General features: G+C 46.6%; 2 protein-coding genes, 1 long non-coding RNA gene and 1 pseudogene across 4 annotated transcripts; all 4 read left to right on the top strand.

Annotated features, from left to right (window-relative positions):
* Nucleotides 1–22670: 22670 nt before the first annotated feature.
* Nucleotides 22671–24327, top strand: LOC309533302 (somatostatin-like). The gene is made up of 2 exons (XM_082224694.1): nucleotides 22671–22999; nucleotides 23847–24327. Exons 1-2 carry the CDS (start codon nucleotides 22859–22861, stop codon nucleotides 24057–24059), a joined length of 354 nt encoding a protein of 117 aa, XP_082080820.1. The 5' UTR covers nucleotides 22671–22858; the 3' UTR covers nucleotides 24060–24327.
* A 7114-nt stretch (nucleotides 24328–31441) lies between these two features.
* SST (somatostatin) lies at nucleotides 31442–37775 on the top strand. Its single transcript, XM_082224695.1, has 2 exons — nucleotides 31442–31770; nucleotides 37239–37775. The coding sequence occupies exons 1-2, from the start codon at nucleotides 31630–31632 to the stop codon at nucleotides 37449–37451; spliced, it is 354 nt and encodes a 117-aa protein (XP_082080821.1). The 5' UTR covers nucleotides 31442–31629; the 3' UTR covers nucleotides 37452–37775.
* An 8488-nt stretch (nucleotides 37776–46263) lies between these two features.
* Nucleotides 46264–50688, top strand: LOC309532763 (cytoskeleton-associated protein 5 pseudogene; annotated as a pseudogene). Its single transcript has one exon. The product of its transcript is annotated as a cytoskeleton-associated protein 5 pseudogene (transcript).
* A 12261-nt stretch (nucleotides 50689–62949) lies between these two features.
* LOC309532904 lies at nucleotides 62950–63936 on the top strand. The gene is made up of 2 exons (XR_014220060.1): nucleotides 62950–63079; nucleotides 63758–63936. It is a non-coding gene; the product is annotated as an uncharacterized lncRNA (long non-coding RNA).
* The last annotated feature ends 7211 nt before the right edge of the window (nucleotides 63937–71147 follow it).

The raw sequence follows: 71147 nt of genomic DNA, 5'->3' as shown, positions 1-71147 counted from the left end.
GAACAGCTTGTGCTGTCCCATATGATTGGCTAACGTAGCATGGCCTGATGCTCGAACGGTCTAGTGCGAAGGTCTTTATCTGCTGGCTAGAAACAAATTGCTTGGCTTGTATTTTGTATCTTTCTGATTTCACACAATAAAAGCTGTGCTGCAATAGCCCTAGGGAGCAGCCATATTTCGGAACCTATCATGGTGTGAGACTGATTTTTCTTTGGATGCCGAGCTGCAACTCGACATCCATGGACAGCTGTGAGTCCACAATGAGTCCCAGGCTGCGCACTTGGTCCTTCAGGGGCACAGTTACCCCATTCAGGACCAGGGAGTCCTCCTATATATCCTCTCCTGTTACCCATGTTACCGGAAAAATCCGAGGGCTCCCTTGGACAAAAACAAAGACACCAACCAGGATAAATTGGAGCAAAACAGCAGCCTGTAAGCTTGGCCTTTATTGAACTGTTGCAACAGGGTGTTCCCCTCACTTGCAAGAGAGAGGAAAAGACCCAGAAAGATGGTGTGCAAGACCTTATAAAAACTTTTGAAATTTCCATCCTCTAGGTCAAGCCCACCCCCAGAAACATCATGCATACATTACAGAAGGGGTTGACATCATGCATACATTACAGAAAGGAGGGGTTGAGGGAGGAGTTGTGGTGGTAACCTGAGTGTCATGTCACCTGGCTGGTTCCTCCTTTCCCCCTGCCCATGAGTCACTTCCAGGAGACAAAGGGGAGTTGGCAGTTTCCTGCCCCCAGAGGGAAGATCTGATCATTGTCCTTTGTTTCAGTCCATGCTGAATCCACTCCCATATGCAAGTTCTTTGTGATCTTGATGGTCTTCTGTCTGGGATCATCAGGGTTGACATAGCAACTGGGCAGGGCTCCTGTGGATGTGCTGGGATGGTGAAGGGATTATGGCTGACCAGAACCAAGCCCCCCCCCCTTTGATAGTCCTTGTCATATGGAGTAAAATAAAAATGGAACAGTGCAAATCCGATGTATGGTTGATTTTTCTATGAATTTATAACAGAAGTGTGGCATGTGTAGTGTGTGAGTGTGTGAAGTTTGTACAAACTGAATGATTGGGGTGGGGGGGGGGGGTTTCCTGCTACACCCACAACATTCCCACAAGGAGAAGGCTAGCAAAGACTACTAGTCACGACTGCTCTGCTCTGCCTCCACTGTTGGAGCAAGGCTTCTGAATACTGATTGCTGGAAACTGCAGGAGGGGCGTCTTGCTCTTGTCCTCGAATCCTGCTTGCAGGTTTCCCACAGTGACCTGGCTGGCAACTGTGAGAACAGGATGCTGGACTAGCTGGCCCATTGGCTCTTCTGATATTCTGATGACTGATTTGTTGTGAATTCCAACCACCACGGCACTTTCACCACAACCCTTCTGTCTTCCTCCTCCCAGCTGAGTTCTGCTAGGGGGACACACTGACCCTCAGGAGGGGGAAGCTGGCTGGAAGCTCGTTGTAACTTAGATCAACGGAGGACTGGTTATTCCTCCTGGCAAACTGCCTGGTGCGCGCTGGATCACCTGTCCTTCCTCACTCCCAGAATCCAAATAAAAAAATTCCTTCCAGTAGCACCTTAAAGACCAACTAAGTTAGTTCTTGGTATGAGCTTTCGTGTGCATGCACACTTCTTCAGATACACTGAAACAGAAGTTGCCAGATCCTTCTATATAGTGAGAAGGTGGGGAGGGGTATTACTCAGAAGGGCGGTGGGAATGGGAGATTGGCAGATAGCTGAGATGAGCCTGTTGACGACTCTTAACGACTGCAATAGGTCTTACAGGAAAAGGCAAGGGGTGAGAAGGTGAGAAATGGCTTAGTCATGTATAATGAGATAAGAATCCAATGTCTCTGTTCAGACCAGGTCTCTCCATGAATCCAGGTAACCAAATGTCCCTTCGAGCATCGCCCTCTGTTGTAAACAAAAATTGCCCATTTCCCTTATGGGGTATCCAAGAGCCCATATAGAGTCCTTACATAGGTTCCCTATTGGTAGGAGAGAATAACAGAGGCCAACCAGAGAATATTGAGAAGCAAAGCAGCTAGTAAGCTTGATCTTTATTGATCTGTTGCAACAGGGTGCTCGCCTCACATGCAGGAAAGGAGGAGGACCCAGAAAAATGGCATGCAAGGCCTTATAAAGACTTTTGAAATTGCCACTCTGTATATCAAGACCACCCCCAGAAACATCATATGTACATCACAGAAGGGGTATAACCTAAGACCACCTCTCAGATACATCATACCTACATCACAAAAAAGGCGGTCTAAAACAGAAACCCCTTGATTGGATTTCCTGGGTAGCCTGGCCAATCTTTGGTAATGATAAATACTTAATTCCTGGGCCAGGTCACAGGCTCACACCCTATTCATATCTTAAATGTGCCCTTAAGACAGGATTTGCGAAGGAAAAGACAATGGGAGGTTTCCCACTTTGACCTTGCAGAGAAAACATTTACTCAGTTTAGGAATCAAAATGGTTCCAGGTTGGCCTTCCTGTGCTGATCTATGTACGTGCTTGGTTGGTACATTTATGAACATTACCATATATCTAAGACCTCAAAATTCCTATCACAGAAGGCAGGCAGGTGGTAACAGATTGAAGTCAGGCAATTCCCCACTCAGCCTAAAAGACCAGCTTCCACCACAGACAACATCAGACTCTGCAATTTGCAAGCTTCATGAGGCCTGGTACTAGGAGAAAGTCTCCTCCCTTTTGCCACTTCAGTCAACCTGTTTATTTAGCATGCATTCTGATTTGCTTGCATGGAGTTTATATGACGCCATGTTTGCCCCACACTTTCCTGGTCATTTTCCCCATCACTTTTTTCCCCCTATAAAAACTCTGGGTTAGGTTTTTGTTTTTTTGAAAGTGGGTTCATTGCACAAGAGTGCCCGGCAAAAATATTTTCATTGTGGGCCCCAAATTTGCTGGTATGTAACTGAATCACATCTGCAAAATAGCAACAGTATGGAAGTAGCTTTGGCCAGGGTTATAGGTGAAGTGTAGGTGGGTTCCCATGAGGCAAGACTCAGCGACAACAGCAAGAACCTTTACTGAACTACATAACTGGGAAACAGGGGCAAAGCAACTGCTTATATGCTTATATACATTCCTGAAACCCTGGGCCACTCCCACTCCCAGCATGATTGGCTGTCTAAACTTCCAAGCTGCGAATCACGACTCAGAATTCAAGGGCCAATGGCAGAGGCCCAGATCCTGAAATGTTCTGTGATTGGACATCGACTAATCTGCAGTACCTTGTGCCACTTACTGTAACAACTTCATGGTGAGTACTGGCACCTATTTTTCTAAAAAAGCACTGCCTGCCCCTCAGTCTAGATTTAGGTACAGCTTCTCACAATGATGGTAAGCACAGTAAATGCATCACAAGTTCTATGTTCCACCTCAAAGTTTCTGCCTAGTGAGGTTGCATGGTCCCAAGTACAGTAATTTTGAATGCATTGGCATCAGTACAGTGGATGCTCAGGTTGTGAACGGGATCAGTGCGGGATGCACATTCGCAACCCGTGTCTGCACATGCTCAGGTTGCGATTCGGGGCTTCTGCGCATGCACAAAGCACAATTTAGCACTTCTGCCCATGTGTGACCACCGAAACCCAGAAGTAAGCCATTCCGGTACTTCTGGGTTTCAGCAGTCCTTAACCCGAAAAAACGCAACCTGAAGCGTCTGTAACCCGAGGTATGACTGTAACATGTTTCTTAATGGCTCTTTATTATAGGCAAATAAGTGTTCTTATTTCTAGAATGACTGCAGGCAGGAGGTGCTGTTTGCAAAACAACATGAAAGAGACCGCCCTTCTTTCCCTTCAGGCTTACAACGAAATGCCAAATTACACCTTGTTGGATCTTTGTATGTGGGGCTGCTAACAACTTACATATGGTGTGTGTGTGTGTGTGAAGTCAAGAAGTTTCCTCTTGGTGGCCAATAACAGCTGGGGGCAGGATCGGTGCCATGGCACAGTTACTCACCCTTCCAAATAACGCCCCCTCCCTGCAGCCGCTTTTGCAAAAAGCAAAGTTGTGACATCTGAACACAGGACTCCAATGTAATGTGGGGTTTTTTTTTGGCACTAAGAGGTCTTCCAGCCTGTCTCTGTTTTGGGTGGGTTTCAATTCATTCATTCATTCATTCATTCTCTCTCTCTCCCCCACTCTCTCACACACACTCTTTAAACCCTCTTCATTTTATTGCCACCTCCTCCTCTCTCTCTAACCCTCCCTTTCTCCCCCTTCCTTGTCCTTCCCTTCTCAGTTTCTAAGGTCCCTTTCTAACATCCACCTTCTGTCTTCTTCCCATTTCCCTTTGCTCCATGCCCAGGGGTCTGCTGGGGTGTGTGGGTGATACATCTCTCTTGTCAGTGGTCTTTTTTTATTTTTAAAAATGAAGGTGCTTTTAAAATCTGAAGACGACAGCTTATTTAAAGAAGCCACTTCCTCTTTTGTTTTATTATTATTATTTGAATTCACTATTACTTTCCTGCCCCACCTTTCCTCCTAGGAGCTCGAGGGGCTGTCCTCAACAAGGACAGGGAGCTGGGCATGTTTAGCCTGGAGAAGAGGAGGTTAAGGGGTGATATGATAGCCATGTTCAAATATATAAAAGGATGTCACATAGAGGAGGGAGAAAGGTTGTTTTCTGCTGCTCCAGAGAAGCGGAGACGGAGCAATGGATCCAAACTACAAGAAAGAAGATTCCACCTAAACATTAGGAAGAACTTCCTGACAGTAAGAGCTGTTCGACAGTGGAATTTGCTGCCAAGGAGTGTGGTGGAGTCTCCTACTTTGGAGGTCTTTAAGCAGAGGCTTGACAACCATATGTCAGGAGTGCTCTGATGGTGTTTCCTGCTTGGCAGGGGGTTGGACTCGACGGCCCTTGTGGTCTATTCCAACTCTAGGATTCTATGATTCTATGAACCCTGTGAGGTTGGTTAGGCTGAGAAAAAGTGTCCCCCAAGATCACCCAATGAGCTTCATCACCCAGTGGGGATTTCAGCTCTGGCTTCCCTGGACATCCAAATTCAATCAATCCATTTATTAACTAAAATTTATTTCATTGACAGCCATCACATTTGCATATGAACACATTCAGTGGAAATAAACCTATCGATGAATAAACTTGTTTTTGACTCAGGGGAAGAGATTCATTTGGTTCTCTGTTTTTGTTAGACAAGGGTGCTCTCTTCAGGCCAAGAAGAGATGTGCAGAGCTTTATTTATCTACCCGAGGAAAATTGGATATCTGTTTATCCTTGAGTCTGCCATCACTTTATTATTAATATTCTTCTTAACTAAGCAAGTTCTATAACTTAACAGAGTTTTAACATTCCCCTTTTAATCGCACAGTGGGTAGCTGGCTACAGGCTTGTTTAAGCCTCTCAATATTAGATTCCTGGTAAGTTCCTTACATCCCTCTTAAAAGAATAAACATGCCACAATCTTGTGTAAAGTATATAGAAGAAGTTTACTCACATCATCAGTTCACAGATGGATCCCTGAAGGCAGACTTAGTTACTGAAATATATACACATGAATCTACCCAGTAATTGCAGACTGGCAGTCACTGCAGTTCACGCGATGAAAGGAAGATTGAGAAGAAGGCAGGAGGACTGCAGTCCTCATGTCACGGTCCGGTTCACGGGCAAAGTCCTGGGAGGGGATGTCAGGACCGGGGGCAAGGTGGTGGGGTGGGAGCAGGAACGGGGGTCCAGAAGCCAGGAGTCAGGAAGCCAAGAGTCCGAGGGTCAGAGAGTCGGGAGTTAAGAAGTCAAGGGTCCGAGGATCAAGAAGCAAGGAGTAAAGAAGTCAAGGGTCCGAAGATCAAGAAGCAGGGAGTCAAGAAGCCGAGGTTCAAGGATCAGGAAGCAAGAAGCCAAACGCAACAAGGCAAGGAACGTGTTGCTGTGGCAAAGAGCTGAAGGGAAATGCTGACCTTATATCCCTTCCCAGCTCTTGCCACCAGGTGCTGTGAGTTACCAATCAGCCTCACCTGTGAGGCCGCACCTTGCCTCTTCAGAACAAACTTAGGAAGGCCCCAATCCTGCAATGTCCTATTGGTCACAGGGCCCGGCTCCTGCATGCACACATGACACCTTGTGCTTTTGTTACCTGCGCAGGTAAGGTCATGCCCACCTCTAGTCACATGCAAGAGGAAGTATGTCCCAGGCCAGGAGGAAACAGGAAGTTTTCGACCGGCTGGTCCAAACATCCCCTTGCATGTCCACTCTAGGAAAACAAGGAATGTTGTACTTGACTGCTACTTTTGTATCACATCCCACAGCCAGCACCCGCCCTGAAGATTCATGGCAGATAAAAAGAAAGCGCTTTGTCATGAGGCACGTACTTAAAGTACGGAACTCCCCGCTGCAGGAGGCAGTGATGGCCACGAACTTGGATGGCTTTAATAGAGCATTAGACAAATTGATGGAGGAGGATAGGGCTATTGATGGCTACTAGTCATGTTGGCTCTGCCCTGCCTTCACAGTCGGAGGCAGCAATGTTGCTGAAGACCAATTGCCAGAAACCACAAGAGGAGAGAGTTGCTCTTGGGTTCGAATCCTGCTTGCTGGTTTCCCACAGGCGTCTGGTTGGCTACTGCGAGAACAGGAGGCGGGACTAGGTGGGCCCTTGGCCTGATCCTGCAACAGGCTCTTCTTATGTCCTTAGAGATGTCTCTCACAATTGCACAGACATTCACACTTAAACACCCACCTTCCTTCCTGAAAGAGAAGCTGCTGAATTGCAACTCATTACCAAACTTAAAACCATAGAGAGACCTGGTCTGAACAAAGACATTGGATTCTTATCTCATTATACATGACTAAGCCATCTTTCACCTTCTCACCCCATGCCTTTTCCTGTAAGACCTATTGCAGTCGTCAACAGGCTCATCTCAGCTATCTGCCAATCTCCCATTCCCACCACCCTTCTGAGTAATACCCCTCCCCACCTTCTCACTATATAGAAGGATCTGGCAACTTCTGTTTCAGTGTATCTGAAGAAGTGTGCATGCACACGAAAGCTCATACCAAGAACTAACTTAGTTGGTCTTTAAGGTGCTACTGGAAGGATTTATTTATTTATTTTGACCCACCTTCCTTGTCCTTGTGCTGCAGAGATGTAGGAAAATGAACTTTATTATAGCCATAGTCAGTGCATTTGCATGCTAAATTTTCCACAAATACTTCTGCGCTCAAAGCATTTCACATAAAAAGCAGTCTCCTTTTTTTGCCAATTGTTTTTATTGATTTTCCATAAGTTTTAACGAATCGTCACCAAATTAATACAAATTCAATCCAAATTCAAAAGCTGACGCCCCTATTTTCCTCCCTCCTTTGTCGTCCCCTGTAAAATAACTTTTCCAACTATCATTTCAAAACACATTCATCCTTTCTCCCTACACATCACCTGTTCAATTACCAATTTCTGGCTTTTGTACACATTTTGCCAAGCGCAGTCTGCCTTTCTACCAAATGGCGCTCAGTGTGGCTAAGAAAGCCAAAGACCACAGCCCTGCCCTGGTTTTGCAATTATCCTTCTTGGGTGGCTTGCCTCCTTCACTCATAATCCTCCCTCCTCTCTCTCTCTTCTTAATTTAAAATATTTGCAGATCCAGAGAACAGCAGAGGAATGGTTGCCATAAAAACTTGCAGAGGAATCATAGAATCATAGAATCATAGAGTTGGAAGAGACCACAAGGGCCATCGAGTCCAACCCCCTGCCAAGCAGGAAACACCATCAGAGCACTCCTGACATATGGTTGTCAAGCCTCTGTTTAAAGACCTCCAAAGTAGGAGACTCCACCACACTCCTTGGCAGCAAATTCCACTGTCGAACAGCTCTTACTGTCAGGAAGTTCTTCCTAATGTTTAGGTGGAATCTTCTTTCTTGTAGTTTGGATCCATTGCTCCGTGTCCTCTATATGACATCCTTTTATATATTTGAACATGGCTATCATATCACCCCTTAACCTCCTCTTCTCCAGGCTAAACATGCCCAGCTCCCTTAGCCGTTCCTCATAAGGCATCGTTTCCAGGCCTTGGACCATTTTGGTTGCCCTCCTCTGGACACGTTCCAGTTTGTCAGTGTCCTTCTTGAACTGTGGTGCCCAGAACTGGACACAGTACTCCAGGTGAGCTCTGACCAGAGCAGAATACAGTGGCACTATTACTTCCCTTGATCTAGATGCTATACTCCTATTGATGCAGCCCAGAATTGCATTGGCTTTTTTAGCTGCCGCGTCACACTGTTGGCTCATGTCAAGTTTGTGGTCAACCAAGACTCCTAGATCCTTTTCACATGTACTGCTCTCAAGCCACGTGTCCCCCATCTTGTATTTGTGCCTCTCATTTTTTTTTGCCCAAGTGCAATACTTTACATTTCTCCCTGATATTGGGGAGATGCAGTGAAAGTGTTTCAGCTCACCTTGGCTTTAGGCATCATGAATCTGGCCCCTATTTGTTGTGCTGCACCCTACTGGAGTGCAATGGCTTCCTAAATCCGCCAGATGGAACTGTATCCATTTTTGTAAATTTGCTGCAGTTCCAAAATTACAGAGAGAGGCTGAATAGCGTGCAGAGATGCCCCTCCTCTTTAAACCAGAGGCAGCCAGCACAATCCATTCCCCGGGTTGGAAATTTGTGGAAGACAAAGCAGGCACTGAAGAGAGAAGCAGTATGGTGTAGCGGTTAGAGTGTCAGACTAGGACATGAGAGATCAGGGTTCAAATCCCCACTTTGCATCAAAGCTCACTGCGTGACCTTGGGGCCAGACACCATCTTTCTGTCCAATCTACCTCATAGGGTTGTTGTGAGGACAAATAAAATATGTCATTAACATCGCCTGTGGTTTGTTCTTTCAACCTGAGTGCTATTGCACCCATCTTTCGTTGGATCTAAACAACCTTGCCTGCCTCCACTCAGCAGAGGCAGGGTTGAAACTAATAGATTATTTAATAATAATAATAATAATAATAATTTATTTATACCCCACCCATCTGAGTGGGTTGCCCACATTAATTATACATTTATTTATAAGCAGCCTTTCTTCCTAACAAGGAACGTGGGTGGTGCTGTGGGTTAAACCACAGAGCCTAGGACTTGCCAATCAGAAGGTCGGCGGTTTGAATCCCCGTGACGGGGTGAGCTCCCGTTGCTCGGTCCCTGCTCCTGCCAACCTAGCAGTTCAAAAGCACAAAGTGCAAGTAGATAAATAGGTACCGCTCCAGCGGGAAGGTAAACGGTGTTTCCGTGCACTGCTCTGGTTTGCCGGAAGCGGCTTAGTCATGCTGGCCACATGACCCAGAAGCTGTACGCCGGCTCCCTCGGCCAATAAAGCGAGATGAGCGCCACAACCTCAGAGTAATCCGTGACTGGACCTAATGGTCAGGGGTCCCTTTACCTTTATCTTTAGTGACGTGTGAATGTGACAGGATGCCAGGTGGATGGACAGGGTCACTCCAGGTAGTCCCAGTTCACAGTCTTTCAACTCTGCTATAAACCGATACAAACCTTGAAGGCTGATATCCTCACGGACAGAGTTCAGGGATTTTCAGATGTCCTGGTTATTTGCAAGGACTTGGACCCCCACAAACACGCATTGAAAAGGGGTGCTTGTGTGTGCGCGTTTGTGTAGCCTTAAAAATATTTTGGCTGAGTCTGTGAGAAGCTGGAGATCAAGGCATTCAGGGATAGCGAGTCCAAGTTCTAAGTGCTCTCCATTTTCAGGTTGAATTCACAGCCCAGTGAACCCAATATTCTTCCACATCACCCCAATCTCTGAGAGGTGCAAGGTTCCATGGGTCGATGTTTCCGGGTTCGTGTTTCCTTAGGAAATGAGACACAGCAGGGACTGTATTGTCTTTATGATATATGGTTTATTTACACATATATACAAGCTGAGTCTATGATGGAGGGGCTCACAGCATCAACACTCCAAAAGGGTCTTGCTTCTCCCATGGCTACAGTTTTGGGTGCCAGCAGAAATCAGCCATGCCCTTCTGCTCCTCTGCCCATCTTGCTGTCTTTAACAGATTGCCACTTTTCTCGCCAGCTTGCTGATGCTGATAGCTTGTGACTATTTTTCCTCCAGCCCACATCATTCCCAACCTAAGGTTCTGCTCACTATCTCTCTGTTGAAGGAGGGGCCCACATTCACCAGCCATCTGACACAGAGTATTTGCTGGGTCCAAGGCAGGGAGTTGGGTGAGGTCAGGAACTCTGGCAGAAGAGCAGGACAGGGTGCTGGCAGGAACAGGCTACCAACAATGTTGCTCCCGCAACCTGGGACTGGGGCTGGCTGGCTTTTATCTGCCCCGAGGCATAGGGCGGCCCCGGTCCACAGGTGACTCACCTCTCCTGGCCTGGAGGCGAGCCCTCCTCCTGCGGGAACTTAGTTCCCTCCGCCTCTCTGCCCTGAGCCTCTGCAGCTCAGGAGAGGCTGGAGGGTGACCGGACCCAGAGGCAACCTCACCTTCGCCTGACGGGGCTGAGAGTGGAGCACCTGCAGGCAACGGGTCCTCCATCACCTCAGGGGCCAGAGCAGACTCAGCTGGTGCCTGCACCTGAGGACCCAGCACAGGTGAGGACCCTTCAGGCTCAAGCCCCAGCCCCGGCTCAGCTGGTTCTGGAGGTGGGGACTCCTGTGCAGGCTGGGATTCCTCAGGTTCAGCCTCCGAGTCCGAATCCCAGGCCATCACAGGTGATTTCCTGAACTAGTTTGGCCTGTATTTTATCATTTTGCTAAATCAAGCATCTGGCCGCCCATTTTAACACTCTGGGCACTGATTAAACACCAACACCCTGGAATTTAGGGGAGACAAGGCACCCAGAAACTCATAACAACAGAATAAAGATGACACTGGCCTTTTCTGGCATAGTACTTCATTGCCGGCTCATGTCCAGTTTGCCATTCAGTTTGAGTACTTCTCTGTGTTTTCACTCTTTCCAAAATCCACGCAAAGGTCAAGCGGTGTGAGTGTGCATGTCACATCAGAGGCTGGCAGGAAGAGCAAGGGAAGATTACTCAGAAATGAAAGAACGGAGAGCTTTTTCCTTTGAATTTGTCTCTTGCTTTGCAAAGGAAACAGGCCCCGCTGAGCTCCCTGCATGGAGAGAGTTGATTGTCTGGATTATATTGGATATGTGTTGTGTGTGGAGCTGGTGTGTGATGATCCAATTAGTGCCTTGATAGAACGCACAACTCCTGGAGTTGCCGGCTTCCTGGACCAGGGCTTCAGGGCTGATGAGGAGCATGCTGTGTCTCTCCTCCTCCACCGCCACCAGTCTCCCACGAGAGTCCCCCAGCTCTTGACGCTGGCTCTGTTTCCAAGTTATCTTCACTATCTTGAAGTAGTTCAATGCCTTTCTCTTGCTCAGGCTCCCAGAGATTATATGCTCCTCGAAGACACAACAGGTGCCTCTTGAGAAGTCTGCAAGCAGGACCTGAGTGCGAGATCTCCTCCGGTGGCTTCCAACAGCTGGCCATGGCTAGTTAGCCATTTGATAGCAGCTCTTTCCCTCCCCATCTTTAAAAACAGTCCAAGCAAGAAGCCACAATTCCTGTGTGGTCACACCGCTGCACAAAGCCCCACATCAGATATTGTCAGTCACATGCGAGTTTTATGGCAGTTCTTTTGCAGAATTACCATGTGTGTAGGCAGACTCTAATATTTCAATCATTCCCCGAGGGGATGAATTCCCTGGGAGCTCATACAGAAGACTGTGTGCCTGCAAAGCTGTATGTGAAGTAAAATGAAAACAGTGGGCTGGATCGGGAACAGCAACTCCCCAGTCAGTCCCATCCCATGAAGAGGAACAAATGCACGTTGCCTCCCCAACTCAGCACATTGTCCTAACTTCCACTGTCTCTGCACATCCATTCAGAGAGTGAGTATGCAGTGTGCACAAGCAAAAATCTTGCAATTGATTCATAGATCACATTAAGGAAAAATGATGTGGGATGTAATCTGCTAAGAGCAGTCAAGTACAAGCAATCAACTGGTGCGTGCTCTGGTTATCTCTCGCTTGGACTACTGCAATGTGCTCTACATGGAGCTACCTTTGAAGGTGACCCGGAAACTACAACTAATCCAGAATGTGGCAGCTAGACTGGTGATTGGGAGAGGCTGCCAAGACCACATAACACTAGTCTTGAAAGACCTACATTGGCTCCCAGTACGTTTCCGAGCACAATTCAGAGTGTTGGTGTTGACCTTTAAAGCCCTAAACGGCCTCAGTCCAGTATATCTGAAGGAGCATCTCCACCCCCATCGTTCAGCCTGGATGCTGAGGTCCAGCTCTGAGGGCCTTCTGGCAGTTCCCTCATTGCGAGAAGCAAAGCTACAGGGAACCAGGCAGAGGGCCTTCTTGGTAGTGGCGCCCGCCTTGTGGAATGCCCTCCCATCAGATGTCAAAGTGATAAGCAACTGCCTGACATTCAGAAGACATCTTAAGGCAGCCCTGTTCAGGGAAGTTTTTAATGTGTGACATTTTAGTGTATTTTTGGTCTCTGTGGAAGCCGCCCAGAGTGGCTGGGGAAACCCAGCCAGATGGACGGGGTACAAATAATAAATTATTATTATTATTATTATTATTATTATTATTATTATTATTATTATTATTATTATTTCCAACTCTATAGTTCTATGATTCTCTTGCTCTCTTATCCTAAACCGTGCTCTCCATCCTGGGTTTAACATGCACACAGGCAGCCCTTGCTTATTGTGTGTGGGTTTGCGAAGGCGGCAGAGGCAGAAACAGTGTCCTGGGAGGAATAACCTGCTCTTGTCCCCTCTTCTGTGCAATGGCCATCATGGCTGAGGGAAGGACATAGTCAGATCCAGCCCAAGACCCCTAAGCATATACAGATTCCTCCCCACCTCACTGAGTGAACATCACCAGTTCACACCTGTCTGGGAAGATTAGCAGGAAAATTTCTGAATGATAGGGCTAAGCTAAGGGGTTGGCTACTGGCCCAAGGTTAATGGCTATGAATCCTGATGGCTAATCTTAAATTTTTGGCTGAACGTAAGTTGGTATGAAGTACGCTAGATCCAGCCTCTGCCAAGCAGCTGGTCCAAGTCTGAAAGAGGGAAAAGAGACCTTTAAATTAGAAATTTTAATCACACCACCCGTTTTCTGGCTTAACTTAGATTCCCAGGTCATGTGACCAAGATGAGCAGATTTAGGATCTTGACTACAGTTTCAACAATCAACACATTAGTCACTCAAGCAGGAGTTTGTTGTTGTTGTTTAGTTGTTTAGTCGTGTCCGCCTCTTCGTGACCCCATGGACCAGAGCACACCAGGCACTTCTGTCCTCCACTGCCTCCTGCAGTTTGGTCAAACTCATGCTGGTAGCTTCGAGAACACTGTCCCACCATCTCGTCCTCCATCTTCCCCCTTCTCCTTGTGCCTTCCATCCTTCCCAACATCAGGGTCTTTTCCAGGGAGTCTTCTCTTCTCATGAGGTGGCCAAAGGATTGGAGCCTCAGCTTCAGGATCTGTCCTTCCAGTGAGACCTCTGGGCTGATTTCCTTCAGAATGGAGAGGTTTGATCTTCTTGCAGTCCATGGGACTCTCAAGATTCTCCTCCAGCACCAGAATTCAAAAGCATCAATTCTTTGGCGATCAGCCTTCTTGATGGTCCAGCTCTCACTTCCATACATCACTACTGGGGAAACCAGAGCTTTAACTACACGGATCTTTGTTGGCAAGGTGATGTCAGAGTTAGCCACAGTTAAAATGAGGCCATAGTGTGATACCTTTGTATGTATTTAAACGGCCTTGAAATAATTCCATGCTTGACTTCTCTTTTCTACTGAAGGCCTACAGCTCCATAATTTTAGCTGTATCCAGTAAGTTATGCATAATAGAAAAAGGCTTTAAAAGAATCACCACCTGATATATTGACGGTCTTCAATTGTAGCAGCATCGTAGTGTCAGCCCTTTATGAAATCTCTCTGTTAGCACCGTCCGGAGTTTCCTGGACACTCTCTAACTCCCAGAATGCTTTGGTTCAGGATAACTGGTTTATGAATCAGGACGAATATGATATTGATCCAACTATGTCTATTTCATTTCCTGTATTCGCATTTCATTATCCAGCTAGGCATTTATGAGTGCGTGGCATGAACTGAGCGAGGCAAAAATACTCCTTGCTTAATAAAGATCCTTTGTTTTAGGGCCATATGCCCTGAGTTGATTTCACATGCAATTTGGCTAATCATAAGACCCGCCAGCTTCCAATTGCTTAATGAAAGATGCAAATCGGAATAGATCCTTAGGCAAATATTAGCGCATGGGCATATGGCAGTATTGGATGGGTATTGACAATTCCGGGAAAACAGAACTCTTGGATCAATGAATAATAATGTGCAACTGAAAGCAAGCAGCCTAAGAAAGGAGAAAATGATAAGTCTTGATAATATATGTATTCAAGAGCAATGGCTTTAAGAAATGTCATTTGCAGCTTGAAACCCAGCACAGATAAGCCACCATGTTCTTGTTGTTTAGTGGTGTCCGCCTTTTCGTGACCCCCTGGACCAGAGCACGCCAGGCCCTCCTGTCTTCCACTGCGTCCCGCATTTTTGTTAAACTCATGCTGGTAGCTTCGAGAACACTGTCCCACCATCTCGTCCTCTGTCGTCCCCTTCTCCTTGTCCCCTCCATCTTTCCCAACATCAGGGTCTTTTCCAGGGAGAATTCTCCTGAGGTGGCCAAAGTCTTGGAGCCTTAGCTTCAGGATCTGTCCTTCCAGTGAGCACTCAGGGCTGATTTCCTTAAGAATGGAGAGGTTTGATCTTCTTGCAGTCCATGGGACTCTCAAGAGTCTCCTCCAGCACCAGAATTCAAAAGCATCCATTCTTTGGCGATCAGCCTTCTTTATGGTCCAGCTCTCACTTCCATACGTACATCACTACTGGGAAAACCATAGCTTTAACTATACGGACCTTTGTTGGCAAGGTTGGCAAGCCACCATACTTTAGGTTTAAACCAGTTGAAGATATGGGATACATGGATCCACTGGGTTTTCTTCCAAGTAGATTCATTTAGGCTAGATTCATTTACAGAAACAAGGATGATATGTTTTTGGATAATATGTCTTGTTATAATTTTGAATATTTTTTTTTAAAAAAAGAAGATTCATGCCAGATAGAAGAAAGCTTTCCTCTGTCCACTTTCTCAAACCACGAATGATTTTATTTACTTCTATCATGTCACTCATTTCGCTCAATTTTCCTCCTTAAACTAAGACACCCCCCCATATTACAATCTTTCTTCAATGGGGTGTTGCTCCATTCCCTTGAACATTTTGGTTGCCCCTTTCTGAACCTTTTCAGGCTCTGCAATGCCCATTGTGAGAAGATGCAGCCTACTTCTAAGGTGATATAGAATACTAGAATCACAGAATTGGAAGGGACCCCGAGGATTATCTAGTCCAACCCCCAGCAGTGCAGCTGCCTGATACGGCGATCGAACCTGCAACCTTGGTGTTATTTGCTGCTAAGATCATGGCCACTGGTCCCATCACCTCCTGGCAAATAGAAGGGGAAGAAATGGAGGCAGTGAGAGATTTTACTTTCTTGGGCTCCATGATCACTGCAGATGGTGACAGCAGTCACAAAATTAAAAGACGCCTGCTTCTTGGGAGAAAAGCAATGACAAAACTGGACAGCATGTTAAAAAGCAGAGACATCCCCTTGCCAACAAAGGTCCGTATAGTTAAAGAAAGCCATGGTTTTCCCAGTAGTGATGTATGGAAGTGAGAGCTGGACCATCAAGAAGGCTGATCACCGAAGAATTGATGCTTTTGAATTCTGGTGCTGGAGGAGACTCTTGAGAGTCCCATGGACTGCAAGAAGATCAAACCTCTCCATTCTGAAGGAAATCAGCACTGAGTGCTCACTGGAAGGACAGATCATGAAGCTGAGGCTCCAAGACTTTGGCCACCTCATGAGAAGAGAAGACTCCCTGGAAAAGACCCTGATGTTGGGAAGGATGGAGGGCACAAGGAGAAGGGGACGACAGAGGACGAGATGGTGGGACAGTGTTCTTGAAGCTACCAGCATGAGTTTGACCAAACTGCGGGAGGCAGTGGAGGACAGGAGGGCCTGTTCCATGGGGTCACGAAGAGTCAGACACAACTAAACGACTAAACAACAACAACAAAAAGCAGGGGCATGGCTATGAGACCAATGGAAGATATATTTCAAGAGACATTTTGTTCTATTTAGCTTTCTGCACAGCTAAATAGAGTTATGGAGGGGTTGGACTAGAAGACCTTTGAGGTCCTGGCAAGAAACTTCAAACACAAACTTCAAAGACATCTGAAGGCAGCCCTGCTTAGGGAAGTTTTTAATATTTAATGCTGTATTGTTTTTAACACTCAATTGGGAGCCACCCAGAGTGGCTGGGGAAACTCAGCCAGATGGGTGGGGTATAAATAATAATAATAATAATAATAATAATAATAATAATAATAATAATAATAATAATAATAATTTCCAACTCTATAGTTCTATGATTCTCTTGCTCTCTTATCTTAAACATGTTTGTTCACAAATTGTATCACATGTCAAGTAACACACTTAAAAAATGATGGTGGCTTGGGGTTGCAATCCTAGACAGACTTGTCAGAGAGTAAGCGCTACTGAACTCAATAGCATCTTCCTAGTGGCTGAAGAGACCCAGCCAGATAGGCGGGGTATGTATAAACAAACAAACAAACAAAGAAACAAACAGACAGACAGACAGACAGACAGACAAACAAATAAATAACTCACTCTGTGTAAGCATGCATAGGATTGTGCTATTAGTATGTTGTGGCTTCAGTACCCCCTTCAAGAATCCATGTTACAGATTCATGATGATTTGTGCCCTGGTGTTACACGGAGCAGTTACACGCAGTCCTGCTTTTGAGACCTTTTGCACCTTTCGGGGTGGACGATCTCTTTCCTTTCCGACTGGAGCATGCCCCAGAGCTTCCTGCTGAAACCCTTTAACTTTTTTATCCTACAAACGATCACAGGGTTTGGGGGGTTTTTTGGGTCCCGCTTTTGTTGCGGGTATAGCACCAAGAGCGCCCCCTGCGGACAGCCGTCGTGCGAGGACTCCCGAGGGAGCATTGCGGGAGGTCTAACATTGACGTGTGGGTGGTCCGCGCCTCTGGAAGCACAGAACCGTAAGTTGGAAGAGACCCCAAGGGTCATCTAGTCCAACCCCCGCAATGCATGACGGGTTGCAGAATATCCCCGAGGGAAAGCCACCGGACTGGAGGGGCCCTGGACGCAGCCCCTTCAAAGGGAGAAAAAGAGCACAGCTGCTCCTTCCAGGCACCTTAAAATAATCACCCGGGGACGAATATGCCAGAATTTTCCTTTGAGCAAAGTAAAAAGTCCGGTGCCTGCGGTGCGCATCCATTTGAATCCGGAGGGAAATTATCCTGTGTTGTTGTTTTTTAATTTTAATTTTTTTGCAACTGAATCTGTTTTTTGTGCCGCTTTAGGTTGCAATCTTCCTACTCAGGGAATTACACGTGGATTTCGAGGCGGGCGGGTTACTTTCGAGTAAGCGGCTGAGATCTAGGACAAATCGACTAAAAAGATGAGGGGAGAAGAAAAGCAAACAAACAGCGCAAGTAATTTAGAATTTCCGACATAAAATACAGGGTTTGGAGTCTGGCCCTAGATAAAATAGACAAAGGTGGAACGTAAATAGCTGAGGGTCAATAATATTAACAATAGTAATAAAATCCCATAAATGTGAACCCCGGCGCCTGTGATTTATGACCGTTTCTCCTTCTTGGGGGCGCGGGGAGGATTTTCCAGTTTTAAGTTTCTCTTGCTGAAACGATCCATCTGTTTTCTCCAGAGTAATCCCCTTCGAATGGCCACCTGGCGGACGGAGGCTGGAAATGCTCAGATTGCTTCTTCTTTCTTCTTTGGCGATCCCTCGTAGCCGAGTGAGATTGTCTTCCACAAACACGGTTTTAACAATGAGTCCGTAAGTGACTGTGGAGGCCAATTCTGGATCCACACATCCTTCCATGGTGGGTTTCTGGGCGGGAGTTGATCACGGTGTGGATTTGCCAAGCGTGCCTTCCTTTTAGCACGTTTCTCCCTTTTATCCTGAGTTCAAGCATCTTCAAAGCCCATGACACCTTTGGTCAAGGCTGTTCTCCAACTGGAGCGCTCGCAGGCCAGTGTTTCCCAGTTGTCGGTGTTTATACTACATTTTTAAAGATTTGCCTTGAGACGGTCTTTAAATCTCTTTTGTTGACCACCAGCATTACGCTTTCCATGTTTAAGTTCGGAATAGAGTACTGTAGTTGCTTTGGAAGACGATGATCAGGCACAACATGACCAGTCCAACGAAGCTGATGTTGAAGAATCATTGTTTCAACACTGGTGATCTTTGCTTCTTCCAGTACACTAATATTAGTTCACCTGTCTTCCCAAGTGGTGTGTAAAATTTATCAGAGGCACCGTTGATGGAATCTTTCCAGGAGTTGGAGATGGCGTTTATAAGTGATCCATGTTTCACAGGCATACAGTTAGGTTGGAAGTACAATAGTTTTGTAAACAAGCATTTTGGTTTCCCTGTGAATGTCCCGGTCCTCAAACCCTCTGCACTTCAATCAGGAAAAAGCCGCACTTACAGAGCTCAGGCGATGCTGAATTTTGGCATCAATGTTGGCCCTTGTGGAAAGATAACTGCCCAGGTAGGAGAAGTGATCGACACTTTCCAACGTTATACCATTGAGTTGGATTTGTGGCGCTGCAGAGGGGATATTTTGCACTTTGGTTTTTTGGATGTTGAGTGATAGGCCAAGCTTTTCGTAAGCTTCTGCAAAGATATTTAGGATGGTTTGGAGGTCATCCTCTGAGCGTGCGCACACTACTTTGTCATCAGCATGCTGAAGCTCTATGGCGGAAGATACGGTAACCTTCCTTCTTGCTTTCAGCCTGCTCAGATTGAAGAGCTTTCCATCTGTTGCTTACTTAGAGAGTAGGGCGGTTGAAGACTGAGCTGTGTGGAATTTTCTTCTGAGTAAGTGTGCATAAGGGATGGGCACAGCAGTGGATCAGGGCCTCAGCAAGCCAAAACTTTATAAGGGCAGGCAGGGAGTTGTGAACAGTGGGGTGGCTTTTAATATTCTGGAGAAGACAGGTGAATTGATCCGCGACCCCCGCCCCTTAGCCAGTTCCTTATCGATTCAAGAAAAGAGAGGGATCGATGGAGAGGATCGATTAGCGGGGGGGGGGGCTCCGACGAGATTACTTTTTTTTTTATAACCGATCGGCGCGATCCAACTAAAGTCCCAGTTATGTGAGTTGACGTATTGCTGTGTCCATGGCTGCATTTTACTCGGGAGTAATTCTCCCCTCTCCCAACTCCCAAGTAAGCGTATATGGGACTGCAGGGTACGCGACCCTAAGCAACTTGGGTATGTAGCCCTACCACAGAGGCATGTTTACTCAGAGGTAAGGCTCACTCCCACGTAAGTGGGCTTCTGGCACTGCAGCCTCAATATTTGGGAATAACAATATAGCAAAGCCATCATGTCTAGTAGCCATCGATAGCCCTCTCCTCTTCAATGAATTTAGCTGATCCTCTTTTAAAGCCATCCAGCCTCCTGTGGCAGCGAGTTCCGTAGTTTGATTTTGCGCCGCATGGAGAACACTTCCTTTTATCCGCCCGAATCTCCCAACATTCAGCTCCTGTGGGTGTCCTTGAGGTCTAGTGTCTTGTATAATCTAGTATATTCTTTGAGAGCAGGGATTCCACACGCTCAGAGTGCCTTGAATGTGCTTAGTTTTCCAGCTGGCTTCAGAGAACGCAGGGGCGCCCCTTATTCCGGTTTAGTTGACGGAGTGAAAGGGACGAAAACGCGGCAGTAGATCTGCTACACCCCTCCACGCCCCTTTAAAGCCATAGCTTAGTGTTGGCGTGCAGAAGGTCCCAGGTTAAATCCTTGGCTGCATCTCTGTGTAAAGCTGGGAATACCACCACCGCCCCCGCAAGCCTTGGAGAGCTGCTGCCGGCCAGAGTAGGCAACACTTGGTCTGAGTCAATGTAAAGCAGGTTCCTGTGTCCCTATTCCACACTACTAACCTGACATTAGAATCATAGAATCTTGGAACTGTAGAGTTGGAAGGGACCCCAAGGGTCATCTAGTCCAACCCCCTGCAAGGCAGGAATCTCATCTGAAGCTTCCCTGACAGATGGCCATCCAACTCCTGCTTAAAAATCTCCAAGGAAGGAGAATCCACGATCTCCCGTGGGAGACTGTTCTGCTGTCAAACAACTCTTACTGTCAGAACGTTTTCCCCTTATGTTTAGTCAGAATCTCCTTTCTTGTTACTTGAAGCCATGAGTTCTAGTCCTGCCCTCCGGAGCAGAAGAAAACAAGCTCGTTCCCTCTTCCATGTGACAGCCCTTGAAATATTTGAATCTGGCTCTCATATCTCCTCTCGGTCTCCTCTTTTCCAGGCTAAACATACCCAGCTCCTTCAACCGTTCCTCATCAGGCCTGGTTTCCAGCCCGTTGATCTTCTTGGTCGCCCTTCTCTGCACACCTTCCAGCTTGTCCATGGCATCCTTAAATTGTGGTGCCCAGAACTGGACACAGTATTTAGGCTGTAATTTCTGGACACATTTATTTTGCAGCGGGAAGTTATCCTGAATTTCGCAGGACTTAACTACCGAATAAATACGACCCGCCTGGAAGAAGGCTAGAGGCGAAAACAGTATTCCCTCGATCCCTATTGATTCTTGGGGCGATCCTGAGGATGCTTCCTCGGAAGTTAGTTTCACTGTTCAGGAGAGGATCCTGAAATATATTCAGGATCTCAGCCTGAAGCTGTCCTCCTGTCTGCACGCTGACCCAGGGAGTCCATCCCACTGAACCCCATTAGAGAAGCAGTGTGGTCTAGTGGTCAGAGTGTGGACTAGGACCCCGGAGACCCGGGTTCAAATTCCCACACGGCCACGAAGCTCACTTTGGGTGCCCATCACAGCCTCTCTGTCTCGCCTGCCTCTCAGGGCTGTTGTGGAGATTAAATGAGGAGGGGTCACGTTGAGCTCCTTGGAGGAAAAGGTGGGATTTAAAGGCAATAAATAAAAGAAAATAAGAGGAATAAACGCGACGGGAAGCATTTTAACCTGCAGCTACGATTGCAAGGGCGCGCTCACGGACACCATCGCGCCATAGGAGATAGTTCCGAGTTAAAACAAATCTGTGATCTTGTGAATCCGCGGAGGCGGAGTTAGAAAAGAAGCGGATACTGCAGGGGCCCAATCCAGCGGCAAATTCTGCGGCCCCGCCGAGGGCGCTCCCCTTCCTTTCAGGGGGATCGGGCGCAACAGAAGTTCTCGCTGGGTTGGGCCTCAAATCGCCAACTGGACTCCCCAAGTCTCAAGTCCTAAGCAAGTTCAGACTTCAGAGAGGTGGATCCGAATGAAGCCGACCAGATTTCCTTTGGGTTGTCTCAGGACAGATAAAAGGAAACCGTTCTGGACGCAGCGCAGTTAAACTGTGGAACTCCTTCCCGCAGGAGGCAGAGATGGCCACCAGTCTGGATGGCTTGAAAAGACGATTAGACAAATTCATGGAGGAGGAGGAGAGGGCTATAGGTGGCTCTTAGCCAGGATTGCACTTGCCTCCACAGTCAGAGGCACAAAAGCCACAGGAGGAGAGAGTTGATCTAGTACTCGGATCCTGTTTCCCACAAGAGACATCTGGTTGGCTACTGTGGAAACAGGATGCTGGACTAGATGTGTCCCTGGCCTGATCCAGCAAGTTCTTCTTACGCTCTCATGGCTATGGTTGCAAGGAGGCGGCCTGGCACACACTCAGGCCACAGGCGTTAATCCGGAGTTAAGAGAGGGCTCGTGTACCCACGGGGTTAGACGAGAAGCCGATTGTGCCCGTGGTTACAAGGGAAATTGGATCTATCCGGAGGAGAGGGCCCAATCCGGCGGTAAATTCTGCGGCTCCACCTTCGTTTCAGTGGATCTTGCGCAGCAGAACTTCTCTCTGGATTGGCCCCCAAATCTCCACCTAGACGCCTCAAGATTCAGTCCTGAGCAAATTCGGAGAAGCGGATCCGAATGAATCCGACCAGACTTCCATTCGGCTGCGTGAAAAACGAAGCAGCGCGCCTGGAGGTTTTGATGAGCGGGTCTCTAGTCAGTTTCCTGGCTCCACGTCTGTCATTTCCACCCTCTCTGGAAGGAGCAATCCTCTGCCCTTTGCAGCTTCCCCGTTGGGAAGGAAGGAGGGATTCGCAAACGCCCCCCTGTTCACCCTCCCCTCCATCCAACGCCCACTCCTCCAGGCTAAAGATCTCCCCTGTGCTTTCGGATTTGCGAGTGCGCATCTTTGCGACCAGGGAAGAGATTTGGGGTTGTGTGTGTGTGTGTGTGTGCGCGCGCGCGCGCTCGCGTTGCGTGTCCTGTGGGAGCAAGCGTCGCCATGCCGCCCCCTCCTCTTCTTTTAGCCCCCTCACTTGTGGGGTACCAGATCCGCGCGCTTAATGGGGCGTCAAAAAGCGCCGGGCTCCTTTTTGTGGGGAGGGGGAGCTGTTACACCCCCTTCCTTGACGTCAGCAAAAGGCATTATAAAAGGGGGGCGTCGGTAGAGATCCCAGAAGCCACGATCTCCCCCCGTGAGCTTAGCAGCGATCCCAAGGAGCGGAGACGTCGCAGCATCAGCAGCGCCACTCCACCGTCTCGCCCCGTCCCGTCGGGCTCTCCTGCGCTCTTCGCCTCCTTTCTCCGCTCGCTTTCCCCGGGAAAGAGCTGCTCTCTCAGACTTCGCCAGCATGCTGACCTGCCGCCTCCAGTGCGCCCTCGCCCTGCTCGTCTCGGTCGCCCTGGCGCTGAGCACCGTGGCCGCCGCCCCCTCGGACCCGAGGCTCCGGCAATTCCTGCAGAAGTCGCTGGCCGCAGCGGCGGGGAAACAGGTAAGGGACCCAGGAGTCCGAGGGAGGGTGGAGGGAGAGAAGGGCGTGGGGAGCAGAGCTAGAAGGAAACCGGAGCATCTCTGAGCAGGTGCAGAATCCCTTTTCCTTATCACTACTTCGAAGCAGTAGCAGCTGCTGGATCAGACCCTAGACCTGCTTCCCCTTAATGCAGAGGTAGACTGCTGCTGTCCATAGAGGTTCCACTCCTCAGTTCTATAAAGAGCTAATACGAACAGCAGAAGATATCTCAAACGGGTGTTTGGCAACAGGTTATTTTATTTTATTCATTTAATAAGATTTTCCCCAACGACAAACGAAAGTGTAAACCATAAAGCACCTGAGCCTGGGAGGACAAAAGGACAAAGATATAGTGCATTCATTTATTTTATAAAACCTCAAAGCAGTTTACAAAGAGAATAAAGCAACAAAATTATCAGTCAAATCAGTCAAAACAACTCTTTAGGATATTCAAAAGGTAAAACTGGCAATGAAATGAACTAAAAACAGACTGAAAAGCATTAGCTGTCTAAATATCTAGGTAGGTTTGTCCAGACAAAAAACTACTGATTTCTCACCAATGCGGAATGCGCATTATGTGGCACCTGTAATGGTGCCAGCTGCAAAGAAGCAATCAAGTATTGACTCATGCAAAGATTCCCTTTACCAATAACAAACAAACAAAACCAAGGTATTCACCTCTGAGTCCCATCGTTATTGAGAACAGATGTTCTGTGAAATCTGGTATGAGCCAGACATTTGCACCTACTGGTGGCCCTGAGATGCAAGGAATCATGCCATATAGAAAGATATATACTGAGCTCAGTCTCTCTCTCTCTCTTCCTCAAAGGAATTGGCCAAGTATTTCCTGGCAGAATTGCTCTCAGAACAAAGCCAGACGGACAACGAGGCCCTGGAATCAGACGATTTGTCCCGTGGAGGCGAGCAGGATGAGGTGAGGCTGGAGCTGGAGAGATCGGCCAACTTGAACCCAGCTCTGGCACCCAGAGAACGCAAAGCTGGTTGCAATTACTTCTTCTGGAAGACATTCACAGCCTGTTAGCTCAGGAAACCTCTTCCTTTCCCCCTGTCTCCAACTCAAGCCTCTCCTTTCTTTCCCAGTCCCTTCATGCCAGGAGCTGAAGACTGTATTGTATAAAATTCATTGTTAAGGTGATATGAAAAGGAAAAAAACTACACCTCACTTTGATTTTGAAGTTGTTTTAATAAAACATTCAGTTTCAATTGTACACAATTTCCTTGGCGTTTGTGATTTTTGACTATTTCTTCATGACACACTGACCCCCACCCCATCCCACACTGCACATCACTCTTGTGGGAATGTTCAGGGAGGGAGGAGAGGATATATTGTTAAATAATATCCTTCCTAACTTGTGTTAGCAAGTCCCTTTACTTAGCAGAGTGCATCCCCCTTTCTAATACACAGGGTTAACTTGTTGCAGGCTCGTTTGAGCATCTCAATATAAGATTCCTGGTAAGATCCCTTCTTGTCCCTTAAAAAAAAATAGACATGACAATCTTGTGTTAAAAGTATAAATGTAGTTTACTCACATTCATTCAGTTCACAGTTGGATCCCTGAAGGCAGACTTAGGTTACTAAAGTATATATATATATGTGTGGAACTATCCCATAAGGGAGTTAGTCCCAAGTGACTGCAGAAAGGCAGTCACTTCTGCTCACACGTTGAAAGCAAGATGGAGAAGAGGAGAAACAGAAGGAGGAGGGGGGCTGTGTGCCTTTTGGTTTTGTTAACTGCACAGGTAAGGTCACGCCCACGTCTAGCCACATGCAAAGGAAGTTTTGTCCCAGCCCAGGAGGAAACAGGAAGTTAGACTCTTGGCTGGTACAAAGCATCCCCCTGCATGCCCACTCTAGGAATGTTGTACTTGACTGCTATGTGTTTCACATCCCACAACTCTGATGTGCCCTTTAAAATCCCTTCTTGCAATAAGGTTCCTGCTTCGAAGTGTCATGGTTATAAATTTTCTTTCTGTCCTTCTGTAGAGTTCAGGTGAAAAAGCAATGTCATGATGGAGACTTCTAAAACCATCCTTCACTCTGGTCATCTCGAGTTTCTCTGGTTTAGGAGGACTGAGTCCAGTGCAGGCTCTTCAATTTAATATTTGTTTAACTGGAGATGTCAGAAGGTCTTTTACAGGCCAAGGACATCCTTGAACCCAGCACACTAACTGATGTTGGCCCTCATGCTTAAGACATGTGCTTGCAAAAAAAATTAAAAATATGAGAAGGAATTTCCAGAATGGTTAGACACATACCATTTTCACAGATAAGACATTTTGGCAGAGAAATAAACTGACTACACAAATGTTTTAAAGTATATTGGCTCTTACCTTAAGATATTAAAGTTTGCCCTGGTGAGAAGCAGAAAAGTCAGCTATCAGTAGCTGTTAGAAAAGAGAGAGACACCAATGTGATGAAACCTTTCTAGCTCAGCCTTCCATAACTCAGCGCCTTCCAGATGTTTTGGACTATGCATCCCATAATTGTTAGCCACATTTTGCCAGATTGACCAGGCTTAATGGTGTGGGAATGTTCAGGGAGGCAGGAGAGGATATATTGTTTAATAATATCCTTTCCAACTTGTGTTAACAAGTTCTACAATTTAGCAGAGTAACATTTCCCCCCTTTTAAAACTTGCACAGCGGATAGGTTTGCCAGGCTTGTATAAGCCTCTAAAATAAGCTTCCTGGTAATTTCACCTTTAGTCCCTTATAAAAAGAATAAACATGACACAGTCTTGTAGAAAAGTATATAAAAGAGTTTACTCACATTCTGTTCACAAATGGATCCCAGAAGGCAGACTTAAGTTACAAAATATATACACCTGGAATCTATCCCATAAAGAGATAATTCCTTTGTCCTCTCTTGGCTGCAAGCCAAGAGAGCACCTCAGACTAAGCAGATGTTGCTTCTTCAAGGAATGGAGTCAGAGAGAAATGGCTGCCTCCACTGAGGTACCGTATTTTTCGCTCTATAAGACGCACCAGACCACAAGACGCACCTAGTTTTTGGAGGAGGAAACAAGAAAAAAAATATTCTGAATCTCAGAAGCCAGAACAGCAAGCAGGATCACTGCGCAGTGAAAGCAGCAATCCCTCTTGCTGTTCTGGCTTCTGGGATAGCTGTGCAGCCTGCATTCGCTCCATAAGACGCACACACATTTCCCCTTACTTTTTAGGAGGAGGGGAAAAGTGAGTCTTATAGAGCAAAAAATACGGTATTTTGTTACCTACACAGGTGAGGTCACACCCACCTCTGCTCACATGCAGAGGAAGTCTGTCCCAGTCCAGGAGGAAACAGGAAGTTCTGACTGGCTGGTCCAGACATTCCCTTTTATGTCCACTCTAGGTATGTTGTACTTGAATGCTCTGTGTTTCACAACCCATAGATGGGAGTCCTAGTCCAAGAGATCTGGGTTGGGGAAGACTGTTTACATTATCTGCTAAGGTGTGGTTTGGTAATTAAATACGTTGCTCTGAATATCTTTCATAAGAAAACTTGTTGGATCAGGCCAATTGTCCATCTGTTCCAGCATTTGCCAAACACATTCTGCAATAATCAATCATCTCTCATGCAAATTATCATAGTAGTTAATGACAATCATATATACCAGCAGAGGATGTAACCTAATGTCCAGTACAGTGGTACGTCGGGTTAAGAACTTAATTCATTCTGGAGGTCCGTTCTTAACCTGAAACTGTTCTTAACCTGAAGCACCACTTTAGCTAATGGGGCCTCCCGCTGCTGCCACACCGCTGCTGCACGATTTCTGTTCTCATCCTGAAGCAAAGTTCTTAAACCGAGATAGTATTTCTGGTTTAGCGGAGTCTGTAACCTGAAGTGTATGTAACCCGAGGTACTACTGTACTGTATTGAAAATATCATTCCCGCATGTTGTGTTCTGGACTGGCCCAGAGTTGCCTGGTAGCCAGAGCAGCTGCTTGCATTGCAGAAAGTCCCAAGTATCTTCCTTCAACACATTCACAAAAACATGGCTCTCAAGTGACAAGGGATGGAAAAGACCCTTGTCTCCCTTGGATCGTACAAAGCTTCTGCCAACTAGAGCTGGAAATCTGCAGCAATGGGCTGATCCATTAAGAGGCAGCTTCATGTCTTCACCATCAAATAATTTTTCCCTACTTAAAAGCAATAAAAGATGCTCCCTTGATAAAGGACATGCTTATAATGGACAGCAACTTAGAGTCTTCTTTTTCTTCTCCTCCTTCTCCTCCTTGGCTTATATGGTCTTAAGAACATAAAAAGATCCTGCTGGATAAGGCAATGGCCTCTCTAGTATCTGTGGGAATGTTCAGGGAGGCAGGAGAGGATATATTATTTATCAATATCCTTCCTAATTGTGCTAGCAAGTTCCTTAATTTAGCAGAGTTTCACATTCCCCTTTTAAATGCACAACATATAGCTGGTTGCAGGCTTGTGTAAGCCTCTCACTATTATATACAATTCAGTGTTGAATTTTATATTCCTGGTAAGTTCCTTTTTTATCCCTCTTAGAAGAATAAACACACAACAATATTGGGGATAGTATATAAAAGACTTTTACTCACACCTTCAGTTCGCAGTTAGATCCCTGATGGCAGACTTAATTACAAAGCATATGCATGTGGATCTATCCCATATGGGTATAATCCCAGTGTCCTCTGTTGGCTGGAAGCCAACAGAGAATCTCTTGCTAAAGAGCTGCTCCAATGACGAAGTAAGACAAAGAGAGGAAGTGTGCAGCGTGCCTTGTCCTTTTGTGTGACCTAGGAAGGTAAGGTCATGCCCACCTCTAGTCACATGCAAAGGAAGGATGCTCCAGCCCAGGAGGAAACAGGAGGTTTTCGACTGGCTGGACCAAAGATTCCCCCGTATGTCCACTCTAGGAAAACAAGGAATGTTGTACTTGACTGCTACTTATGTATCACATCCCACAGTATCCTGTTCTCACAGTGGCCAAACAGAAGCTCTGATGGGAAACTCACAAGCCGGACCTGAGCATAAGAGACCTCTCTCCTCCTGTGATTTCCAGCAACTGGTATTCAGAGGCAGAGTATAGACATCCTGACTAGTCACCATTGATAGTGTTCTCCTCCTCCATGAATTTGTCTAATCCTCTTTTAAATTCTTCTAGGTTGGTGGCCCTCACTGCCTCCTGCAAGTTCCAAAGTTTAACTATTCATGACAAGAGCATAGCTGTCAAGTGTCCCTTATTTGAAGGGACAGTCTCTTATTCCAGCGCCATGTCCCACTGCTGTCCCTTATTGATGGAGGTCCCTTAAATGTCCCTTAAATGATGTCCCTTAAATTTCAAAGGAAGCAGCTCCTCTCCCTCCCTCCCTCCCTCCCTGCTGGCCAGGGAGGAGGGAGGCTCCAACTGTGTTGCTTGGCTGTGTTGCTCACCCAATAAGAAGTCTAAGAACGACTGGGGGGTGGAGCTTGCATGCCTTGTGTGTGGCTAGTTAATGCAAGCTTAGGGGTTTTTTGAATGCTGGACGCCATTTTGTTGCACATGCTGCTGCAAACTTTGCAGTGCAAAGCCAGGCCGGGGAGCCATCCTAAGTTGAGGCTGCGTAGGCCTTGTGGTACATGTGATTCAGATTCTATTCAGTTGAACCTCTGGTTACAAAGTTGGTTGGACAGTGTTCTCGAAGCTAACAGCATGAGTTTGACCAGACTGCAGGAGGACAGGAAGACTGGAGTGCCTGGAACAGGTGAGGCTGCAGGTCCCTTATTTTCAAGGCTGCTGGTCCCTTATTTTCAAATCTGTAAGTTGACAGCTATGGACAAGAGACAAAAAAAGAAAAAAGAAAAAAAAGGTCTCAAAGTGACTTAAAAGCATTTAAAGAGCCTAAGTATAAATGAATGGCTACATTAAATAGCTCATAAACAGTCACAGAGAAACCCTTTGGCAGCAACACCTCCTGAGTGGCAGCTGTTTTTTTGTGGTTGTGCACAAAAGTTCGCAATTTCCACACAGTCACACCTTGTTCTTTCAACTTGCTACCACAACATTAGAGCTAGAGAGAGTTTTGCGTGTCTCATTCCTTGTCCCGCAATGTCAGGGACACACACACAGATGCTGGAAGGAGGCTAAAGATTTCATTAAATTCTCATGTTAAGGATTTCTACTGATTCTGAAGAACAGTAGTAGGGTTTGGCAGCAAGGAAGACCTTCAGCTGAGCTATGTGGTCTGCCCTCCATGCAGTTTCAGGGGAAACCACATTAGTGCTTGTGAACCAAACATCACCGTAATATGTCAAAGTCATAGAATCATAGAATCATAGAATCATAGAGTTGGAAGAGACCACAAGGGCCATCGAGTCCAACCCCCTGCCAAGCAGGAAACACCATCAGAGCACTCCTGACATATGGTTGTCAAGCCTCTGCTTAAAGACCTCCAAAGTAGGAGACTCCACCACACTCCTTGGCAGCAAATTCCACTGTCGAACAGCTCTTACTGTCAGGAAGTTCTTCCTAATGTTTAGGTGGAATCTTCTTTCTTGTAGTTTGGATCCATTGCTCCGTGTCCGCTTCTCTGGAGCAGCAGAAAACAAGCTTTCTCCCTCCTCTATGTGACATCCTTTTATATATTTGAACATGGCTATCATATCACCCCTTAACCTCCTCTTCTCCAGGCTAAACATGCCCAGCTCCCTTAGCCGTTCCTCATAAGGCATCGTTTCCAGGCCTTTGACCATTTTGGTTGCCCTCCTCTGGACACGTTCCAGTTTGTCAGTGTCCTTCTTGAACTGTGGTGCCCAGAACTGGACACAGTACTCCAGGTGAGCTCTGACCAGAGCAGAATACAGTGGCACTATTACTTTCCTTGATCTAGATGCTATACTCCTATTGATGCAGCCCAGAATTGCATTGGCTTTTTTAGCTGCCGCGTCACACTGTTAGCTCATGTCAAGTTTGTGGTCAACCAAGACTCCTAGATCCTTTTCACATGTACTGCTCTCAAGCCAGGTGTCCCCCATCTTGTATTTGTGCCTTTTTGTGTCTTCCAGGAAAGAACAGTAGACTTTGGCTCCTGGGTCTAGGACAGTTCATTTCATGCCAAGTGCTCCCCATTCCCCAGGAGAAGGGTCATAGCTCAGTGGCAGAAGATCTTAGGTTCAATCCCTGCCCTCTCCAGGTTCCCAATGGGTGAGAATTTGTCTAATAATTCTTGGGAGCTGTTGCCAGTCAGTGTAGACAGCACCCCGCTAGATGGGACCCATGGTCTGATGAGGCAGCTTCCCAAGTTCCTATTAAATCAGCCCATGGTTCAGAACCATAAGGTCTGGAAACTTGTTTTATTTCAAAGTGAAGAGCTGTGCCTCAGTGGCAGAGAATGTGGTTTGAGGGAAGGAAATCTGCAAGATCTCTGCTGCAGTCACCACAACTGGAACGCCATATAAGGTTCTGGTCACCTGGCCTCAAAAAGGATCTTGTAGAACTGGGAAAGGAACAGGATGTGGACTAGATGAGTCCCTGGCCTGATCCAGCAAGTTCTTCTTACGCTCTCATGGCTATGGTTGCAAGGAGGCGGCCAGGCACACACTCAGACCACAGGCGTTAATCCGGAGTTAAGAGAGGGCTCGTGTACCCACGGGATTAAAGAGAAGCCGATTGTGCCCGTGGTTACAAGGGAAATTGGATCTATCCGGAGGAGAGGGCCCTATCCGGCGGTAAATTCTGCGGCTCCACCTTCGTTTCAGTGGATCCTGCGCAGCAGAACTTCCCTCCGGATTGGCCCCCAAATCTCCACCTAGACGCCTCAAGATTCAGTCCTGAGCAAATTCGGAGAAGCGGATCCGAATGAATCCGACCAGACTTCCATTCGGCTGCGTGAAAAACGAAGCAGCGCGCCTGGAGGTTTTGATGAGCGGGTCTCTAGTCAGTTTTCTGGCTCCACGTCTGTCATATCCACCCTCTCTGGAAGGAGCAAGCTCCTGCCCTTTGCAGCTGCTCCGGGAGAGTATCAATTCCTCCATGGGGAGGGAAGGAGGGATTCGCAAACGTCCCCCTGCTCACCCTCCCCTCCACCCGACGCCCACTCCTCCAGGCCAAAGGTCTCCCCTGTACGTTCGGACTTGCGAGCGCGCCTGTGGGAACTTTGCGTACCAATTCTCCGTTAACAGGGCATCTTTGCGGCCAGGGAAGAGATTTGGGGTTGCGCGTGTGTGTGCGCGTTGCGTGTCCTGTGGGAGCAAGCGTCGCCATGCCTCCTCCTCCTCCTCCTCCTCTTCTTTTAGCCCTCCCTCTGCAGACACGTGCCAGCCCCCTCACTTGGGGGGTACCAGATCCGCGCGCTTAATGGGGCGTCAAAAAGCGCCGGGCTCCTTTTTGCGGGGAGGGGGAGTTGTTACACCCCCTTCCTTGACGTCAGCAAAAGGCATTATAAAAGGGGGGCGTCGGTAGAGATCCCAGAAGCCACGATCTCCCCCCGTGAGCTTAGCAGCGATCCCAAGGAGCGGAGACGTCGCAGCATCAGCAGCGCCACTCCACCGTCTCGCCCCGTCCCGTCGGGCTCTCCTGCGCTCTTCGCCTCCTCTCTCCGCTCGCTTTCCCCGGGAAAGAGCTGCTCTCTCAGACTTCGCCAGCATGCTGACCTGCCGCCTCCAGTGCGCCCTCGCCCTGCTCGTCTCGGTCGCCCTGGCGCTGAGCACCGTGGCCGCCGCCCCCTCGGACCCGAGGCTCCGGCAATTCCTGCAGAAGTCGCTGGCCGCAGCGGCGGGGAAACAGGTAAGGGACCCAGGAGTCCGAGGGAGGGTGGAGGGAGAGAAGGGCGTGGGGAGCAGAGCTAGAAGGAAACCGGAGCGTCTCTGAGCAGGTGCAGAATCCCTTTTCCTTATCACTACTTCTAAGCAGTAGCAGCTGCTGGATCAGACCCTAGACCTGCTTCCCCTTAATGCAGAGGTAGACTGCCGCTGTCCATAGAGGTTCCACTCCTCAGTTCTATAAAGAGCTAATACGAACAGCAGAAGATATCCCAAATGGGTGTTTGGCAAGAGGTTATTTTATTTTATTCATTTAATAAATTTTTCCCTAGAAATGGTAAATCCGGATTAACTGGGTGGGGAGACAGGTTGGCATTTTGATGAAGCCCACTGCACCACGGAACTGCTGAGTTAAGTGTCACAGGTAGCACTGACCTCTCAGCAAAAAACCGGTTGGAAGCGCCCTTACATGCACTTACTGGGTGTAAATCTATTTGCACTCAATGGGGGGCTAGATGACCCAGACCTTCCAGACCTTGTACTAGATGACCCAGACCTTCCAATTCTACAGTTCTACAGTTCTATGATTATATGCGTAAGCTTGTGCTGTAGCGCAAGAAACATGCAAGTAGACAAAGGCTGTAAACGAACAGCGTGAACTAAAAAAAAACAGTCATAAAGCTAGCCTCAGATGCAACCACACCACAACCGAAATTAATCCCGCTCGCTGATATAGACATCTGGGAGACATGACTGAGAGACGCAAATTCCAAAGGTCCTAGGACTTCCTCGACAGTTGGGGTGTGTCTTAGACTAAACTCTGATCAGGGGGAAGCCTGTAGCTCAGAGTCCAAGCACGCCATGCTCCGAGGTTTAATCCTTGGCCAAAGCTCAGTGACAGACCATCTGCTTTGAGTGCAGAACGTCCCAAACTCAATTCCCACTGTCAGCCTCTCCAGCTGGGAGAGACTCCTGCTGGAAACCACAGAGAGCCACTGGTCAGGGTAGACAACTGTGGGCTAGTTGTCTCAGCAGGTTCTGACCCAGTATAAGGCAGGTTCCCAGGTTCCTTTTAAACCAGACCTTAATTCGGGACCATGAGAACTGGAATCTGTTTTATTTTTCAGGGGAAGAGGTCAGTGGTAGCGTATCTCCTTTGCTTGCAGAAGGTTCCCGGTTCAGCCCCCAACATTCCCAGGTAGGGCTATGAATATCCTAGGCAGCTTCCTGCATTCATCCTCCCTGGAAACCCTGGCGAGCTACTCGTGCCTGCCATTTGCTCCTCTCTCTCAGGCAGCCTTGCACTGGTCCGGAGCGCTGCAATTTCCCCACCCCACATTGTTGCCATCAATTTCAAAAGCACAAATAAACACATGCAACACTGGAGAGAAGCTTCCCCGGAATTTCCTAACAGCAGAAAGCATTTTTATGTTTTCATCCAGTCCTTTTATGTAATAGGGAACTGGCCAGGGCTAACGGAGTTGTTTGGTGCGGAGCTCTCCGTGGTGCTGAAAGGAACATCACTCCAACAGCTCAGCCTGACCAAGGCTACTCAGAAGGAAGCCTTGCATCCTAGCGAGTGTGTTTACATGGCAGGCTTAAGAAAGTGACCAGAGGGATGTTGCAGAGGGGAAAGGAAGTTGGCTTCAATGCCATGTAAGAGCACAGAGTTTCAGGGGCCAACTGTGTTGGCGAGCATAGGAACAAAGAAATCTGCCTCACACTGACTGTTGGTCCATCTTGCTCAGTATTATCCACAGCGATTGGCAGAACCTTTCCAGGGAGTCTTCCCCAGCTACCTGGAGATGCTTGGGACCTTTTGCTGGCAAAGCATGCTCTCTACCACTGAGCCAAGCAAATGTTTGAGCTGCACAAAATGGCTCAATGCAATAGTGAGATGCGAATACAGTAGTACCTCGGGTTAAGAACTTAATTCATTCTGTTTTTTTAAAAAATAAATATTTATTAAAGTTTCAGAAAAAGGAATTGCATTAAAGCAAAAAATACAAGAATAAAAGACAAAAATAAAAATAAAAGAAAAATACAGAATAAGTACACAGATTAAAAAAAAAAATCAACCTTTCCATATCTTTACATTACCTTGTTTCCCTGACCTCCTCATACCTCCCTTTTTTGTATTCCAATTCAATTAATTAATTCAGCAATTTCTTTCCCTCCTTATTATCCTGATCTTTGATCTTAATATATTATAACATTAAATTTTTACCTATTTAAAAATCCAATTTTCCATATTCTTTTATATCATTACAGCTAGAAACCGCTTAACTTCATTCAAACATCATTCTAACATTCATTAATTTTGCAATACTTCTGTAAATAGTCTTTAAAAGAACTTAATTCGTTCTGGAGGTCCGTTCTTAACCTGAAACTGTTCTTAACCTGAGGTACCACTTTAGCTAATGGGGCCTCCCAACACTGCTACACAACTTCTGTTCTCATCCTGAAGCAAAGTTCTTAACCCAAGGTACTATTTCTGGGTTAGCGGAGTCTGTATCCTGAAGCATCTGTAACCTGAAGCGTCTGTAACCTGAGGTACCACTGTAACTCTTTTTAAAGGTGCTGGTCCAATAGCTGAAGAATCTTTTAAATTTTATCTGTCTTTTCCGCTGAAAATCTCCACCATCTTAAAGAGCTGGTTCATACATGCTGTGACCCACCATTCAGAGTGGATCCAGATTACTGCTTCCTTCCACTTTTGTTAGATGCTGCCTTCTGCAATAGCTGCATCCATAGGAAGCCAGACCATTTGGTCCCTCTAGCCCAGTGTTGTCTACACTAAGTGGCAATGGTTCCGAGGCATGTTTCAGGTGGGGAGTTTCTTCCAGCCTCAAGTGGAGACAACGGGGATCAAACCTGGGACCTCCTGTGTGCCAAACAGGTGCTGTACCATTGAGCTAGAGTCCTTCCATTTGGCAGTGAGTGCCAAAGGGACTGAGGAATGACAGGTGCTGGCACTGCCCTCCACCCACAACCCATGAACATTTTCCTTTCAAAAAATGTGATGGCCTCAAGATCCACTACATGGTGAACCTCTCTAGACAATGGGCCTCCTGTTCAGGGTCAGTCCTACTGTGGGAGATGTGGAAAATCCAAACCAACCTCTTTTCCTTGATTCAATTATTGTACAGATCACAGCTCCGTCTGCAAATAATTGGGGGGGGGGGTAGGAGAGGGTATGAGGTGAGATCTTCACATCTGCCTTGGTGGATCTGACGAAAGTTCACCTAGTCCAGCATTTGCCTGCAATTGCCAGCCAGAAGCTCCTGGAAAACTGAGAAGAAAATTACTCACTATTTCCAGCTGTTGTTTGTCCCCGCCCTCAAAGAAAACCTCACCTCTGGTACTGAGAGGCAAAATGTGTCTGTACATGGGGACGGCTTTAGCTATTTTCTTCAGCAACTGCTTCTGGATCCGTCTTATATGATCTAATACTTATATGATCTCCTGCCCACCTAGCAGTTCGAAAGCACCCCTAAAGTGCAAGTAGATAAATAGGTACCGCTTTATAGCGGGAAGGTAAACAGCGTTTCCATGCGCTGCGCTGGTGCTGGCTCACCAGAGCAACTTCGTCACGCTGGCCATGTGACCTGGAAGTGTCTTCGGACAGCGCTGGCTCCCGGCCTCTTAAGCGAGATGAGCGCACAACCCTACAGTCGGACACGACTGGCCCGTACGGGCAGGGGTACCTTTACCTTTACCTTTTACTTATATGATCTAATACAGATATGATACTGAAGTCGGGCCATCTTGCTTAGCATGGTTGACACTGACTGGCAGTTGCTCCCCAGAGTGTAGGTGGGTTTTCTCCCAGCCCTATCTAGAGAAGTTTGAACCTGGATCCTCTGCATGCCAAACAGTTGCTCTCTCATGGAGGTATGATCCTTCCCAATTAGGAACATGAGAAACTGTGTTATAACGAGTCATATCAGTGGTCCATCCAGCTCAGGAGATGGCAGTGGCTCTCCAGGGGCCTTTCCAAGGATGGAGTGGGGAATCTCTGGACCTCAGAGCAAACATGGCCCGCCAGGCCCCTCCATCCAGCCCTGGCCACACCCCCTCTTCCCAGACCACACCCCTCCCCAGCTCTGCTTTGTGTCCTCCTTGAACACTTTTGCCTCACTACAATGTCTCCTTGAACTTGCCTGCCTCAATGGAGGTGTGTGGATAGGGGCATAGCCTACCATGCAAAGGTAAGATTCACACCTGTTGCTCCGCCCTATGTTGTCTTTGGCTCCACCCACTACTGGCATGTGACCACCAGAACATTTCCCATGAGGTCATGTGACCCTCGGGCTGTGAAAGATTCCCCACTGCCATTCTAGGTCCTCTTCACGCTGTGCCTTTGTCTGAGATGAAATGAATGTAAATAGAAGGCATTGTCCAGGGATACAGAACCAATTTCTGCCCCAGTGGCTCATGTAGTCATCATAAAAAAAAACTACTGACAAGAACCTCTCTCTTGCCTGATATGCAATATTGGTTAATTGATTTTTTTTGTCCAAAAGCACAAACATAACAAAAAGAGAGAAAACAACAACAACAACAAACGAAAGTGTAAACCATAAAGCACCTGAGCCTGGGAGGACAAAAGGACAAAGATGCATTCATTTATTTTATAAAATTGATTGTAAAAGAAAACCTCAAAGCAGTTTACAAAGAGAATAAAGCAATAAAATTATCAGTCAGATCAGTTAAAACAACTCTTTAAGATATTCAAAAGGTAAAACTGCCAATGAAATAGACTTACACATGCATCAGCTATCTAAATATCTGGGTAGGTTTGTCCAGACAAAAATGTTTTTTTTGCAGGTGGTGAAAAGAGTGCAGTGCAGGTGCCTGTTAATAGGCAGGGAATCCCAAAGTGTAGGTGCTGATTTCTCACAAATGCAGAATGAATATTACGTGGCACCTGTAACGGGGCCAGCCGCAAAGGAATAATCAAGTATTGACTCATGCGAAGATTCCCCTTTAACAACAAACAAAATAAAGGTATTCTCCACCTCTGAGTCCCATCGTTATTGAGAATAGAGGTTCTGTGAAATATGGTATCATAGAATCATAGAATCCTAGAGTTGGAAGAGACCACAAGGGCCATCGTGTCCAACCCCCTGCCAAGCAGGAAACACCATCAGAGCACTCCTGACATATGGTTGTCAAGCCTCTGCTTAAAGACCTCCAAAGAAGGAGACTCCACCACACTCCTTGGCAGCAAATTCCACTGTCGAATAGCTCTTACTGTCAGCAAGTTCTTCCTAATGTTTAGGTGGAATCTTCTTTCTTGTAGTTTGAATCCATTGCTCCGTGTCCGCTTCTCTGGAGCAGCAGAAAACAAAATGTCTGGTATGAGCCAAACATTTGCACATACTGGTGGCACTGAGCTGAAAGGAATCATGCCATATAGCAAGATATAGGCTGAACTCAGTCTCTCTCTCTCTCTCTCTCTCTCTCTCTCTCTCTCTCTCTTCCTCAAAGGAATTGGCCAAGTATTTCCTGGCAGAATTGCTCTCAGAACCAAGCCAGACAGACAACGAGGCCCTGGAATCAGACGATTTGTCCCGTGGAGGCGAGCAGGATGAGGTGAGGCTGGAGCTGGAGAGATCGGCCAACTTGAACCCAGCTCTGGGACCCAGAGAGCGCAAAGCCGGTTGCAAGAACTTCTTCTGGAAGACCTTCACATCCTGTTAGCTCGGGAAACCTCTTCCTTTCCCCCTGTCTCCACCTCCAAACTCTCCTTTCTTTCCCAGTCCCTTCATGCCAGGAGCTGAAGACTGTATTGTATAAAATTCATTGTTAAGGTAACATGAAAAGGAAAAAAAAAATACACACCTCACTTTGATTTTGAAGTTGTTTTAATAAAACATTCAGTTTCAATTGTACACAATTTCCTTGGCGTTTGTGATTTCTATTCCTTCATGACACACTGACCCCCACCCCCCACCCCACATTGCAAGTCACTCTGATGTGCCCTTTTAAATCCCTTCTTGCAATAAAGTTTATGCTTCAAAGTGTCATGGTTATAAATTTTCTTTCTGTCCTTCTGTAGAGTTCAGGTGAAACAGCGACGTCATTATGGAGACCTCTAAAGCCATCCTTGACTATGGTTGAGTTTCTCTGGTTTAGGAGGATTGAGTCCAGTGCAGGCTCTTCAGTTTAATATTTGTTTAAGTGGAGATGTCAGGAGGTCTTTTACAGGCCAAGAACATTCTTGAACCCAGCAAACCAACTGATGTTGGCCCTCATGCTTAAGACATGTGCTTGCAAAAAAAAATATGAGAAGGAATTTCCAGAATGGTTAGACACATACCATTTTCACAGATAAGACATTTTGGCAGTGAAATAAACTGACCACACAAATGTTTTAAAGTATATTGGCTCTCGCCTTAAGATATTATAATTTGTCCTGGTGAGAATCAGAAAAGTCAGCTATCAGTAGCTGTTAGAAAAGAGAGACACACCACTGTGATGAAACCTTTCTAGCTCAGCCTTCCATAACTCAGCACCTTCCAGATGTTTTGGACTACGCATCCCATAATTGTTAGCCACATTTGGCCATGTTGACCAGGCTTGATAGGAGTCCTAGTCCAAGAGATCTGGGTTGGGGAAGGCTGTTTACATTATCTGCTAAGGTGTGGTTTGGTAATTAAATATGCTGTTCTGAATATCTTTCATAATAAAAGCTTGTTGGATCAGGCCAATTGTCCATCTGTTCCAGCTTTTGCCAAACATATTCTGTAAATGTTGGGAAAACAGTTCCCACCAGTCCCGGCCTCCACTGCCATAACTTTTGGGAAGTTCCACGTTCTCTTGTTTTGTCAGTTTAAAACACGTTGCTTGTCCACAAGGATTGAATGCATTGGAGGAGATGTGGAGTATCATTAAGGCTTTCATTTTATTTATTAACTGCTCTTAATAAATGTTAACTGCTGCCTCCCTTGCTTTGGGAGGAGTGGGGCTGAAGCTGAGCTGTATTGTGAAATCAGTGGACAAATGGGTTTTTCTAAAAGGTTCCTGAGCGATGTCAAAGAGAAGTGGAACTAAACTCTTGAATAATATCTCCTCTGCGAATGATAGATTTCCCTGAATCATATCAAATACTGAAGCAAAGTCTCCAGTGCTTGAAAAAACAACAATCATCTCTCATGCAGATGATCCTAGTAGTCAATGACAATCATATATATCAGCATGAAATGTAACCCAATATCCAGCACTGTGTTGAAAAGATCATTCCCGCATGTTGTGTTCTGGACTGGCCCAGAGTTGTCCGGTGGCCAGAGCAGCTGCTTGCATTGCAGAAAGTCCCAAGTATCTCCCTTCAACACATTCACAAAAACATGGCTCTCAAGTGACAAGGAATGGAAAAGACCCTTGTCTCCCTTGGATCGTACAAAGCTACAGCCAACTAGAGCTGGAAATCTGCAGCAATGGGCTGATCCATTAAGAGGCAGCCTCATGTCTTCACCATCAAATAATTTTTCCCTAATTAAAAGCATTAAAAGATGCTCCCTTTATAATGGACATCCTTATAATGGACAGCAACTTAGATTCTCCTCCTCCTTCTCCTTCTCCTTCTTGGCTCCCCCTCTTTTCTTTTGAATAATACTTTATTTAGAATTCAACAATAACAAAGGAAAAAAACCACAGTACTTGCTACATCAATTCATTACAATTAACCAATTTCAACAATACATAAATAGTAATAGAAAAATTATACAACATCACTTTTAACTTACTGAAGTTTTCCTATTGCACTTTTATCTCTTTCTTAACATATCAAAAAGAGGAAGACCAAGAAAGGCGTATCTTCTTGGCTTATAAGGTCTTAAGAACATAAAAAGAACCTTCTGGATCAGGCCAGTGGCCTCTCTAGTATCTGTGGGAATGTTCAGGGAGGCAGGAGAGGCTATATTGTTTATCAATATCTTTCCTAACTTGTGCTAGCAAGTTCCTTAACCTTTTTTCTCCCTCTCTCAGAACACCAGAACTTAATACCCTCCTAGTGTCCCAATTTTCCAGGGACAGACCCGGAATAGCAAAAGCCTTCTGATTTGATCTCAGAATGTCCCTCTTTCCCCCACCAGTGCTGGCACCACCGGGTTCAGGGAGGACGATGAGCTGGCGCTTGTTCTGAGTGTGGCAGTGGCAGCAGCAATGAGGGAGGATCACGTTGTCTCTCCATGGATTGCCACTGCCAACTTCCTCCTTGGCGCAGCTTGTAGCAACTGCTGGAGAATGGGCAAAGAGGAGGAGAGGTTGCTGCGGCCAAGACCCAGCCTTGCATGATGTGCTGGCTCCAAGGGGCAGGCGGGGCGCCATCTTGCCCTTGGGATTGTGGTTGTCTGCCACCGCAACTCACATGGGTGGCATCACACGCACACGGCTGCACGTAGCGTGTGTGACGTTGCACGCACCATGGTTTTTTTAATGCAACTTCACAAATTGTTTATTCAGTCAGAACAAATTATCAGTATGCCATTAAATGATGCAAATATGCAACTCGGTTGTAACAAAAGTCTAGGATCGCATCCTGCATTTACAAAGTAACATTTATTGGAAAAAGTCAGTAGCAAAAGAGCATATACGATAAAAACTGCATGCCAAACATTAATGTTTTTCTAGCCAAAGGAAACAAAACCAGGACATCATCATAGAAGTCTTCATTGCAAAAACAAAAAATAACTGAAATACTGAAATGCATAATAAATTCATCAGAACAAAGAAATTCTTATACAAAAGACATTTCCTATTTAGTTTCCCTTTATAAAAAGGCACTTTGTTTATAGCTAAAATTGATTGATGCTCTTGTTAAGCCTCTCTTTATAATCAATGTATTTCAAGTTTTCTGTAAAAACCCTTTGATATAAACATTATTAGTGCGTATTTTTGTATTAATCAGTTAACTATTGCCTTTCCTATTTTAAAATAAGGATCTTGAGTGCTGGAAAAAACACTGAGTTTACACATAGTACTTAAATAGCAGACATATGACTTCATGGTGCCGTAGCACAATAAAAAACAACAACTCATTTTCCTTGTCTCACGCACTATCTGAGGCATGTGCATGTGATGTCGTACATCCACATTGCAGTGGCTACATCTCTTCTTCTTCCGGCTTTCTATAGCCTTTTCTGTGGGGGACTCTGTTAGAATTCCTGCTCCATGATTGCAGTCATGGGATTGTTGTCTATCACATGACAATGTATGTTTTCACTCCACAGAGTGGGAAGTGACGGAGACAGGATGTTTGTGTTCCTGTGTTCCGTGAAGTATTTCAGTATGTTAGGAGTTCAGCCTACACTCGAGTAAGGCCCTGGCAGAGACACATGCCTGACTGGCATGTTCCCTCCCTCCTGGTCGAGCCCCCCCCCCAGAAAAGGATGCTTCACCGGCTGGCTGTGGAAGGCAGAGCTGAACTGCGGTTGCCTGGCACCCACAATTATATTATTGTGGGTGCCTAAGCACCCATGGGCCCCTGGAGTTGGCTCCCATGGGCAGGGGGCAGGGTTGCTCTGGGTGGGAAGAAAAGGGAGCTGAGCAGACTGCAAGAAGTCTTGATATTTTTATAAAAATGCTTTGTGCGTCCGTATTTAATCTTGCCTCTTTCTAAAAGTGATTTATTGGTGTGTGTACAGTGGTACCACAGGTTACAGAGGCTTCAGGTTACAGACTCTGCTAACCCAGAAATAGTACCTTGGGTTAAGAACTTTGCTTCAGGATGAGAACAGAAATCGTGCAGCGGTGGCGCAGTGGCAGCAGGAGGCCCCATAAGCTAAAGTGGTGCTTCAAGTGAAGAACAGTTTCAGGTTAAGAATGGACCGCCGGAACGAATTAAGTTCTTAACCTGAGGTACCACTGTATTTTTTGGGGGGTAAATCTACCTAAGAATAAAATTCAGTTAATAAACTTTATTGGGACGTGGGTGGCACTGTGGTCTAAACCACGGAGCCTAGGGCTTGCCGATCAGAAGGTTGTCAGTTCAAATCCCTGCAATGGGGTGAGCTCCCATTGTTCGGCCCCAGCTCCTGCCAACCTAGCAGTTCAAAAGCATGTCAAAGTGCAAGTAGATAAATAGGTACCGCTCCGGCGGAAAGGTTAATGGTGTTTCTGTGTGCTGCTCTGGTTCTCCAGAAGCGGCTTAGTCATGCTGGCCACATGACCCGGAAGCTGTCCGTTGGCTCCCTTGGCCAATAAAGCGAGATGAGCGCCGCAACCCCAGAGTCGGCCACGACTGGACCTAACGGTCAGGGGTCCATTTATCTACTTGCGGCACCTATTTATCTACTTGCACTGCCGTGCTTTTGAACTGCTAGGTTGGCAGGAGCAGGGACCGAGCAACGGGAGCTCACCCCATCGTGGGGATTCGAACCGCCGACCTTCTGATCAGCAAGTCCTAGGCTCTGTGGTTTAACCCACAGCGCCACCCACGTCCCTTACTGAAGAATAAAAAGTACAAAATTAGAAGTGCACAGAGTAAGTAAGATAAGACACACAAAAAATAAAAAATAAATGGTACCCTAGTAGATCAAAGCAAAACAAACAAACAAACAAACAAACAAACAAACAAACAAACAAACAAACGATATTGTACACATTACACAAAGGGGGGATTGTTATTGTAGATAACCATTGCATAGTTAAACTATGGAACTCACTCCCACAAGAAGCAGTGAAGTCAGCAACCTGGATGGCTTTAAAGGGGGATTAGACAAACTCACCTGCCCGCGGACTGTCTCGCCAGAGTGGTGCATGCTCTGGTTATCTCCCGCTTGGACTACTGCAATGCGCTCTACGTGGGGCTACCTTTGAAGGTGACTCGGAAACTACAACTAATCCAGAATGCGGCAGCTAGACTGGTGACTGGGGCGGCTGCAGAGACCATATAACACCGGTCTTGAAAGACCTACATTGGCTCCCAGTACGTTTCCGAGCACAATTCAAAGTGCTGGTGTTGACCTTTAAAGCCCTAAACGGGCTCAGTCCTGTATACCTGAAGGAGCATCTCCACCCCCATCAGTCTGCCCGGACGCTGAGGTCCAGCGCCGAGGGCCTTCTGGCGGTTCCCTCATTGCGAGAAGCAAAGCTACATGGAACCAGGCAGAGGGCCTTCTTGGTAGTGGCGCCCACCCTGTGGAACGCCCTCCCATCAGATGTCAAAGCGATAAATAACTACCTGACATTTAGAAGACATCTTAAGGCAGCCCTGTTCAGGGAAGTTTTTAACATGTGATATTTTACTGTATTTTGGTTTCTATGGAAGCCGCCCAGAGTGGCTGGGGAGGCCCAGCCAGATGGGCGGGGTATAAATAATAAATTATTATTATTATTATTATTATTATTATTATTATTATTATTATTATTATCACGGAGGAGGAGAGGGCCAATCGATGGCTACTAGCCATTCTGGCTATGTTCTCACTTTCCTTTCCTAGGAAGCAGACCTTTGAACAGCACGTTCTGGGAACTGCAGGAGGCCATGGTGCTGTTGTGCTCATGTTGTGCCTGCAGGCTTCCCAGAAAAGGCATTGGGTTTGGCCGCTGTGACAACAGGATGCTGGATTAGATGGGCTATTGGCCTGATCCAGCCGGGCTCTTTTCATGTTCTGATAGATGGTGGGGGAAAGGGCTGTGTGCGCACTTTCGTTTCCTCCCAAGAAAACGGCAGCTTTTCGCTTCCACTTTCTGATTCCCTGAGAGCTTTTCACTCTCGGCAAATAAATGGCAGCAAATCCTCTCCGTGTGCCAGAGGCTAAACAAATAAACAGGCAAGCAAACAAACAAGAGCACACACTTAATGATTCATTCTTTATTCTGCAATCAGAGCTCAAGCACATTTCCCAGAAGAAACAATTTGTAGAAAAGCACCGGTTTCCTTTGCACAAATTGTTAGGCTTCGTATTAGGGTTCAGCGAGGAGAGGCTTCGATGCAAACATTTCTTTTCTAATGCAAGACTTTTGGCCCCAGAGGTCAAAATAAATGGTGCTCTGCCAGCTGCCCGTTATGTGCAACAAATGTTTTGCTAAGCTACTTGTCCAGCCTAGCAGGTCTGCCTGGATCTAGTTGCCTGTTGACACCAGACCCAGTTAGCAGATTTGTTTCTTTGAGGGAAAAAGAATCATCTGAAGAGAGCAGTATAGAAATGGTGATTTTTGAGAGCTAGGGCCCCTTCCTGGAGCAAAAAACTACGCAGGTGTCTCACACAAAACGGGGGCAAAAATTGCAGAGTTAGCAAAGAAATTTGCATAATATACAGATTATCGTCCAGGTTAGCGAAGTGGGACATGAAAACCCCCCTTGAGGCAGAATTCTTTTCCGCCATCCATGCATTCGTTCTACATGCATTTGTTTTTTTTTTGTCTTTTTTGTTGTTGTGGAGTTCACTCTTTACACTCCATCCTATTTTTTTTTATACAATTTTTATTGATTTTACAAAATTTTTATAAACACAAACAGACAAACAAAAACACTTACAAACATGTATAATTTCATATCCTTTTCCCCCTTAAATCTTACTTCATCGACTTCCCCATACCTCCCCTTTCTACATCCCAATTTCCAAAATTATTTCAGCAATTCCTAACACTTAATTTTATCGAATTTTTCCCTTATTCTTTTCTTTTACTTAATCTTTTTCAGCTGTAAACCCCCTTCCCCCCTCAAATCTCGACATTTTAGCACCCATTAACTTTACAATGTTTCTTAAGATAAACTTTAAATTTCTTCCAATCTTCCTCCGCCGTCTCTTTCCCTTGATCATGGATTCTGCCAGTCATTTCAGCCAGTCCCATATAGTCTATCACTTTCATCTGCCATTCTTCCAGAGTGGGTAGATCTTGAGTCTTCCAATACTTTGCGATGAGTATTCTTGCTGCTGTAGTAGCGTACATAAAGAAAATTCTATCTTTCTTTGACACCAACTGGCCGACAATGCCCAAGAGAAAGGCCTCTGGTTTCTTAGGAAAAGTACATTTAAGCACTTTTTTCATTTCATTATATATCATTTCCCAGAAAGCCTTAATCTTCGGGCACGTCCACCAAAGGTGATAAAAAGTACCTTCAATTTCTTTACATTTCCAACACTTATTGTCAGGCAAATGGTAGATTTTTGCTAGCTTGACTGGGGTCATGTGCCACCTGTAGATCATTTTCATAATATTTTCTCTTAAGGCATAACATGCCGTAAATTTTATTCCGGTGGTCCACAACTGCTCCCAGTCAGCACGTTCTACATGCATTTGTTGTATGGACGGAATGAAAACTGAGTAAAACAAACACAAGGATTAAATACCTAACTTTCCTTAGGAAGCTATTAGAGGCAAGAAGGCTTCCTTCAAAAAATGGAACAGCAAGGAATGCTAAAAAAGAATTTGAGGAACACAGTGCTAAAAACATTAAGACCAACAACAAGTTCTTTAAATATATTAGTAGCAGGAGACCATCTAGGGAGGTGGCTGGACTCAAGGATGACACTCTAACTACTATAGGATACTATAGCTACCCACCACTGATGAACAAAGTGAAATAGAAGGGAGATGGTGATAATAAAATCATAGAATTACAGACCTGGAAGGAGTCCTAAGAGTCAACTACAATTCTATGCTTCTGTGTTTCTTTGTGTACTGTTTAACTTGGTCCACAGTTGAAAAATCCCTAGCAGATCCAACTTCTGCTTAAAAATCTCCAAGGAAGGAGAGTTCACCACCTCCCGAGGGAGACCGTTCCTCTGTCAAATGGCTCTTACTATCAGAAAGTTCTTCTTAATGTTTAGCCAGAATCTCCTTGCCTGTCATTTTAATCCATTGGGTCAGTTCTACCTTCCAGAGCAGCAGAAAACAAGCTTGCTCCCTCTTCCTTGTGACCGCACTGCAGATATCTGAACAGTTCTCATATCTCCTCTGAGTCTCTGCTTCTCCAGGCTAAACACCCCAACTCCCACCAACCGTTCCTCATAAGGCTTCATTTCCAGACTGTTGGCCATTTTGGTTGCCCTCCTCTGCCCACTTTCCAGCTTGTCAACATCCTTCTTAAATTGTGACACTTAGAACTGGACACAGGACTCCAGGTGTGGTCTGACCAAGGTAGACTAGATCTGGACACTAGACCTCAACAAGCTTGGAATAGAATTAGAAGAGAAGAAGAAGAGTTTGGATTTGATATCCCGGTTTATCACTAACCGAAGGAGTCGCAAAGCGACTAACATTCTCCTTTCCCTTCCTCCCCCACAACAAACCCTCTGTGAGGTGAGTGGGGCTGAGAGACTTCAGAGAAGCATGACTAGCCCAAGGTCACCCAGCAGCTGCATGTGGAGGAGCGGGGAAGCGAATCCGGTTCACCAGATTACAAGTCCACCGCTCTTAACCATTAGAATTAGCTTTTGATGATGATGATTTAAAATTATCTCCCAACCTTCATCCTGAGGGCCCATGGCGGGCTTCAATGATTAACACACCATGTTAAACAACATAGTTGTTTTTAGCTTACAAGTCCCACATCCAACTCTGGGGGTTTTCATGGTGGTTGCAAGACTCTCTCCCCTCCTGACTTTACTTTCCTCTGCTGCTGCTGCTGCTACTGCAAGCTCCTGGCTGGGGTCCCGATGACATCACAATGAGCCCAGCCTGCCTCCGGGCAGAAGCCACCGCTCACCAGCGGGAGCAGCAACCCCTCAGGAAGGGCCCCTTCCCCAAGGTGCGGGAACCATCACCTCCTTTCTGGAGGGGCCCAGGGAGGAGGCTGGGGGGCAGCCAGGAAAACTTGAGGGTCCTTCCGCCACCTCTCTTACTCCCCGGAATGTCCTCTGCCCTCCCTGGTCTGAGGGCCGCCCAAGGGAGGACAAAGCCACCATGCCCCGCATGGCTAGCCAAAGTTCTAGAACTCAAGGTGAGCCAAGATGCTAGATCCAAGGACTGCGCCAGAGGCGGAACTCTCAGAGGAATCATGTGAGCTGGAAGCTGCCGCTGTCCTCCCAGCATCCTGCCTCCGGGACATGGACAGCAGTAACTGGAAGGAGCGGATTTCTTGCCTGGAGGTGTTTGAGAAGGCCGTGGAGAAGATGGAAAAGAGCCAGATGCCCTGCCAGGCGCTTGTGAGACTGCTGGACAAGGAGCCCGGGTGGAATGAGGCCAAGTTGCAGGTGATGCAGAAAAGGTTGCACATCGTCACCCTCATCGCCCAGAGGGGGAACTTCTCCAAGACCACTGCCCAGCTTGTTCTGGGGAAGCTGGTGGACAAGATCGGGGATGTCATCTGCAGCGGTGACACCAAGGAAGCTCTGACGGCCGTAGCAGAAGCCTGTGGGTTGCCCTGGACAGCAAGGAAGGTGGTGGAAGCGGCCTTCTTGCAAGACAGCCCCAGGACCCACTCGGAAACACTCAGCTGGCTGACTGGTGCCATCAAGGACTTTGGCTTCGACAGCTTGGAGGCCCAAGACTTTATTGGCTACATCAAAGCTGCCTTGACTGCTGCTCACCCGGACGAGAGGGCTTCTGCCTTCGGCCTCCTAGGGGTGATGTACCTGTATGTTGGAGCCCCGCTGAGGGTCTTCTTTGAGGATGAGAAGCCGGCTTTGCTCTCCCAGATTGACATGGAGTTTCAGAAGGTGAGTGGTCAGCATCCGCCCCCTCCAACACGAGGCCGCTGCAAATTCTGCAGGGACAGTGGGAGCGAGCAGAGAGGGGGCGATGCTCAGCCCTGCAAGAGAAGTGATGCTGTTGACATTAGCCAGAAGATCTCCAAGGAGCTGATGTCAAAGATGCAGGACACCAGCTGGAAGGTCCGGAAGGAAGGGCTCGAGGAGGTTTCCAGGATCCTCAGCAATGTCGGGTCCATCCAGCCCAGCCTGGGGGACCTCCCCGTCGCCTTGAAGGCTTGCCTGCAAGACTCCAACAAAGCCCTTGTGAAGCAGACGCTCTCTGTCCTCCAGCAGCTGGCCAAGGTAATGGGCCCAGGCATTAGGCAGCACGTCAAGACTCTGGGGATGTCCATCATCACCGTCTTGAGGGACAGCAAAAGTGGTGTGCGGGCTGCAGCTCTCATGACTGTGGAAGCCTGGGCTGAGCAGACTGGCATGAAAGAATGGCTGGAAGTGGAGGATCTTTCTGCAGATCCAAAGAAGGAGAGTTTCTTCCAAAGGCAGGGGCTCCTGGGTTGGCTGGTGGAGAAGCTGCCGTCCTCCAGCTCCGCCACCAACGACCTGCTCCGTTGTGTGCCCCACCTCTACTCTGCCCTGGAGGACAACCACGAGGACATGCACAAAGCAGCATATGAGGCTGTGCCATTCTTCGTCCTCCAGCTTGGCTTTGAGAGGATGGCCGAAGCTGCCAACAAGCTGAAGCCGACTTCCAAAGACCAGATCCTCTCTCTGCTGGAGCAAACCCAAGCTGGTCATCCAGCAAAGCCCACCCGGCCTTTCCCCAAATCCCTTTCGAAGCTGCCGCGGGGCAAGTCTTGGCCCAAATCTATCTTGGCTTCTCCCCAGCAGTGCAAGCCAGTGTCCTCCTCAACAGAGAACTTAGGAGCCAGCGATGGAGGCATGGATGTCAAGAAAGCCAAGTCGGAAGGCGCCGTCCCCAAACCAAAGAAGCCACCAAGTGCGAAGCAGCAGGTGAAGCTCAGCATGAAGGAAGACATCAGTAAGCTGGGCCCCATCTTCATCATCGTCCCCAAAGCAAAAGAGCAGAGGGCAAAGGACGAAAAGGCCCTGAAGGTGCTGAGGTGGAATTTTAGCAGCCCCAACAGCAAATATGTGGAGCAACTCAAGGCCCAGATGTGCACCTGCTTCTCCAGCTGGCTGCAGGAGGAGCTCTTTCACTCCAATTTCCAGCATCACATCAAGGCGCTGACCGTGATGACCAAGCACTTGGAGAGTGAGAAGGATGGGGTCATCAGCTGCCTGGACCTCATCCTGAAATGGCTCAGTCTGCGGCTGTTTGACACCAACACATGGGTGCTGATGAAGACCTTGGAATACTTAAAGAAACTCTTCAGTCTCCTGATTGAGGAGAGGTACCAGCTGATGGAGAACGAGGCTGCTTCCTTCCTGCCCTACCTCCTTCTGAAGTTGGGAGGGACAAAGGAGTCCATCCTCAAAGAGGTGCGGGCGATCGTGAAGCAGACCACCCTGATCTACCCGGCCGCCAAGACTTTCTGCTTCCTCCTGGAGGGAGCCCAAGCTAAGAATGCTAACCAGAGGGTGGGGTGCCTGAAAGAGCTTGGTTGGCTGCTCAAGACGTATGGTCCAGAAGTGTGTCAGCCAAACCCAAGCAAAACCCTGAAGACCCTGATCACCTTGACGGGAGACTCAAACAATGCTGTCCATTGCGCGGCCTTGAAAGTCATCGCCATTGCCCGGGACGTCTATGGAGTCGAGACCTTCAAGGCCATTGGGAACATCTCTGACAAGCACATGAACTTGCTGGAAGGGAGCATGAAAGATGCAGCTGCCAAGCAAGTCAAGGAAGAAACAGTGGACACCCAGGTCTTCAACCTGAGTCTTAGGCTGGGGTCCTTAGAAGGGTACAAACAAAGCCACGGAACTGGTGGCAGCCACACAGGGGGAGAACATCTGGCTTCCCATGCAGACCAAGCTGGGGGGCAGAATGTCAGTGATGGTACGGCCTCCTGCAGAAGTCCAAAAGCAGTTGATGTTGTCCCCTACCGGACTGAGAACCCCAACATCAACATGATCATCTGCCGCGTAGCCAGCGGCAGCACCAGCACCAGTATTGAGGCGCTTTTGCAGATCCAGGAGATTTTAAAGCAGGAGGACCAAGCAGAAACCTTGTCTGGCCATATCAACCCATTCCTGATCGCAACGCTCCGGCAGCTGAAGTTCATCCACCAGCTCCACGTGATGGCGGAGGAGGAGATGAGGACTCAGAAAGTCATGGAGCTTTACAGCTGCATCATCTCCAACATGGTCTCCCTCTTCCAGGTGGAGAGCCTCGCCCAGGAAGCATCTGCTGGGGTGCTGAAGGACCTCCTGAGCAGCCTCATTGCCTTGCTGCTGGATTCTCCCGTTGAAGAGGTCCAGGAAGAGCAGGGCACCGCCCAGTCTCTCAGCCACTTGATAAGCAAGGTGCTGGAGAAATCAGACCACAACAGGCTTCTCAGCTCTCTGCTGCTGCTGCTCCATGAAGGCTTGAATGCCCCCACTGACCTGGTGGCCTTTTCTGAGATGGTTGCCAAGTGCTTGTGGAAAGCCATCAAGTTCCTGCCACAAACCATCGGCAGCATCAATCTTGACCAGCTTCTGCTGGACATCCACGTCTTCATGAAGGCCATGCCCAAGGAGAAGCTGAAGCAGTACTCGAGCAACTACCCATTCCGAGCCCTGAAGTCTCTTCTGAACACTCTTTGCAAGCTGAAGGGGGCAGATATCATGGGTCACCTGACGCTGATCAAGAACAGAGATGAGTCTGAGTTGGAGGATCACCTGTGGAAGGTCGTGGAGCACTTGTCAGAGCAGGCTGCTGTCCATCAGGACAAGGGCTCTCCTCACCCAGATGAGCACAAAGCAAATGAGACACTGGCAGCTATTTTCAAGAAGATCAACTGCAAGGAGACAGCCAGGGCAGGCCTTGAGGAACTGTATGAATACAAGGGGGAAAACCCACAGGCAGACTTGGAGCCCTTCTTGAGAAACAGCTCGCTCCTTTTCCGGAGCTATGTCAAGCACGGTTTGGCAGTTATAGGGGCAGAGAGACAAAGCAAACAGAAGAGCTCTTCTCCTGCAGAAAGCGGCTTAGAGTGATGCTAACATTAAAGACCCCCATTGCCTAAGGAAAGAGAAAGAAACCTCAAGTATGGAGTCTCAGGAGCAGAGGGTCAATGACTTGGCCAGGCAAGCTTTCCACTGGCCCTCCCTCTCCAGCCAGCAGATCATTCTCAAGGTGAAAAACTAAACAATAAAATCAACTGCCTACCTAACACATCAGAAGTGCAATCATTGAAATCATGCTTGGGATCACTGGGGGATCACTGGGGCTGGATTGAAGGGCTCGCTCTCATAACACTAGCATTCCTGAACATCCAATGAAGCTGAATGCTGGAAGATTCAGGACAGGTAATGTGGGAATGTTCAGGGTGGGAGGAGAGGATATATCGTCTATCAATATCCTTCCTAGTTTACAAACTATTCGGTTTACAAACTCCGCAAAACTGGAAGTAGTGTCCCGGTTTGCAAACTTTATCTTGGTCTAAGAACAGAAGCCGAATGGTGGAAGGGCACTGGTGGAAGGGCACTGGCGGTGGGAGGCCTCATTAGGGAAAGCGCGTCTCAGTTTACGAATGGTTTCGGTTTAAGGACAGACTTCCGGAATGGATTAAGTTCGTAAACCGAGGTACCACTGTAGATGACCAAGCGCTGGGAGAGTGAAAGGATGGGGTCATCAGCTGCCTGGACCTCATCCTGAAATGGCTGCGGCTGTTTGACACCAACACATGGGTGCTGATGAAGACCTTGGAATGCTTAAAGAAACTCTTCAGTCTCCTGATTGAGGAGAGGTACCAGCTGATGGAGATCGAGGCTGCTTCCTTCCTGCCCTACCTCCTTCTGAAGATGGGAGGGACAAAGGAGTCCATCCTCAAAGAGGTGCGGGCGATCGTGAAGCAGACCACCCTGATCTACCCGGCCGCCAAGACTTTCTGCTTCCTCCTGGAGGGAGCCCAGGCTAAGAATGCTAACCAGAGGGTGGGGTGCCTGAAAGAGCTTGGTTGGCTGCCCAGAGTGGCTGGAGAAACCCAGCCAGACGGGTGGGGTATAAATTATTATTATTATTATTATTATTATTATTATTATTATTATTAGTAGTAGTAGTAGTAGTAGTAGTCAGCCACAAGTCTTCAGTACTTGAACCCCAAAAGTAACATTCTCTTGGGACACACTGGATACTGAATTTGGCTTTTAAAACTTTCTTGCCTGCCTTATTTCCACAAAACCTCTTTCTCCTGTTCCATAAAACATACCTTTTGCCACTTGACCCTTCTGGCTTTGCAAACACACCTGAGGCATGGAAACTCTCCGAGATGTCAATAGGCCAGGTGGTTAGAGATGCAGCCTGTTCCCTATCATGTTATACAGGGAATCAAAACTCTCTGGAGAATTTCAAAGCCCTCCGCCGCTTGTCAGATGCAAAATGGCTCATGCATTAAGGTTGCTATGGACACCCACAGAACAATGATCTATTACAAGGATCATAACTTCCCCACCATCATCCTAGGGGAGTCGAAAAAGCTTTATAGAATTTTGCTTTTCTGCTCGAAACATGGGATTTGTCTTCACACACGCCTACTTTTGCTAGTGTCCTCAAGGTGACTGAAACACTTAGCCCAGCTTACAAAATTCTTCACCAAGTGGAGAAGGTGAAAAGTTCTTCTCTCCCCCAGTCATATGAGACCTTGGGCCATCCAGTGGAACTGATTGGCTGAAGGCTTAGAACGCTTTATTTAAACAAATTGGTTTCAGTGGGCTTACTCTTGAGTATGGCAAACGCTCAGCATCATCCTAAATATTTCTGTATTTTTGCTTCTTACACAGTGCTTTTTGCCAGAACATGGCTTCAAGGAAGTTTGCATCAAAACAAAGCAAATCAATAGAAATCGCAGGAGGGAGACTTAATGCTCAAAAATGGTAAAATTAAACAAAACATGGCCTCCAAACGTGGAATTTTGGAGATTTAAATCTTTAAACATTTGCATTGCTTCTCCAGAGCTCCAAAAAAGTGTGGTGTGTGATTTTATACATTTCTTGTAACTTAGGAGATACCCAGTTCCTTTGGACATCACGATTCATACCATTTTATTATTTATTTTAATACTGAACATTCCCTTCCCACTCCCAATTTCTTTTTAATTCTTATGTCTTCCTGCTGTATTTCCAAACGTGCATCAAATAACTTCAACTGTAATCCCTTCTGACATATGATTCAGCAACAGCTTCCAGGTTTTCCCCGTAAACCTATTGCCTATAGATTTCCTGCAGCACATGACCGGATCAGATTATTTTGATCTACATTGGAGAACGCTCTCTGGTTTGGTTGGGGATAAGTAATAATAAAAAAAATCACCTTGCCAACAAAGGTCCATATAGTTAAAGCTATGGTTTTCCCTGTAGTGATATATGGAAGTGAGAGCTGGACCATAACGAAGGCTGATCACCGAAGAATTGATGCTTTTGAATTCTGGTGCTGGAGGAGATTCTTGAGAGTCCTATGGACTGCAAGAAGATCAAAACTCTCCATTCTGAAGGAAATCAACCCTGAGTGCTCACTGGAAGGACAGATCCTGAAGCTGAGGCTCCAAGACTTTGGCCACCTCATGAGAAGAAAAGAGACTCCCTGGAAAAGACCCTGATGTTGGGAAAGATGGAGGGCACAAGGAGAAGGGGACGACGGAGGACGAGATGTTGGGGCAGTGTTCTCGAAGCTACCAGCATGAGTTTGACCAAACTGCGGGAGGCAGTGGAAGACAGGAGGGCCTGGCATGCTTTGGTCCAGGGGGTCACGAAGAGGCGGACACGACTAAACGACAACAACAACAACAACAATTTTTTAAAAAAGAGAACAGATAAGTGAGGGAAGAGTGTGGAGCGGCCTGTAAGGAAGCCTAACAAAGTTCTGATTTTCCCTCATGGTGACTACGTTGATTCTTTTTTTTGAAATAGGTAAAGGTAAAGGGACCCCTGACCATTAGGTCCAGTCGTGGCTGACTCTGGGGTTGTGGCGCTCATCTCGCTTTATTGGCCGAGGGAGCCGGCGTACAGCTTCCGGGTCATGTGGCCAGCATGAGTAAGCCGCTTCTGGCAAACCAGAGCAGCGCACGGAAATGCCGTTTACCTTCCCGCCGGAGTGGTACCTATTTATCTACTTGCACTTTGATGTGCTTTTGAACTGCTAGGTTGGCAGGAGCAGGGACCGAGCAATGGGAGCTCACCCCATCGCGGGGATTCGAACCGCCGACCTTCTGATGAGCAAGTCCTAGGCTCTGTGGTTTAACCCACAGCGCCACCTGTGTCCTGTATTTTGAAATATGGACCATCAAATTCTTAAAAAGTAAAAAAAAAATCTCTCTCTTTGTGTGTGCCACTGCTTTGCTGGTGCTTTATGAAAGTGCTTAGACCGCCTGTTGGATAATGCAAGGCTGCCACAGATTGTCAGTTGCTGAGAATCAGGTCCTGGGCATCTGTGAAAACAGCATCAGGTGCGCCCTTGGCTTGAACCGCTGGCATCAGGAAAGTGCACAGGGTGCCCACGTTCGTTACCAAGTTTCCTGCCCGCCGCATCTTCTTAGGTCAATCTCCGTTTTGATTGTTTCTCCTAATGAGCGAGAGAGCAGGTTCCAGGGAGCAACAGGCGAGGAAGAAGGAAGGAGCAAGCCTGGTGAAAGATCAAGGTAAAATAAACACAAGCAGGGCAAACAAACCCATCATCAGAGCTATAATAAAAAAAATAAACAAAAAGCCTGCCATTAAAGAGAGACATGCTAATTAAAAATATAATAACCCCGATCGTCGCACCGGAGGCTTATTTAAATTTGTGCAAGTGCAGGATTTCATTTTCTCTGCTCAAATTAGCAGCAAAAGGCAGAACTGCCTGAGCTGTCCACGATGCACTCTGGGTTCACCCTGTAGCTAATAATAATAATAATAATAATAATAATTGTTCTCTACCTTTTTCTGATGGGACTCAAGGTTGCTTACAGAGAAAAATAATAACACAAAAACATAGAAAAACAAAGCGATCATTAAAAAGCAGTTAAGCATCAATAAAGAAAACTATATACATATATAAAATTTATTAAAATCATACAAATAATTGCAATTAAAACAGCATGGCACTGCCCCTTTCAGTAAAAGCAGCCAGTTCCTCAAAGCCTGTTGGAATAACAATGTCTTCACCTGCTGGCAGCACAGCATATTTGGTTTCACAATTACCCTCTGTTGTCAGATAAATAATAATAATAATAATAATAATAATAATAATAATAATAATAATTCATGTTAGGCAGAAGGAAAGGGGAGGAGAAGTCCCTGCTCCAGAAGACCTCCTTCCTTGCATTAATAGCATCCATAATAAAAAGGGTCCATAAATATTGGGAAGCAAATAAATTAAAATAGGTGCGTAGGGAGCTGTGTAACACAGAATCAGACCATTGGTCCACATCAGGCTCAGTATTCCCTGCACTGACTGGCAGTCGCTCTCCAGGGTTTCAGGCAGGGACATCTCTGTCGGCAGCTCCATTCGACCGAGCCTTTGAAACCGCCTCCAACGTGTTTAATGACCTGAGCCTTTGATAAGGCTCCAAGCACATTCTTCAATCAGCAGAGTTCCCAGCACAGGGAAGGATGAGACAGTATGAGCTACATTTTAAAGCGTTTTATTTTCTAGCAGAGACATCACCTTGCCAACAAAGGTCCGTATAGTTAAAGCTATGGTTTTCCCAGTAGTGATGTATGGAAGTGAGAGCTGGACCATAAAGAAGGCTGACGGCCGAAGAATGGATGCTTTTGAATTCTGGTGCTGGAGGAGACTCTTGAGAGTCCCATGGACTGCAAGAAGACCCAACCTCTCCATTCTGAAGGAAATCAGCCCTGAGTGCTCACTGGAAGGACAGATCCTAAAGCTGAGGCTCCAAGACTTTGGCCACCTCATGAGAAGAGAAGACTCTCTGGAAAAGACCCTGATGTTGGGAAAGATGGAGGACACAAGGAGAAGGGGATGACAGAGGACGAGATGGTGGGACAGTGCTCTCAAAGCTACCAGCATGAGTTTGACCAAACTGCGGGAAGCAGTGGAAGACAGGAGGGCCTGGCGTGCTCTGGTCCGGGGGTCACGAAGAGTTGGACACGACTAAATGACTAAACAACAACAAATTTACTAGCTACGCAGAACAGAAAAGGCATCCTCTCTCTATGGAAGCAGAGAGCAACTGAACAAAGGAACAAAGGAAACAGGAAACCACTAACGTCACATCCTTTCTCCTTTCCCCTGAGACTCCAATAGTATGGAATCCCAGGAATGTAAACAGAGTCCTGTGACTCCACACAACTGCTCAGTGGGAAACAGAAACTAACATCCTCACCCCTATCCAAAGTTGTTCCCAGGGATCGAACCCAAGACCTTCCGCACGATACTGTGGGACTGAATCAGTTGCGCTTCCTGAAGCCTGCCTTTGCCCTGAGGTTGGCACTCCCTGCCTTTGTCTTCATAAGACCAGGCCAGCCTCTCGGTCTAGAAGTTGCAGGAGGGGTTGGACTAAATGACCCTTGGGGTCCCTTCCAGATCTGCAAGTCTATGCAGGGGTGTCAACTTGAATAAAATATTGGGGGGGGGGCAGGTATACCTTGCCCTGCATAATCGATCAGATGACATTGCATATACACAGCGACGGATTTACGTATAAGCTAAACAAGCTCTAGCTTAGGGTCCGACTTTTGGGGGGACCCCCAAAAAATTAAAGGAAAAGAACTGGATGTACATTTCCAAAATATAAGATAAAAAACAAATAAAATAAAACCTACATCCAGCAGCAGCGTTTTGTGTTGTGTGGGCTCCTATGACGTAAGTCATGGGCCCCACCTGCTCGCCTGCTCCCTAAAATGTCCCTGGTTTGCTCCTTTCTATATATACATTCTGCTATTTATAATTATTAGTAAAAATAAAAAAATTCCTTCCAGTAGCACCTTAAAGACCAACTAAGTTAGTTCTTGGTATGAGCTTTCGTGTGCATGCACACTTCTTCAGCTACACTGAAACAGAAGTTGCCAGATCCTTCTATATAGTGAGAAGGTGGGGAGGGGTATTACTCAGAAGGGTGGTGGGAATAGGAGATTGGCAGATAGCTGAGATGAGCCTGTTGACGACTCTTAACGACTGCAATAGGTCCTACAGGAAAAGGCAGGGGGTGAGAAGGTGAAAAATGGCTTAGTCATGTATAATGAGATAAGAATCCAATATCTTTGTTCAGACCAGGTCTCTCCATGGTTTTAAGTTTGGTAATGAGTTGCAATTCAGCAGCTTCTCTTTCCAGTCTATTTCTGAAATTCCTTTGTAGTAAAACAGCTACTTTGAGATCTTGTATAGAATGTCCTGGGAGACTGAAGTGTTCTCCTACTGGTTTCTCTGTTTTGTGATTCTTGATGTCAGATTTATGTCCGTTTATTATTAATTATTAGTAGTTTGCATCATATATTTACATCTATTATTATTTCATGTTATAGCGAGTTTCTAGAGACTAGATGATGAGTCTTTGTAAATTGTGTTTCTAGCGGAACTTTTGTTATTGCCAAATGCCAATGTGCTTGCATTATTAAGTTTGTTATGAATTAAAAAAAAAAACATTTTAAGTTAGAGTTTAATAATTATTTCACTGTTAATCTACTTCTTAATTGTATTTCACTATTAATATACTTCTTAATTGTATTTCCGTTCAACAATTACTTTGATAAAATACGTATTTTGTTACATGCAAATGGCTTTCGATACCTATGAGGTCCATCAATTACCATATAGCATACATTCAACACAAAAAACAGCGTTAATTTGTTGTTGGCAAAGGACAGCTGGACATATAAAGGGCCCCATTACCTTCAGGAGCTGAGGGCCTCATCAAACATAAATCTGGCCCTGCATATACATACCATTTAAATGGCAATGCCAATCAACTTTGCCTTATTTGGGGGGGGGCAAAGGGACTTTGGTCCCTACTGGGCAGGAGGAGGGTACATCTTTGAACGACAGCTGACTTTTTGCGCCCACGCTGCATTTATGCGCTTGAGATGAGCATTTTTAGTCTCTCTGCTCTCTGCCTTCGTCTCTGGGGAGAACTGCTCCTTTTATTTCATCTGCATACAATTTCCAGCATGCGATTAAAACCGAGACCCGTTAGGTTGGGAACAGCATACCCTTAATTAGTGGAGAACGCCGCTTCTCTCCTTCCTGTTTACCCAGAAGGAGTTTGCAAGCTCCTCGTGAAAACCAGGTTGTGTCGGTTCCTGGGACAACGCATTAAGATGAATAAATATTAATTTTGTGGGAGGTTGCCCTCCCCTTCCCCGCTTGCTTAAAATGGAAACAATTAACTCTCTTAATTAATCAGATTAGACCTTCAAAAGCTATTTCCCTTTTAAGAGCTTTGTTTCTGTTTTACCAGCAATTAGCGCTGATGACTTGAGTGAATGCCCATCCTTGGAAATTTTTCTAAAGGGGTTGGCGGGTGGTAGGGAGTGAGTGGGGGGGGGGGCGGATGGCAGAAAATGCTATTGTGTGTTTAATGGAGCCGTAATATGGATTAGCTAATCAAGTGTGAAGTGTCTGTTTGCCCTCTATTCAGTAATTATTTGAAAGCTTTTGGAAAACCATGCCAAATCTCTTGACTTTTTCCACCAGTCTTTCCACGGGGGGGGGGGGGTATGTGTGCCGAGAACAACTGTGCTGGTCCCGGGGGTTAAACCAGAGGCAAGGTCCAAGTCCAGTCCGTGGTTGATGAAGCAATATGAAGGCAGTCCGTAAAAGTCGAAGCTGGGTGCAGGGCAGGGTTCAGGCAGGAACTGACAACCACCAACATTGCTCCCGCCACCTGGGACTGGGGCTGGCTGGCTTTTATCTGCCCCGAGGCATAGGGCGGCCCCGGTCCACAGGTGACTCGCCTCTCCTGGCCTGGAGGCGAGCCCTCCTCCTGCGAGAACTTAGTTCCCTCTGCCTCTCTGCCCTGAGCCTCTGCAGCTCAGGAGAGGCTGGAGGGTGACTGGACCCAGAGGCAACCTCCGCTTCCCCTGACGGGGCTGAGAGTGGAGCACCTGCAGGCAATGGGTCCTCCATCACCTCAGGAGCCAGAGCAGACTCAGCTGGTGCCTGCACCTGAGGATCCAGCACAGGTGAGGACCCTTCAGGCTCAGCTGGTTCTGGAGGCGGGGACTCCTGTGCAGGCTGGGATTCCTCAGGTTCAGCATCTGAATCCGAACCCCAGACCATCACACCACCACCTTCTGGATTCCCTGTGCAGGTCCGGCCCTGTTGTTGGGCAGAGCAAGACGTGCCACCTCTGCCTGCAAAATTTATGGATATCGTTCCAAGAGTAGTAAATTTGTCATTTGCTGCATGCATTCTTCTGTTCCCCCCCCCACCTGCATCAAACTGAGAAAAGATGTCACAGAAATGAGAAATTTGGCACTATGTGGAATGTTTTCATAATCCGAAGTTAAGGCTTTGTTGTGAGCTTCCCACACTGTTTCACTGTTCTCTTCCTGCATCTCTTCCCTTTATGTAACCCTAGGGATGGTCACTTTGGTGATCCCAACCAATCAGAGAAGAATAGGCACCAGCCACAGTGGCTATGCTCTACATCCACTGCCAGAGACACAACACTTTGGGGTACCAGCTGAAGCACAGGTACGCAGAGTGCTGTTGTGTTCGTGTCAGTTTACAGAGTTCATGGAGCACTTGTCTGTTTTTTAAACAAGCAAGCAAGCACTCAAAAGTTGCAATACAGCTTTATCCACTGCCAAATTATCACAGAATGATCACTCCAATCCTGAAAGACCTACATTGGCTCCCAGTGCGTTTCTGAGCACAATTCAAAGTGTTGGTGTTGATCTTTCAAGCCCTAAACGGCCTCAGCCATGAAGACCTGAAGGAGCGTCTCCACCCCCATTGTTCAGCCCGGACACTGAGTCTAGCGATAGACTCGTAATCTGGTGAACCGGGTTTGCTTCCCCGCTCCTCCACATACAGCTGCTGGGTGATCTTGGGCTAGTCACACTTCTGTGAAGTCTTTCAGCCCCACTCACCTCACAGAGTGTTTGTCATGGGGGAGGAAGGGAAAGGAGAATGTTAGCCGCTTTGACACTCCTGAAGGCGGGGTGAAAGGCGGGATATCAAATCCAAACTCCTCCTCCTCCTCCTTAGAATCATAGAATCATAGAATCATAGAGTTGGAAGAGACCACAAGGGCCATGAGTCCAACCCCCTGCCAAGCAGGAAACACCACCAGAGCACTCCTGACATATGGTTGTCAAGCCTCTGCTTAAAGACCTCCAAAGTAGGAGACTCCACCACACTCCTTGGCAGCAAATTCCACTGTCGAACAGCTCTTACTGTCAGGAAGTTCTTCCTAATGTTTAGGTGGAATCTTCTTTCTTGTAGTTTGGATCCATTGCTCCGTGTCCGCTTCTCTGGAGCAGCAGAAAACAACCTTTCTCCCTCCTCTATATGACATCCTTTATATATTTGAACATGGCTATCATATCTTCCCTTAACCTCCTCTTCTCCAGGCTAAACATGCCCAGCTCCCTTAGCCGTTCCTCATAAGGCATTGTTTCCAGGCCTTTGACCATTTTGGTTGCCCTCCTCTGGACACGTTCCAGTTTGTCAGTGTCCTTCTTGAACTGTGGTGCCCAGAACTGGACACAGTACTCCAGGTGAGGTCTGACCAGAGCAGAATACAGTGGCACTATTACTTCCCTTGATCTAGATGCTATACTCCTATTGATGCAGCCCAGAATTGCATTGGCTTTTTTAGCTGCCGCGTCACACTGTTGGCTCATGTCAAGTTTGTGGTCAACCAAGACTCCTAGATCCTTTTCACATGTAGTGCTCTCAAGCCAGGTGTCACCCATCTTGTATTTGTGCCTCTCATTTTTTTGCCCAAGTGCAATACTTTACATTTCTCCCTGTTAAAATTCATCTTGTTTGTTTTGGCCCAGTTCTCTAATCTGTCAAGGTCGTTTTGAAGTGTGATCCTGTCCTCTGGGGTGTTAGCCACCCCTCCCAGTTTGGTGTCATCTGCAAATTTGATCAGGATGCCCTTGAGTCCATCATCCAAGTCGTTGATAAAGATGTTGAATAAGACCGGGCCCAAGACAGAACCCTGTGGCACCCCACTAGTCACTCTTCTCCTTCTTCTTCTGTGGGGTTACAGAATCAGAGAATTTGGGTTAGAATGTGTTAAGACAATTATAGGATAGAAAACAGAGGAAGATGGAAAGGAATTGCTAAAACAATTAATAGAAGTGGAATACAAAAAGGGAGGTGTGAGGAGATCGTGGAAATTAGTGAAAGAAAGATAAGATATTGAAATTGGACTGTGTTTTAAATGGTTTTTGTTTTGTTTTGCTAGTTGTATGTTAGTGTTTTGCAGTTGTTGTTTTTTGTATTGTATTGTATTGTATTGTATTATTGTATGTTTTTTCTTTTTTGGTTTTTTGTAGTGTTGTGTTCAATTTGTTGGAAAACTAATAAATATTATTATATACATAAAAAAAAGAACCAGAGAATTTTTAGACTTAGAAGGGACCATGAGGATCATCTGGTCCAAATCCCTGAAAGGCAGGAATATTTTGCTTAATGTGGGGCTCGAACCCTGAGTTTAAGAGTCTCACTCTTTACCAGTTGAGCTATCCCAGCTGCTAGGGAGGAAGCGCTGTGGCACACAGTGAGATTTAAGCAGGAATAATATGGTTTGCAACTCATAGAATCATAGAATCATAGAGTTGGAAGAGACCACAAGGGCCATCGAGTCCAACCCCCTGCCAAGCAGGAAACACCATCAGAGCACTCCTGACATATGGTTGTCAAGCCTCTGCTTAAAGACCTCCAAAGTAGGAGACTCCACCACACTCCTTGGCAGCAAATTCAACTGTCGAACAGCTCTTACTGTCAGGAAGTTCTTCCTAATGTTTAGGTGGAATCTTCTTTCTTGTAGTTTGGATCCATTGCTCCGTGTCCGCTTCTCTGGAGCAGCAGAAAACAACCTTTCTCCCTCCTCTATGTGACATCCTTTTATATATTTGAACATGGCTATCATATCACCCCTTAACCTCCTCTTCTCCAGGCTAAACATGCCCAGCTCCCTTAGCCGTTCCTCATAAGGCATTGTTTCCAGGCCTTTGACCATTTTGGTTGCCCTCCTCTGGACACGTTCCAGTTTGTCAGTGTCCTTCTTGAATTGTGGTGCCCAGAACTGGACACAGTACTCCAGGTGTGGTCTGACCAGAGCAGAATACAGTGGCACTATTACTTCCCTTGATCTAGATGCTATACTCCTATTGATGCAGCCCAGAATTGCATTGGCTTTTTTAGCTGCCGCGTCACACTGTTGGCTCATGTCAAGTTTGTGGTCAACCAAGACTCCTAGATCCTTTTCACATGTAGTGCTCTCAAGCCAGGTGTCACCCATCTTGTATTTGTGCCTCTCATTTTTTTTGCCCAAGTGCAATACTTTACATTTCTCCCTGTTAAAGTTCATCTTGTTTGTTTTGGCCCAGTTCTGTAATCTGTCAAGGTTGTTTTGAAGTGTGATCCTGTCCTCTGGGGTGTTAGCCACCCCTCCCAGTTTGGTGTCATCTGCAAATTTGATCAGGATGCCCTTGAGTCCATCATCCAAGTCGTTGATAAAGATGTTGAATAAGACCGGGCCCAAGACAGAACCCTGTGGTACCCCACTAGTCACTCTTCTCCAGGATGAAGAGGAACCATTGATGAGCACCCTTTGGGTTCGGTCAGTCAGCCAGTTACAAATCCACTGAGTGGTAGCATAGTCAAGACCGCATTTTACCAGCTTCTTTACAAGAATATCATGGGGCACCTTGTCAAATGCCTTGCTGAAATCAAGGTAGGCTACATCCACTGCGTTCCCTTCATCTACCAGGCTTGTAATTCTGTCAAAAAACGAGATCAGGTTAGTCTGACATGAGTGTGCTGATAGAGATGGCGGCAATGATGGCCAAAATGGGGCCTCCATAATGTGGGAAGGCCAGGAATCTTGCCTCCGTTGCTGAATGCACCCCTTCCCACATCACCCATTCATAGAAACATAGAATTGTAGGACTGGAAGGGATCTCTGAGGGTCATCTAGTCTAACCCCTGCAATGCTGCGAAATAATCCCCGACAGGTGGCCATCCAATCTCTCCAAGCAAGGGGAGTCCGCCAGCTTCTGAGGGAGTCCGTTCCACAGCTGAACGGTTCTCACCCTCATGAAAGCTCTTTGTCGTGTTCAGTCAGAATTGTGGGATGTAATCCACTTGGAGCAGTCAAGTACAACATTCCTTGTTTTCCTAGAGTGGACATGCGAGGGATGTTTGGTCCATCCATTCGAAAACTTCCTGTTCCTCCTGGCTGGAGAATCCATCCTTTGCATGTGACTAAAGGTGGGCATGTCCAGGTAACAAAAGGATGAGTCACACAGCACACCTCTCTCCTTTTGACTTCTTCGTTTGACTAACTTTTAGCTAGGACTGCTTTGCTAGCTCTCAGATAGCAGAAGCACCGGGATTATTCCTATTTGTAACTAAGTCTGCCTTCAGGAATCCAACTGTGAACTGATGTAAGTAAACTTCTTTTATTGACTTTGAATAAGATTGTGGCGTCTTTATTCTTTTAAGAGGGATTCAAGGGAACTTACCAGGAACGTATAATTCAATCTGACACAGACTGAATTGTATAATAGTGAGAGGCTTACACAAACCTGCAACCAGCTATATGCTGTGCATGTAAAAGGGGAATGTAAACTCTGCTAAGTAAAGGAAGGTGCTAGCGGAAGTTAGGAAGGATATTAATAAACAATATATCCTCTCCTGCCATCCTGGACATTCCCACAGGAATGGACTTCCTTGTCATTTGAATCCATTGGTTTGGGTGCTTCAGATCTTCAAAGACAGCTGTCATATGGTCATGTGGTTAAGGCAGCACCGTTTGCCTTCACTATGAATTGCCAGTTGGAAATAGTCATGGAAAACAGAACGTGTGTCATTTAATCTCTCACACACCCCATGAACCCTGATAGGCTGGGATTCCTTCCATTGAACAGGATGACTCGCTTTTATGTCTTAATGGCAGGACAATCCTGCCTTGGGGATGCCTTGGGAGAAGCACATACAGCTTCTTGCTGCCTATTGCAACTCCATTTTACTGCTACTCTTGCTGTTAACATCAGACAGTCCCCCTTGTTACACTGTTTTAATTTTTTAAAAAAATTAATTTTAAATACGTTTCCACCCTCCAGAACAGAATGTCACAATACGTCTGAATACATTGATTAGAAACACAAAGAAAACCAGGGAGAAGCACAATATACGTCTGTCATATGAACATCCTATTACTACAGTATATTGAAAGAAAACAAGAAGATAAATTGTAAATTATATTGAAGTTTAATAAAGCTATTCCTTTTCGCAGCTTGAACACTCTTTCTGACGTTTCGTCACATTGCCCATTTTTTTGCATCTTTCCCCCCGACTGCTACAAAAACACAGTCTGTTTATTTTCCCTTTCTCTACATTTGACACTGAAGCAGGTTCCCAGCTAGTTTCTTATACTGTTTTCACAGGAGTCAGGGGTCCTACTCCTTAGGCCACCACCAGGGCCCATTCTCCAGCTCATTTTCCTTTCAATTTCCGTATTGCAGAAAGTCCACTTTTGGGGGTGAATCAGGTTTCTTGCACAAGACACCCCATTCAATTATAATTGTACAACCTGAATTTGCCCATACGAAAAAGCTCATAGTTTCAGACTATAAATAGGCATGTGCTCCTACAAAGGAATCTTCCTTAACCTGGTTCTCTTTGGAACCCCCTGTTCTCCCCTCCCAGCAATGACAAACCTAGACAGCATCTTAAAAAGCAGAGACATCACCTTGCCAACAAAGGCCCGTATAGTTCAAGCTATGCTTTTCCCAGTAGTGATGTTTCCTGCTTGGCAGGGGGTTGGACTCGATGGCCCTTGTGGTCTATTCCAACTCTATGATTCTATGATGTATGGAAGTGAGAGCTGGACCATAAAGAAGGCTGATTGCCGAAGAATTGATGCTTTTGAATTATGGTGCTGGAGAAAACTCTTGAGAGTCCCATGGACTGCAAGAAGATCAAACCTCTCCATTCTGAAGGAAATCAGTCCTGAGTGCTCACTGGAAGGACAGATCGTGAAGCTGAGGCTCCAAGACTTTGGCCACCTCAGGAGAAGAGAAGACTCCCTGGAAAAGACCCTGATGTTGGGAAAGATGGAGGGCACAAGGAGAAGGGGACGACAGAGGACGAGATGGTGGGACAGTGTTCTCGAAGCTACCAGCATGAGTTTGACCAAACTGCGGGAGGCAGTGGAAGACAGGAGTGCCTGGCCTGCTCTGGTCCAGGGGGTCACAGAGAGTCGGACACAACTAAACAACACCATTCTCCCCTCCCACTAAACTGAGTTTGAGGGAAGTAATTCAGCAGAATTAGTTACCTCCCAGAAGAAGCTGATGGGAAGGAAGTTGGACCAGGACGTTGACTCACACAGAGAGACAATGGAGCACCTACCTCTTCAGAACCCACCTCTGGGGCTCAAAGGAGCCTTAAAATGGGTCCATTTGTTGAAACAGGGTGTGTGGGGTGTTAGGGGAGGGTTCATACCTCTGCTGGGGGACATGTCATACTCCTTTTGGGGTAGTTTGACCACCTTTCTTCCCCAGTCTGTGCTCAGCTCTCACCTGTGGCTCCTAGAAGCTGTTGGCAGGCCAGGTGAGGGTAGTCGATGGGTCTCAAACCTTTGGCAAGTTAGGGACTTTCTCTGCATAGGAAGACAGGCTCTGACGGATTGAGCAGACAAGACCAAGAGTGGGACCAACAATCAAGAAGGCGTTTTCTGCCCATGCTGTAGCAGGAAGTGAGGGACAGATGGGGCTTGTCAAACTGGAAAGGGCACTCATTTAGGAGAAGTAAACTCTGGTCCTAAACCTCTGCAGCCTTGAGGGATATCTTCAGGAGAAGGAAAAGCTAAGGAGTAAACTATGTGGGAAGGTTGTGAGTAGCAGGAGAGGATATATTGATTAAATATTATCCTTCCTAACCCACTCTAGTGGGTTTATTCATACAGCAGAGTTGTTGTTGTTGTTTAGTCATTTAGTCATGTCCAACTCTTCGTGACCCCATGGACCAGAGCACGCCAGGCACTCCTGTCTTCCACTGCCTCCCACAGTTTGGTCAAACTCATGTTGGTAGCTACAGCAGAGTACATTCCCCCTTTTACACAGCAGGAAGCTGGTTGCAAATTCGTTAGACCCCTTAGATTCCCTCCTAAAGAATAAAGAAACAACAGTCTTGTTCATAACTAACGTTAAGAAGTTTACTCACATTCAGTTCACAGTTGGATCCCTGAAGGCAGGTTTTAGCTTAGAGTTACAGAAGTGGATTTGATTTCATCCCATATGGAAACTCATTCCACATGCTCAGCAGTGCAGTCCGAGAGAAGAAAAGGCATTGAAAGAGAGAAAGCATAAAAAAAGATACATGGCTGCGTGACTGGCCCTTTTGTGGGGTCTGGAAGTGTCATGCCCACCTACCTGGTCACATGCAAAGGGAAGGATACTCCAGACCAGGTGTAACAGGTCTACTGCTGGACCAACATCCCCTTGCATGTCCACTCTAGGCAATCAGGTAATGTTGTATTTGACTGCTTATGTTACATCCCACAAACCATACACAAATTCGGAGTGGAGTCTCTAAGTCTGTTGGATGGTGCTTTGTACGACTCCTTCTGGCAGCTCCGGCAGCCGAGCCACTGCCAAACATCTTGCTCTGCTTTCCTTTGGACGCATCAATGAGGCCAGGTGTGTGTGTTTGTGTGTGTTGTTGTCGTCTGGACAGCCCAGGACCTCCATACATACTACCCAGGCTGGTGCCCTGTGGAGGTCACATCAGTGCTGAAAACATAGTGTCAGAGGACTGCCATCGGAACAGGGGAGGGAGGCAGGGGGGCCGTTGGGATACAGAGAGCCTCTGAAACTCCTGAGGAGCAGTTCCTCTTCCAGCGGAAAAGCCACACCTCCAGTGGAGAAGAGAGGGAAGGAGCCAGCCAAGTGAGGGAAAGGCGGGAGGATGCTGCTGAGAGCCCCAGCGCCTCACCTGGCTAGGCTGGCCAGGAGGGACGCATGCCACTTCCGTCGCCCAGCTTGCGCAGAGGGGTGAAACGCAAGGAGGGGAGGAGGAGGCTTGGGGTGCTGAATTTCTTATGTTGGGGGAGAAGCCGGAAGGGGCCACTCCTGGATTCTGCAAGTGACTAAGTCGGACTAAGTCGAAGCTATGGTTTTCCCAGTAGTGATGTATGGAAGTGAGAGCTGGACCATAAAGAAGGCTGATCGCCGAAGAATGGATGCTTTTGAATTCTGGTGCTGGAGGAGACTCTTGAGAGTCCCATGGACTGCAAGAAGATCAAACCTCTCCATTCTGAAGGAAATCAGCCCTGAGTGCTCACTGGAAGGACAGATCCTGAAGCTGAGGCTCCAATACTTTGGCCACCTCATGAGAAGAGAAGGCTCCCTGGAAAAGACCTTGAAGTTGGGAAAGATGGAGGGTACAAGGAGAAGGGGACGACAGAGGACAAGATGGTGGGACAGTGTTCTCGAAGCTACCAACATGAGTTTGACCAAACTGCAGGAGGCAGTGGAAGACAGAAGTGCCTGGTGTGCTCTGGTCCAGGGGGTCACGAAGAGGCGGACATGACTAAATGACTAAACAACAACAAAGTCGGACATGAACTTTGTAGATCGGCACGGTAAATAGTTTGCACAATAAAACCTGTAAAAGTCAGGTTGGAGTCCTGCCTGGTTACTCACAAGCAACCACCACCAGCATCTGACACACAGCAGTTTGACTTCACCCCTGGAGGCACACTCCATTCTCTCTCTCGACAGACGGATGTCCACAACAAGCGTTGAAACACTATAGCAGTGCTCTCACGGTGTGTTAGCTATGCTCCAGCACACGATTTAGGAATTACTAGTCTTTGGAAAAAGGGATAATTTCTTCCAGGCACTGCAGGCAAACAACCTCTGTCACTTGCTGCCTCCTCTCGCTCCCTTCTTCCTTCCCCCATGGGGCTTCACAATGCCAGATCCTCTGTCAAAGGGCTGCTGGGGGTTATTATATACACCTCGCCTTTCTCACACTGCAGAATCTGTTTCCAGTGTGTGTATGTGTGTGTTTCTCTCCTGTGCCATTGCATGTGTTGCCCCGAGCATAATCTCATTTCCTTCGCCGCTGTAGGTCTCCTGCAAAGGAGCCATTAATGGGATGAATAAAGGAGGCCTTGGGCCTGCAGGATGTGAGTGGAAACCATAAGTTGCAATTAAAGCATTGATTCATACAAGGCAGAGTTAAATGATGGAACCTGCTGCCACAGGAGGCAGGGGTGGCCACCAATATGGATCTGGTTGGCAATTGTGGGAACAGGATGCTGGACTAGATGGGCTATTGGCCTCTGCTTATGGTCTAATGCTCCCAATCTAATGGAATGCTCTCCCCAGGGAAGTTTGCCTGGCGCCTTCATTATACACCTTGAGGTGCCAGGCAAAAAACGTTCCTTTTTAACCAGGCCTTTGGTTGGCCTGATGGACATCCTTTTAAAATTACGGATAGGTAGCCGTGTTGGTCTGCCATAGTCAAAATAGCACCTTAAAGACCAACTAAGTTAGTTCTTGGTATGAGCTTTCGTGTGCATGCACACTTCTTCAGATACACTGAAACAGAAGTTGCCAGATCCTTCTATATAGTGAGAAGGTGGGGAGGGGTATTACTCAGAAGGGTGGTGGGAATGGGAGATAGGCAGATAGCTGAGATGAGCCTGTTGACGACTCTTAACGACTGCAAATAGGTCTTACAGGAAAAGGCAAGGGGTGGGAAGGTGAAAAATGGCTTAGTCATGTATAATGAGATAAGAATCCAATGTCTTTGTTCAGACCAGGTCTCTCCATGGTTTTAAGTTTGGTAATGAGTTGCAATTCAGCAGCTTCTCTTTCCAGTCTATTTCTATCCTTTTAAAATGTGGCTCTTTTTTGGGGGGGCGTATTATTGGGTTATTTTTCTTATTTTGGTTTTATATATTGTGATCTTTTCTGTGAATGACCCTGAGACCTCTGGGTATAGGACGGTATATAAATTCAGTCCATCAATCATCGCCATAATAATCTTTCTGATTCTGGTACCACCTTGTTATATATGCATTCATGAAAGTGTGGATTATAAATACTTTGGTAAAGAAGACTGGAATGATTCCCTTCCTACACATCCTTTGTCTCTCTTCCCTTCCTTTCCTCTTCCCCTGCTCCCTCTCCCAATGAAATATTTATCTCCCAGCCACTTTTACTCAGCATGCAAGCAGGAGGTGGGACTAGATGGGGGTTCATCCCAAGTCCAACTCTATAATTCGATGAATTGGTGGTGCTGGAATTGGGCCAACCAAAAGGCTACAGGACACAGGTAGGAAGCAAACCAGTGGCTGTGGCTGTGATGCCTATTCAACAGTGGCCTGAGTCTCGCTGTTGTTTTCCGATCCATTCTTTGAGAAACTCTGCTTTAGTAGAAGCAGCAATGCACAATACAGATATACGGTATCAACAATAAAGCTTAATGAATATATGTATAGATGTAATAAAATATACGTCTCACCCCGCCACCCCGAATTTTGCAAAATGTGTTTTATGAGCGTAGGAGTTCCCATCTAACGGTCTCCATTCTAATGAGATCTTTCGCGGCAGAGTTAAGCCTGGAATCATGAAAATGAAGTGAGAGCAGGGAGAAAGCTTTTGAATTGGCGCTGGCTCGCTCCATCGCTTGAGAACACTCCTGCCTTAAATTGACAGCTGTTCGGTCCACCTTAATGGCTCTGCTGCAACACCTTGTAACGAGGAAAATGTAACTTCCTGCACTTTATCTGAAGTGCGAACATTATGCCAGAAGCATGAAAAAGTCCTTGAGATCTGTGGCCAGAGACAGCCACTTTGCCATCACTTCCATGTGAGAGAACATCTTTCTTTCTTTCTTTCTTTCTTTCTTTCTTTCTTTCTTTCTTTCTTTCTTTCTTTCTTTCTTTCTTTCTTTCTCTCTCATGACTAACAGACACCAGAGACTAAAATGGTTCTTCTTTTGAGCTGGATCAGAAGTCCAGTGATGGACCTCAGTGTTTGGATGATGGGGGCAGAGATGCTCCTTCAGGTATACAGGGCAGAGGCCATTTAAGGTTTTAAAGGCCAGCGCCAACACTTTGAATCATGCTCAGAAATGTACTGGGAGTGAATGTAGTTGAGCACTGCCTGGTTGCCTTTACAGAGCCAGCTGTACAATAGTCTAGAGAGATGAGCATTTATTGTTCAGTTGATGCACAGTATTCCCACTGAAAGCTCATTTCCCCACATGTTTATGCATTATAGTTCCCCAATAGAATGCATTTTCGCCTGTTATTTTCACTAACGTAATGCTTTTTTAATATATACTTTACCTTAGCATATGAATTTTCGCAAGCACTGTCTAGCCGGAGGATTGCATTGCAAAAATTTGGAGTGAATTTTGAAGGGTGGCTGTGTTTTGGTTTGCATATTGCTTTGGAAACTGCAGATTAGGTAGAGTTGCTTTTCAATGCAAACTGAATTGAATTCCACCCCCCCCCCAAATCCCTAGGCATTTGTGGGTGTCCTTTCTTTCATTTTACAAAACATCTCCCCAGCATTCTGAGCAATGCAGCCTTCCTGTTAGGCTCTCTCCTCGGTTCAGTTTTTACCTTTCCTCTATTTATTTATCTACTTCATTTCTATCCCACCTGATTCTCCCCTTCCATATTTAATCGTCACAACAGCCCTGTGAGGTAAGTTACTCTGCTGAGAGGCAGTGACTGGAACCCAAAGCCACATCCAGTAATCTTCATGGCTGAGTAGGGATTTGAAGCCAAGTCTCCCAAGTCCTAATCCCACACTCTAACCATTCCACCACACTCCTGGGTTCCTGGGTTAAATATTTGGCCTTTGTGGTCAGAGCAACCTCTAACCAACCTTTTCATAACAACCAAACATAATCCAAAATTTTAGGGCAGTTTCATGTCTCTACCACATTCCTCTTTGGGGATATTCACATCGCAGATTTAAACTGATTCAACAGCCATTGCTTCTCTGTCTTTTGCAATGTAGACAGTCCCTCTGGTACTGAATTCTGGGAGGTAAGAAGCTGTTCTCTCAACCACCAAAAACAATTTGCTTCCAAGCATCTGGTAGGTATTTTTGCCAGCCTGTGCGCCACCAGACATATGCCGTGACAACTGTTTCTCTGTGCGAAGTTGTTGTGAAGGATGGCTCCCACCTGAAACAGTGTGTGAATTCGGCTTGGCAGCGAGACAGCTGGAATCCTGGAGGGGCAGATAACAGATGAAGAGACGTCATCCACCTGCCTCTGTTAATTTGCCTAGAGGAATTTTTTCTCGATCGCACGGTAAAATATGCACACTTCTACCTATGAAAACAATTGCTTATATTAACTCAATAGTTCTCAACCTTTCATCTACTACTGCCTAATGGAGATGGATCCAGGGTTAAATCCATAAATTAAAATGTAAACCTGCTGTCCCACATGTGTTGGAGAAATATGAGAGCAAAC

Source organism: Podarcis vaucheri, assembly GCF_965113315.1.
Source record: "Podarcis vaucheri genome assembly, chromosome: 5".
NCBI classification, from domain to species: Eukaryota; Metazoa; Chordata; class Lepidosauria; order Squamata; family Lacertidae; genus Podarcis; species Podarcis vaucheri.
This window is presented reverse-complemented; position numbering and strand designations above follow the sequence as displayed.

Bases quoted from the DNA above. Each gene is read 5' to 3' on its own strand.
- LOC309533302 (XM_082224694.1), top strand. From the start codon at position 22,859: ATGCTGACCTGCCGCCTCCAGTGCGCCCTCGCCCTGCTCGTCTCGGTC. The intron at 23,000-23,846 runs GTAAGGGACCCA...TCTTCCTCAAAG, and splicing joins CCGCAGCGGCGGGGAAACAG to GAATTGGCCAAGTATTTCCT.
- SST (XM_082224695.1), top strand. From the start codon at position 31,630: ATGCTGACCTGCCGCCTCCAGTGCGCCCTCGCCCTGCTCGTCTCGGTC. The intron at 31,771-37,238 runs GTAAGGGACCCA...TCTTCCTCAAAG, and splicing joins CCGCAGCGGCGGGGAAACAG to GAATTGGCCAAGTATTTCCT.